At 36.6% G+C, this 72,089-nt stretch overlaps 3 protein-coding genes across 3 annotated transcripts; all 3 read right to left on the bottom strand.

Moving 5' to 3' along the window:
* Positions 1-31,665: 31,665 nt before the first annotated feature.
* On the bottom strand, positions 31,666-33,297 carry LOC131631966 (uncharacterized). The gene is made up of 3 exons (XM_058902730.1): positions 32,832-33,297; positions 32,073-32,671; positions 31,666-31,899 (listed from the first exon to the last, which is right to left on the bottom strand). Exons 1-3 carry the CDS (start codon positions 33,295-33,297, stop codon positions 31,666-31,668), a joined length of 1,299 nt encoding a protein of 432 aa, XP_058758713.1.
* Positions 33,298-33,545: 248 nt separating this feature from the next.
* LOC131631965 (uncharacterized) lies at positions 33,546-35,418 on the bottom strand. Its single transcript, XM_058902729.1, has 3 exons — positions 35,088-35,418; positions 34,508-34,956; positions 33,546-33,884 (listed from the first exon to the last, which is right to left on the bottom strand). The coding sequence occupies exons 1-3, from the start codon at positions 35,416-35,418 to the stop codon at positions 33,546-33,548; spliced, it is 1,119 nt and encodes a 372-aa protein (XP_058758712.1).
* Positions 35,419-35,424: 6 nt separating this feature from the next.
* Positions 35,425-35,904, bottom strand: LOC131631964 (uncharacterized). The gene has a single exon (XM_058902728.1). It carries the CDS (start codon positions 35,902-35,904, stop codon positions 35,425-35,427), a length of 480 nt encoding a protein of 159 aa, XP_058758711.1.
* Between the last annotated feature and the right edge of the window lie 36,185 nt (positions 35,905-72,089).

Here is a 72,089-nt window from a genome sequence, read left to right as displayed (position 1 = left end):
TAGCAACTGCGCCACATCATGCTTTCGCTGCGCAACTCTGATTATCCAACTTAGTCAACGTCCGATATGTTTCACTCTTTCATATCCACTCGTTCATAAGTTTACACAACAGGGTGAGCGATTATTCTCGCGGTTTAACATCCATCACTTTTTATACCATTAAGGAAACAAAACAAGCTTATCTTATCTATATGATTCCGCCTACTACAAACAAGATATTACGGGTGATAAAGTCCTCAATTTGTCAATAGATAGTCAACAATCATATTTAAGCATAAACCGTCGTTACTACATAATAGTGTCCTTTAAGAATTTGCACTCAAATTCATTAACATTGTCATAGTCCAATAATTCACCTTGAGTCTTTACAACGCGCACAACTGTTGAATGCAGTATAGGACAAGCAACAAAAAAGATTTGGAAATATTGATTCGGGAATTATCGTCCACAGAGATGGAGAGATGCCATTCAACAGTTTCTACGGTTTTGAGCTTGAGTTGGAATGAGCAAAAGGTAAACAAAGATATAGACAGGAAAAGAATGAACACATTCTTAGAAGAGAAATAACTTATCAGGAATGTAAATATATTCACTCTTCACAAACATACACTTACCAACCCGTTATACTCAACCTACGATACTCATCCATGTCATCACGTATCTCTCACATAAGCGTCCATCTCTGGAGCACAAACGAGATCATCTCACAACTAAGGTTATCTCTAACGCGAAGTCGCGAGAACATTCGTATTCTCGCGTCAGCGATCTCTCGCGCGCCGCTCAAACACGAAAGCATTAAGTACAGATACCCACAGTGAATGCTAGCTCTAAATCCATCTCTAGAGTTCAGAAATTAACAGATAATCATCCTAGATAAGGATTCAAGAAGTTTATCTCTAAAGCACCCCAAATCCTCAGCATAGAGCAAAAATCCAGGATAACATCAACACAGATTCGTAAAGCAAGTTAAATATAACATTATAATCGGTAAATATACATAAGATTCAAGTAAATATACAAACAAACCCAACCAAAGAGAAATACACAAAGAAGAAGAGAAATGAACCGAAAATCTCCCGGTTTGTCAGCTCCGTTCGAAGCTCAATCCACCCCCGATCATCCTTATGCAACCTCCGAAGTTGTTTTCTAAGCTAATTTTGATCTAAGAATGAAGTTGATGGTGTTGGGACTCAAAAATACCCAACCCATCACCTAAAAATGTGATTTTTGCCCCTTTTAACGAGCTGCTGTCTTAGCAGATCCGCTTAGCGGACCCCCTCCGCTCAACAGACTCAAAATTGCATCCAAACTCTGATTTGCTCCGCCAGAGCTCCGCTCAGCGGACCCCCTCCGCTTAGCGGAGTCTGCTAAAAATCAGATTTTGTTTTCGCCATAACTCGAGAACCATAACTCCGATTTGCGCCCAGTTCGAAGCGTTGGAAAGCTTATTCAATGCTCTATCCAATAATGAATGAATGGACCCAAAAAGATGATTTTGGTCATCCTTATTTTGAGTCTTTGGAAGTCCGCTTGACGGTGGCTAAGCGGGCTTTCACCAAAATTGCGAAATCGAAGCCGTGTCTTTGACACTTTATTCCTCAAGGCTCCAATAAGCATGAATACCTATAAAAACAAAGGAAAAACTATCAAATGGTATAAAAATATATGAAAATACAACTATTCACAAAGTATACGTATTTATACACAAAACGGGGAATTATTCAAACGGTATTAACAAAAGTATCGATAAGTGCCACTATTTACATACACAAAATAAGTACATTTTGGCACTTATCAAACTCTCCCCAACCTGAAACCTTGTTTGTCCTCAAACAATGTCAAATAAATCAAAGAATCAAAAGTAATAAACCAAAGAATTGTGAATCAACAAGTTTTGAAAACCAAAAACAAATGTATGGCTTAATACAAAAACGTATAAACAAAGTAAATACTTACCACTATCCTACAACGACAACATGTAAACGAAACGAATCCTAAGCACAAAAAGCATACAAAACATTCTAACATAATACATGCTTACATCATGAATCACACCTAGTAAAAATTCATCAATGGATGAAGAACACACAAAGGTAAAGGACTTTTAACACTCATCCAACAATCTTGCAAACAAAAGATTAAATTATGCACTCATCTAAAAATCACATTGAAGATACAAAAGCAAGAATCACAAGAACTTTTCAAGGTTGTAATGTGGCTTGGTTAACAAACAAGGGATATATCCTAAGGCTAATCGAAACAAAAACTTGCCTAAACCTAAGGGAGTGATGAATCCACCAAAGATTCAAACAACAAAATCTCGATTAAACTTCTTCCTTATTCCAAGTTGTCACAACCAAAACACCATACTTATAATTATTCACTTCTTTTTTCTTTTTGTTTTTCAAAACTTTTTCACATTTTTTTCTTTCTTTTTCTTTTCTTTCTTTTTCACATTTTTTTCTTTTTTCTTTCTTTTCAACCTCATAGCAACAACCAAATAAGTAGTAACCATTTCTCTCCCCAACTTGAATTCAACCACACCATCATCTGAATACTCCATACTTTCTAAGGCAAGGTAAAAATTCATACCAAAAATCATGGTTGAGGGTTCAAGAAAACAAAGAATCAATCATCCATGCAAAAATGAGAACTAAACACTCAAAGATAAGCATTTAGCAAATACAACATGGACATTGACAAAAAGGCTCAAAAGGGTTAACAAATGATCACACACTCACAAGGTGAATTGACTATTTGGTTATGGTGGTTGTGCTCAAAATGAATCAAAATGCCTTGATCCTTTTCATGCTTTCATAAAATCAACATAAACAAAAGATTAAGCATAATAAAATCCAGTTAAAACAAAGATTGTGGCCTCCAGCATATGTAAACAATGGAAAGCTTCCTCACATTTATGGTTTGGGAACTAAAGTGATTCAATCAACAAGCAAGTAAGGCAAAAGAATGAATCGTATGGTAATTGTACAAATGAAAAGTTTCCTAAACATGTTATGCTATAGAAAGCGATAAATGAGTACCTTGAATGAAACAACTTCAAAAACAATATTCTACCATACATCCGCAAGTTGAAACACTCAAGCTTTGGAAAATCACCTCAAAAATCTTCGAATCACCGAACAAAATTTGAGTACAAACAACCAATAAAAGAATTAGAAAAATAAAACTAGTATCTACTACTAAATAGCCTTGGTGAAAGTGGGAAAAAAAGAGTGAAACAAGTGGGATGGGAACCCCACTGGTACAGAGCAGAAAAACAAAATTCTGCTATGCTCGCTTAGCGAGCTCTGCTCCGCTTAGCGGACATAGCAGAAACTAGAAAAATCAGAACAGGATCTGTTGTTCCAATCACTCACCACTTCACCTAAATTCCTCTTAAACATAAAAATAAACAAAACTTTACAACCGTTGGGGTGCCTCCCAACAAGCGCTTGTTTTACGTCGTTAGCTCGACGCCTTTATTGTTTCGGTGTTCGGAAAGTAGCTTCCTCTTGTCATGCCATGGTGACGTCTCACCGCACAAGCCTAAAGAAAGTGTCCTAACCAAAGCACTCAACAAACGTTATGGGTACAAATATATACAACAATTATACAAACATAAAAGAAAACGCAAGTATACAATTATGTACACAAACCAACACATATGCACAAGTATGGAACACAAACAACTATTATCATACAAAAAGGAAAAATTTGTGAATGTAAACAAGTAAACATATACAAGTGAAAATATACAAGTGAAACTATACAATATATACGATATATACAAAGCTAAAGACCATATAAACTATTGCGATGCAATCACAACCATCCCCGGCAACGGCGCCATTTTGTTGAATGCAGTATAGGGCAAGCAACAAAAAAGATTTGGAAATATTGATTCGGGAATTATTGTCCACAGAGATGGAGATATGCCATTCAACAGTTTCTACGGTTTCGAGCTTGAGTTTGAATGAGCAAAAAGTAAACAAAGATATAGATAGGAAAAGAATGGACACATTCTTAGAAGAGAAATAACTTATCAGGAATGTAAATATATTCACTCTTCACAAACATACACTTACCAACCCGTTATACTCAACCTACGATACTCATCCATGTCATCACGTATCTCTCACATAAGCGTCCATCTCTGGAGCACAAACGAGATCATCTCACAACTAAGGTTATCTCTAACGCGAAGTCGCGAGAACATTCGTATTCTCGTGTCGGCGATCTCTCGCGCGACGCTCAAACACGAAAGCATTAAGTACAGATACCCACAGTGAATGCTAGCTCTAAATCCATCTCTAGAGTTCAGAAACTAACAGATAATCATCCTAGATAAGGATTCAAGAAGTTTATCTCTAAAGCACCCCAAATCCCCAGCATAGAGCAAAATTCCAGGATAACATCAACACAGATTCGTAAAGCAAGTTAAATATAGCATTATAATCGGTAAATATACATAAGATTCAAGTAAATATACAAACAAACCCAACCAAAGAGAAATACACAAAGAAGAAGAGAAATGAACCGAAAATCTCCCGGTTTGTCAGCTCCGTTCGACGCTCAATCCACCCCCGATCATCCTTATGCAACCTCCGAAGTTGTTTTCTAAGCTAATTTTGATCTAAGAATGAAGTTGATGGTGTTGGGACTCAAAAATACCCAACCCATCACCTAAAAATGTGATTTTGGCCCCTTTTAACGAGCTGCTATCTTAGCAGGTCCGCTTAGTGGACCCCCTCCGCTCAGCGGACTCAAAATTGCATCCAGACTCTGATTTGCTCCGCCGGAGCTCCGCTCAGCGGACCCCCTCCGCTTAGCGGAGTCTGCTAAAAATCAGATTTTGTTTTCGCCATAACTCGAGAACCGTAACTCACGAATTGCGCCCGGTTCGAAACGTTGGAAAGCTTATTCAATGCTCTATCCAATAATGAATGAATGGAACCCAAAATGATGATTTTGGTCATCCTTATTTTGAGTCTTTGGAAGTCCGCTTGACGGTGGCTAAGCGGGCTTTCACCAAAATTGCGAAATCGAAGCCGTGTCTTTGACACTTTATTCCTCAAGGCTCCAATAAGCATGAATACCTATAAAAACAAAGGAAAAACAATCAAATGGTATAAAAATATATGAAAATACAACTATTCACAAAGTATACGTATTTATACACAAAACGGGGAATTATTCAAATGGTATTAACAAAAGTATCGATAAGTGCCACTATTTACATACACAAAATAAGTACATTTTGGCACTTATCAAACTCTCCCCAACCTGAAACTTTGTTTGTCCTCAAACAATGTCAAATAAATCAAAGAATCAAAAGTAATAAACCAAAGAATTGTGAATCAACAAGTTTTAAAAACCAAAAACAAATGTATGGCTTAATACAAAAACGTATAAACAAAGTAAATACTTACCAGTATCCTACAACGACAACATGTAAACGAAACGAATCCTAAGCACAAAAAGCATACAAAACATTCTAACACAATACATGCTTACATCATGAATCACACCTAGTAAAAATTCATCAATGGATGAAGAACACACAAAGGTAAAGGAATTTTAACACTCATCCAACAATCTTGCAAACAAAAGATTAAATTATGCACTCATCTAAAAATCACATTGAAGATACAAAAGCAAGAATCACAAGGACTTTTCAAGGTTGTAATGTGGCTTGGTTAACAAACAAGGAATATATCCTAAGGCTAATCGAAACAAAAACTTGCCTAAACCTAAGGGAGTGATGAATCCACCAAAGATTCAAACAACAAAATCTCGATTAAACTTCTTCCTTATTCCAAGTTGTCACAACCAAAACACCATACTTATAATTATTCGCTTCTTTTTTCTTTTTGTTTTTCAAAACTTTTTCACATTTTTTTCTTTCTTTTTCTTTTCTTTCTTTTTCACATTTTTTTTCTTTTTTCTTTCTTTTCAACCTCATAGCAACAACCAAATAAGTAGCAACCATTTCTCTCCCCAACTTGAATTCAACCACACCATCATATGAATACTCCATACTTTCTAAGGCAAGGTAAAAATTCATACCAAAAATCATGGTTGAGGGTTCAAGAAAACAAAGAATCAATCATCCATGCAAAAATGAGAACTAAACACTCAAAGATAAGCATTTAGCAAATACAACATGGACATTGACCAAAAGGCTCAAAAGGGTTATAAATGATCACACACTCACAAGGTGAATTGACTATTTGGTTATGGTGGTTGTGCTCAAAATGAATCAAAATGCCTTGATCCTTTTCATGCTTTCATAAAATCAACATAAACAAAAGATTAAGCATAATAAAATCCAGTTAAAACAAAGATTGTGGCCTCCAGCATACGTAAACAATGGAAAGCTTCCTCACATTTATGGTTTGGGAACTAAAGTGATTCAATCAACAAGCAAGTAAGGCAAAAGAATGAATCGTATGGTAATTGTACAAATGAAAAGTTTCCTAAACATGTTATGCTATAGAAAGCGATAAATGAGTACCTTGAATGATACAACTTCAAAAAAAATATTCTACCATACATCCGCAAGTTGAAACACTCAAGCTTTAGAAAATCACCTCAAAAATCTTCGAATCACCGAACAAAATTTGAGTACAAACAACCAATAAAAGAATTAGAAAAATAAAACTAGTATCTACTACTAAATAGCCTTGGTGAAAGTGGGAAAAAAAGAGTGAAACAAGTGGGATGGGAACCCCACTGGTACAGAGCAGAAAAACAAAATTCTGCTATGCTCGCTTAGCGAGCTCTGCTCCGCTTAGCGGACATAGCAGAAACTAGAAAAATCAGAACAGGATCTGTTGTTCCAATCACTCACCACTTCACCTAAATTCCTCTTAAACATAAAAATAAACAAGACTTTACAACCGTTGGGGTGCCTCCCAACAAGCGCTTGTTTTACGTCGTTAGCTCGACGCCTTTATTGTTTCGGTGTTCGGAAAGTAGCTTCCTCTTGTCATGCCATGGTGACGTCTCACCGCACAAGCCTAAAGAAAGTGTCCTAACCAAAGCACTCAACAAACGTTATGGGTACAAATATATACAACAATTATACAAACATAAAAGAAAACGTAAGTATACAATTATGTACACAAACCAACACATATGCACAAGTATGGAACACAAACAACTATTATCATACAAAAAGGAAAAATTTGTGAATGTAAACAAGTAAACATATACAAGTGAAAATATACAAGTGAAACTATACAATATATACGATATATACAAAGCTAAAGACCATATAAACTATTGCGATGCAATCACAACCATCCCCGGCAACGGCGCCATTTTGTTGAATGCAGTATAGGGCAAGCAACAAAAAAGATTTGGAAATATTGATTCGGGAATTATTGTCCACAGAGATGGAGATATGCCATTCAACAGTTTCTACGGTTTCGAGCTTGAGTTTGAATGAGCAAAAAGTAAACAAAGATATAGACAGGAAAAGAATGAACACATTCTTAGAAGAGAAATAACTTATCAGGAATGTAAATATATTCACTCTTCACAAACATACACTTACCAACCCGTTATACTCAACCTACGATACTCATCCATGTCATCACGTATCTCTCACATAAGCGTCCATCTCTGGAGCACAAACGAGATCATCTCACAACTAAGGTTATCTCTAACGCGAAGTCGCGAGAACATTCGTATTCTCGTGTCGGCGATCTCTCGCGCGCCGCTCAAACACGAAAGCATTAAGTACAGATACCCACAGTGAATGCTAGCTCTAAATCCATCTCTAGAGTTCAAAAACTAACAGATAATCATCCTAGATATGGATTCAAGAAGTTTATCTCTAAAGCACCCCAAATCCCCAGCATAGAGCAAAATTCCAGGATAACATCAACACAGATTCGTAAAGCAAGTTAAATATAACATTATAATCGGTAAATATACATAAGATTCAAGTAAATATACAAACAAACCCAACCAAAGAGAAATACACAAAGAAGAAGAGAAATGAACCGAAAATCTCCCGGTTTGTCAGCTCCGTTCGACGCTCAATCCACCCCCGATCATCCTTATGCAACCTCCGAAGTTGTTTTCTAAGCTAATTTTGATCTAAGAATGAAGTTGATGGTGTTGGGACTCAAAAATACCCAACCCATCACCTAAAAATGTGATTTTGGCCCCTTTTAACGAGCTGCTATCTTAGCAGGTCCGCTTAGCGGACCCCCTCCGCTCAGCGGACTCAAAATTGCATCCAGACTCTGATTTGCTCCGCCGGAGCTCCGCTCAGCGGACCCCCTCCGCTTAGCGGAGTCTGCTAAAAATCAGATTTTGTTTTCGCCATAACTCGAGAACCGTAACTCACGAATTGCGCCCGGTTCGAAGCGTTGGAAAGTTTATTCAATGCTCTATCCAATAATGAATGAATGGAACCCAAAATGATGATTTTGGTCATCCTTATTTTGAGTCTTTGGAAGTCCGCTTGACGGTGGCTAAGCGGGCTTTCACCAAAATTGCGAAATCGAAGCCGTGTCTTTGACACTTTATTCCTCAAGGCTCCAATAAGCATGAATACCTATAAAAACAAAGGAAAAACTATCAAATGGTATAAAAATATATGAAAATACAACTATTCACAAAGTATACGTATTTATACACAAAACGGGGAATTATTCAAACGGTATTAACAAAAGTATCGATAAGTGCCACTATTTACATACACAAAATAAGTACATTTTGGCACTTATCAAACTCTCCCCAACCTGAAACTTTGTTTGTCCTCAAACAATGTCAAATAAATCAAAGAATCAAAAGTAATATGAAATTTTGGACTCAGACACGCGATGTCTTACAGGATGTCACGACATCATTATCTGAATGTTTTCAAACAAATGAACAAAGAGTAAACAGTAAACAACACAGGAAAATTGTTAACCCAGTTCGGTGCAAACACACCTACATCTGGGGGCTACCAAGCCAGGGAGGAAGTCCACTATAAGTAATATTAATTCAAGGTAATACAACTCAATATTACGCCTCTCACTTAATATCTACCCAATGCAACTTCAATCTAAACAACTAGACCAGAGTTCCTACTCACTCCCCCTCAATCACAGCAGTGATGAAAAACTAACAGACGAAAAGCAACAGAAGACACTCTTCAAAAACACAACTTGATCTTGCTTAAAAGCTTTGATCAAGTACAATAGTACTCTTGCTTAAAAGCTTCGAGTACTTTTTACAACTCCAAACAGAAACACCTAGACCAAGACAATCATCATGATGATTGTTTGGCTTACAAGAAATCTAATACACAGACGAACAACACCACAAACTTCTGGACGGCAAACCCTAAAAAACCATCCCTCCAGCAGCTTCTTCATTTGCTATATATATAACCTTGCAGCAGCTGGGCCTTGGATCCAATAATAATTTTAAACCTAATTAAAACCATTTCCATAAGGCAAAGATCCATCGCATAACGTTGTTCTGAAAAAAAACAATATCCAAAGTTTCCAAAAGAGGCGCGCAAATACTTGACAGACCATAACGCGAACATAGTAAAACACAGCAGCTTCGGATGTCATGACATCGGTCTTGACATCAGGTAAAAGCCTGCACAAAAAAAACTTCAAAACAATGCATGTCATGACACCGGTCTTGACATGATAAAGACACTATTTGTTTTACCAAAAAATACAGCCAATCAAAAACATCTACAAACTCCCCCTTTGGCGAATTTTTGGCTAAAACAATAATAGATGATACCATCAGAGATCAGAGTACACGCAGCAGCCAATAGAAGCAAGGATCCAAAAACAGAATAAATTCTGTTAGCCAACAACATCTTGCTCATAGTACAAACAAGGAACCAAACAGAAAAACAGCAACCAAATCAACAACCAAATCATCAACCCAAATCATCATCATCTATCACTTCTCCCCCTTTCTAGCCACAAAAGAAGCCAAACAACAGGTGAAGATTTACACTTTAGAATCATTATCCTTACTCATCTCCACATCATTGAAGCTACTAGTCCGAGCATCAGCATCCTCACCCTCCTCAGCCATCACCACCAACAGAATGATGATTACCACCATCAGCAGAGTATCCTTGACAGTCAAGAAGGAAATAGTGCTGATCCCATACCCAATTAGTTGCTATAATCCTTCACAAAGACAAATTCCTAGTTTGCTTCTTAGATTTTCAAATTGATTTGCATCCAAGGCTTTCGTGAAAATATCAGCTAGTTGAAGGTTTGTAGCAACATGTTCCAAGACAATTGTTTTATTTTCAACAAGATCTCTAATGTAATGATGTCTAATATCAATGTGCTTGGTCCTGCTATGCTGAATAGGATTCTTTGAAATGTTAATGGCACTTAAATTGTCACAATATAATGTCATGACATCTTGTGTGACATTGTATTCTGATAACATCTGTTTCATCCAAACAAGCTGAGAGCAACTACTTCCTGCTGCAATGTATTCTGCCTCTGCAGTGGACAGAGATACACAGTTTTGTTTCTTGCTGAACCATGAAATAAGATTATTACCCAAGAAGAAACAACCTCCTGAAGTACTTTTTCTGTCATCAGCACTTCCTGCCCAGTCTGCATCACAATATCCCGTGAGAATGGGTTCACACCCATGAGAGTAGAGCATTCCATATTCACAAGTACCATTCACATATTTCAGGATCCTCTTGACTTGATTGATATGGCTGGTTTTGGGTTCTGCTTGATACCTGGCACATACCCCAACAGCAAAGGCAATATCAGGTCTACTGGCTGTAAGATACAGCAGACTTCCTATCATGCTTCTGTATAAACTTTGATCAACACTGGTTCCCTTTTCATCTTTGGTCAGCTTCAAATGGGTAGGTGCTGGTGTCCTTTTGTGAGAAGCATTTTCCATTCCAAACTTTTTGACAATATTTCTAGCATACTTGCTCTGAGAGAGAAAGATTGAGTCTTCCATCTGTTTGACTTGTAGTCCAAGAAAATAGGTTAATTCTCCAACTAGACTCATTTCAAATTCAGATTGCATCTGATCAACAAAATGTCTAGTCATCTTGTCTGACATCCCACCAAATACAATATCATCCACATAGATTTGAGCTATCAGAATCTTCCCTCCTTCATCTTTAACAAAAAGAGTTTTATCTATCCCTCCTTTCCTGTATCCATTGCTAGTAAGAAACTCAGTTAGTCTCTCATACCAAGCTCTAGGGGCTTGTTTCAGACCGTAAAGAGCTTTTCTTAATTTGTATACATGATCAGGGTGGTTTGGATCTGCAAAACCTTTAGGTTGTTCTACATAGACTTCCTCATTCAAATATCCATTCAAGAAAGCACTCTTCACATCCATCTGGTATAGTTTGAATTTCAGAATACAAGCAATTCCTAACAATAGCCTAATTGACTCAAGTCTGGCAACAGGGGCAAAGGTTTCATCAAAGTCAATTCCTTCAACTTGGGTGTATCCTTGAGCAACTAGCCTTGCTTTGTTTCTGATAACAGTTCCCTGTTCATCTGAGTTGTTTTTGTAAACCCATTTAGTTCCAATGACATTAGTACCTTTAGGTCTTGGTACCAGCTCCCATACTTCATTTCTTTCAAACTGACCTAATTCTTCCTGCATGGCATTAATCCAGAACTCATCTGTTAATGCTTCCTTGACATTTTTAGGTTCAATTTTTGACACAAAACAAGAGTTTGAGACAACTTCTCTTGACCTTGTAACAACTCCACTGTTGAGATCTCCTATAATAAGATCTTTAGGATGATCTTTCTGAATTCCTATAGAGGGACTCTTGTTAGGAGGTTCAGTCTCAGGCTCTGTGATTGTGGGACTGCAATCATCTTCTCTTGTAGATCCTTCTGCTGTAAGATCCCAGAATGTTCCGACATCTTCTGTGACATCTGCTTGATTGTGAACATCATCAACCACAACATTTATGGATTCCATTATTGTTTTGGTTCTTGAGTTGAATACTCTATAGGCTCTGCTGTTTGTAGAGTAGCCCAGAAAGATTCCTTCATCACTCTTGGGATCCATCTTCCTCCTGTGATCTCTATCAGTAAGAATGTAACACTTACTACCAAACACATGGAAGTATTTGACAGTGGGTTTTCTTCCCTTCCAGATCTCATATAGGGTGGTAGAGGTTCCTTTTCTTAAGGTGACTCTATTATGTACATAACAAGCAGTATTCATGGCTTCAGCCCAGAAGTAGATAGGAAGATTCTTAGCATGAATCATAGCTCTTGCTGATTCTTGAATAGTTCTATTCTTTCTTTCAACAACCCCATTTTGCTGTGGAGTAATAGGGGAAGAGAATTCATGATGTATTCCTTCAGAGGAGCAGAATTCAGCAAACTTTTGATTCTCAAATTCCTTTCCATGATCACTTCTAATTCTCACAACACCATTTTCTTTTTCTCTTTGAATTCTTTGACATAGGTCCTTGAAAACATCAAACACATCTGACTTTTCTCTAATAAAGTTTACCCAAGTGTACCTGGAGTAGTCATCCACAACCACATAAGCATATTTCTTTCCTCCAAGACTTTCTATTTGCATTGGTCCCATCAAGTCCATATGTAGAAGTTCAAGAACTCTGGAAGTAGTCAAATGTTTAACCTTTGGATGTGACATCCTGGTTTGTTTTCCTACCTGACATTCACCACATATTTTTCCTTCATCAATTTGTAGCTTAGGAATTCCTCTTACAGCTTCCAGAGAAATAATTCTTTTCATACCTCTTAGATGAAGGTGACCAAGTTTTTGGTGCCACAGCTTTGCTTCTTCTTCTTTAGAACAAACAGAAAAGTAGCTGGATTCATGAGACACCCACAAGTAGCAGTTATCTTTGGATCTGACACCCCTCATAACTACTTCCTTTTCTTTATTAGTAACCACACACTCAGCTTTAGTGAAGTTGACTTGGTATCCTTGGTCACATAGTTGACTGATGCTTATGAGGTTAGCTGTCAGGCCCTTGACCAACAGAACACCTTCTAAACTTGGCACTCCTGAACAGTCTAATTTTCCAACTCCTTTGATTTCTCCTTTAGCTCCATCACCAAAGGTTACATAACTAGTAGAATGACTTTTGATATCAACAAGCAGATTCTTGAGACCAGTCATGTGTCTGGAACATCCACTATCAAAATACCAGTCTTCTTTGGCTGAAACTCTAAGAGATGTATGGGCTATTAAGGCCATATTTTTAGGTTTCCATTGTTGCTTCTGGGTGGGCATGATCTGCTTAGGCTTGTAAGAAGGAGCTTGATCTGGATATCCATGTAGTCTGAAGCAAAAAGGCTTAATGTGTCCAAATCTTCCACAGAAATGACATCTCCATCTTTGAAACTTTCTCTTCATTTCACCTTTCTCGTGATGTTGAGTCACATGTCTAGACATCGGCTTCAACATCTCAGCTTCAGGTTTAGTTCTGCTACTATCTTGGACATATTTCTTTGCACCACCAAAACCTATACCAGACATATCTCTTGAACTTTTTCCAACCTGCAAGATCTCCTCCAACATATCCGTGCTACTGTTCAACATTTTTACTGATTTTGACATCTGATCAAGTTTGGATTGTAGCAGGATAGTTTCACCATTCAGTTCAGATATAGTTTCATTAAGCTCTTTGTTATCAGCCTCCAACTGCGCTATGTATTTCTTCTGCTTTTCACCTTGTTGACACACTTCTGCACATTTGATACACAGCTTTCTGTAAGAACCTGCCAGTTCTTCAAAGGTTAGCTCGTCTTTCCTAGAATCTTCATTAGAATTGCAAATTCCAGTAAGGTCTGTGACATGTTTGGCTGATTCTTCTTTAAACTCACTCTCTGAATCTTCATCAGACCAGGAGACTGACAATCCTTTCTTTTGTTTCTTGAGATAGGTAGGGCATTCAGCTCTAATATGTCCATACCCTTCACATCCATGACATTGAATCCCTTTGTTGTGGTTGTACTTTTCTTCTGGTTTAACTCCTCTGCCAGAGTCATAAGATCTACTGATGTCAGATGAGATGTTCTTGACATTAGGTCTTGGCTTCTGATCCATTCTTCTTATAATTTTGTTGAATTGTTTGCCAAGCATAGCTATAGATTCAGATAGATTCTCTTCTCTACTTTCCTCAACTTCCTCTTGAGAGTTGGACACAAAGGCTATGCTCTTGTTCTTCTTTTCAGAATTTTCACTGATTCCCATCTCAAAGGTTTGAAGAGATCCAATTAACTCTTCTACCTTCATTTTGCTGATGTCCTGTGCCTCTTCTATAGCTGTAACTTTCATATCAAATCTCTTAGGTAGGGATCTAAGGATTTTCCTTACCAACTTTTCATCAGACATTTTTTCTCCCAAAGCTCCTGAGGTATTAGCAATATCGAGTAAATTCATATGAAAATCCTTAATACTTTCATCATCCCTCATCCTTAGATTTTCAAATTTTGTAGTTAGCAGTTGAAGTCTTGACATCTTCACTTTGGAGGTGCCCTCATGAGTAGTCTTTAGGATATCCCAGACATCTTTGGCTAGTTCACACTGGTGCACCAGTCTGAATATATTTTTGTCAATTCCATTGAATAAAGCATTTAGAGCTTTAGAGTTGCCAAGCGCCAATGCCTCTTCATCTTTGTCCCACTCTTCCTCTGGTTTAAGAGTTTTGTTGCCATCTTTATCAGTAATAACAGGATGTTCCCATCCTTTGTTCACAGCTCTCCATGCTTTGCTATTCACAGATTTCAGAAAAGCCACCATGAGAGGTTTCCAATAATCATAATTAGAACCATCCAGAATGGGTGGTCTCATTATAAATCCACCACCTTCTTTGTCCATCGAACCAGAAAGTACCTTCCCTAGATCTCACCCAGTAAAAACAGGCAGGGTGCCTGCTCTGATGCCAATTGAAATTCTGGACTCAGACACGCGATGTCTTACAGGATGTCACGACATCATTATCTGAATGTTTTCAAACAAATGAACAAAGAGTAAACAGTAAACAACACAGGAAAATTGTTAACCCAGTTCGGTGCAAACACACCTACATCTGGGGGCTACCAAGCCAGGGAGGAGGTCCACTATAAGTAATATTAATTCAAGGTAATACAACTCAATATTACGCCTCTCACTTAATATCTACCCAATGCAACTTCAATCTAAACAACTAGACCAGAGTTCCTACTCACTCCCCCTCAATCACAACAGTGATGAAAAACTAACAGACGAAAAGCAACAGAAGACACTCTTCAAAAACACAACTTGATCTTGCTTAAAAGCTTTGATCAAGTACAATAGTACTCTTGCTTAAAAGCTTCGAGTACTTTTTACAACTCAAAACAGAAACACCTAGACCAAGACAATCATCATGATGATTGTTTGGCTTACAAGAAATCTAATACACAGACGAACAACACCACAAACTTCTGGACGGCAAACCCTAAAAAACCATCCCTCCAGCAGCTTCTTCATTTGCTATATATATAACCTTGCAGCAGCTGGGCCTTGGATCCAATAATAATTTTAAACCTAATTAAAACCATTTCCATAAGGCAAAGATCCATCGCATAACGTTGTTCTGAAACAAAACAATATCCAAAGTTTCCAAAAGAGGCGCGCAAATACTTGACAGACCATAACGCGAACATAGTAAAACACAGCAGCTTCGGATGTCATGACATCGGTCTTGACATCAGGTAAAAGCCTGCACAAAAAAAACTTCAAAACAATGCATGTCATGACACCGGTCTTGACATGATAAAGACACTATTTGTTTTACCAAAAAATACAGCCAATCAAAAACATCTACATAATAAACCAAAGAATTGTGAATCAACAAGTTTTGAAAACCAAAAACAAATGTACGGCTTAATACAAAAACGTATAAACAAAGTAAATACTTACCAGTATCCTACAACGACAACATGTAAACGAAACGAATCCTAAGCACAAAAAGCATACAAAACATTCTAACACAATACATGCTTACATCATGAATCACACCTAGTAAAAATTCATCAATGGATGAAGAACACACAAAGGTAAAGGACTTTTAACACTCATCCAACAATCTTGCAAACAAAAGATTAAATTATGCACTCATCTAAAAATCACATTGAAGATACAAAAGCAAGAATCACAAGGACTTTTCAAGGTTGTAATGTGGCTTGGTTAACAAACAAGGGGTATATCCTAAGGCTAATCGAAACAAAAACTTGCCTAAACCTAAGGGAGTGATGAATCCACCAAAGATTCAAACAACAAAATCTCGATTAAACTTCTTCCTTATTCCAAGTTGTCACAACCAAAACACCATACTTATAATTATTCGCTTCTTTTTTCTTTTTGTTTTTCAAAACTTTTTCACATTTTTTTCTTTCTTTTTCTTTTCTTTCTTTTTCACATTTTTTTTCTTTTTTCTTTCTTTTCAACCTCATAGCAACAACCAAATAAGTAGCAACCATTTCTCTCCCCAACTTGAATTCAACCACACCATCATATGAATGCTACATACTTTCTATGGCAAGGTAAAAATTCATACCAAAAATCATGGTTGAGGGTTCAAGAAAACAAAGAATCAATCATCCATGCAAAAATGAGAACTAAACACTCAAAGATAAGCATTTAGCAAATACAACATGGACATTGACAAAAAGGCTCAAAAGGGTTAACAAATGATCACACACTCACAAGGTGAATTGACTATTTGGTTATGGTGGTTGTGCTCAAAATGAATCAAAATGGCTTGATCCTTTTCATGCTTTCATAAAATCAACATAAACAAAAGATTAAGCATAATAAAATCCAGTTAAAACAATGATTGTGGCCTCCAGCATATGTAAACAATGGAAAGCTTCCTCACATTTATGGTTTGGGAACTAAAGTGATTCAATCAACAAGCAAGTAAGGCAAAAGAATGAATCGTATGGTAATTGTACAAATGAAAAGTTTCCTAAACATGTTATGCTATAGAAAGCGATAAATGAGTACCTTGAATGATACAACTTCAAAAAAAATATTCCACTATACATCCGCAAGTTGAAACACTCAAGCTTTGGAAAATCACCTCAAAAATCTTCGAATCACCGAACAAAATTTGAGTACAAACAACCAATAAAAGAATTAGAAAAATAAAACTAGTATCTACTACTAAATAGCCTTGGTGAAAGTGGGAAAAAAAGAGTGAAACAAGTGGGATGGGAACCCCACTGGTACAGAGCAGAAAAACAAAATTCTGCTATGCTCGCTTAGCGAGCTCTGCTCCGCTTAGCGGACATAGCAGAAACTAGAAAAATCAGAACAGGATCTGTTGTTCCAATCACTCACCACTTCACCTAAATTCCTCTTAAACATAAAAATAAACAAGACTTTACAACCGTTGGGGTGCCTCCCAACAAGCGCTTGTTTTACGTCGTTAGCTCGACGCCTTTATTGTTTCGGTGTTCGGAAAGTAGCTTTCTCTTGTCATGCCATGGTGACGTCTCACCGCACAAGCCTAAAGAAAGTGTCCTAACCAAAGCACTCAACAAACGTTATGGGTACAAATATATACAACAATTATACAAACATAAAAGAAAACGCAAGTATACAATTATGTACACAAACCAACACATATGCACAAGTATGGAACACAAACAACTATTATCATACAAAAAGGAAAAATTTGTGAATGTAAACAAGTAAACATATACAAGTGAAAATATACAAGTGAAACTATACAATATATACGATATATACAAAGCTAAAGACCATATAAACTATTGCGATGCAATCACAACCATCCCCGGCAACGGCGCCATTTTGTTGAATGCAGTATAGGGCAAGCAACAAAAAAGATTTGGAAATATTGATTCGGGAATTATTGTCCACAGAGATGGAGATATGCCATTCAACAGTTTCTACGGTTTCGAGCTTGAGTTTGAATGAGCAAAAAGTAAACAAAGATATAGACAGGAAAAGAATGAACACATTCTTAGAAGAGAAATAACTTATCAGGAATGTAAATATATTCACTCTTCACAAACATACACTTACCAACCCGTTATACTCAACCTACGATACTCATCCATGTCATCACGTATCTCTCACATAAGCGTCCATCTCTGGAGCACAAACGAGATCATCTCACAACTAAGGTTATCTCTAACGCGAAGTCGCGAGAACATTCGTATTCTCGTGTCGGCGATCTCTCGCGCGCCGCTCAAACACGAAAGCATTAAGTACAGATACCCACAGTGAATGCTAGCTCTAAATCCATCTCTAGAGTTCAGAAACTAACAGATAATCATCCTAGATAAGGATTCAAGAAGTCTATCTCTAAAGCACCCCAAATCCCCAGCATAGAGCAAAAATCCAGGATAACATCAACACAGATTCGTAAAGCAAGTTAAATATAACATTATAATCGGTAAATATACATAAGATTCAAGTAAATATACAAACAAACCCAACCAAAGAGAAATACACAAAGAAGAAGAGAAATGAACCGAAAATCTCCCGGTTTGTCAGCTCCGTTCGACGCTCAATCCACCCCCGATCATCCTTATGCAACCTCCGAAGTTGTTTTCTAAGCTAATTTTGATCTAAGAATGAAGTTGATGGTGTTGGGACTCAAAAATACCCAACCCATCACCTAAAAATGTGATTTTGGCCCCTTTTAACGAGCTGCTATCTTAGCAGGTCCGCTTAGTGGACCCCCTCCGCTCAGCGGACTCAAAATTGCATCCAGACTCTGATTTGCTCTGCCGGAGCTCCGCTCAGCGGACCCCCTCCGCTTAGCGGAGTCTGCTAAAAATCAGATTTTGTTTTCGCCATAACTCGAGAACCGTAACTCACGAATTGCGCCCGGTTCGAAGAGTTGGAAAGCTTATTCAATGCTCTATCCAATAATGAATGAATGGAACCCAAAATGATGATTTTGGTCATCCTTATTTTGAGTCTTTGGAAGTCCGCTTGACGGTGGCTAAGCGGGCTTTCACCAAAATTGCAAAATCGAAGCCGTGTCTTTGACACTTTATTCCTCAAGGCTCCAATAAGCATGAATACCTATAAAAACAAAGGAAAAACTATAAAATGGTATAAAAATATATGAAAATACAACTATTCACAAAGTATACGTATTTATACACAAAACGGGGAATTATTCAAACGGTATTAACAAAAGTATCGATAAGTGCCACTATTTACATACACAAAATAAGTACATTTTGGCACTTATCAAAATCTCTCCAACCTGAAACTTTGTTTGTCCTCAAACAATGTCAAATAAATCAAAGAATCAAAAGTAATAAACCAAAGAATTGTGAATCAACAAGTTTTGAAAACCAAAAACAAATGTACGGCTTAATACAAAAACGTATAAACAAAGTAAATACTTACCAGTATCCTACAACGACAACATGTAAACGAAACGAATCCTAAGCACAAAAAGCATACAAAACATTCTAACACAATACATGCTTACATCATGAATCACACCTAGTAAAAATTCATCAATGGATGAAGAACACACAAAGGTAAAGGACTTTTAACACTCATCCAACAATCTTGCAAACAAAAGATTAAATTATGCACTCATCTAAAAATCACATTGAAGATACAAAAGCAAGAATCACAAGGACTTTTCAAGGTTGTAATGTGGCTTGGTTAACAAACAAGGGATATATCCTAAGGCTAATCGAAACAAAAACTTGCCTAAACCTAAGGGAGTGATGAATCCACCAAAGATTCAAACAACAAAATCTCGATTAAACTTCTTCCTTATTCCAAGTTGTCACAACCAAAACACCATACTTATAATTATTCGCTTCTTTTTTCTTTTTGTTTTTCAAAACTTTTTCACATTTTTTTCTTTCTTTTTCTTTTCTTTCTTTTTCACATTTTTTTTCTTTTTTCTTTCTTTTCAACCTCATAGCAACAACCAAATAAGTAGCAACCATTTCTCTCCCCAACTTGAATTCAACCACACCATCATATGAATACTCCATACTTTCTAAGGCAAGGTAAAAATTCATACCAAAAATCATGGTTGAGGGTTCAAGAAAACAAAGAATCAATCATCCATGCAAAAATGAGAACTAAACACTCAAAGATAAGCATTTAGCAAATACAACATGGACATTGACAAAAAGGCTCAAAAGGGTTAACAAATGATCACACACTCACAAGGTGAATTGACTATTTGGTTATGGTGGTTGTGCTCAAAATGAATCAAAATGCCTTGATCCTTTTCATGCTTTCATAAAATCAACATAAACAAAAGATTAAGCATAATAAAGTCCAGTTAAAACAAAGATTGTGGCCTCCAGCATATGTAAACAATGGAAAGCTTCCTCACATTTATGGTTTGGGAACTAAAGTGATTCAATCAACAAGCAAGTAAGGCAAAAGAATGAATCGTATGGTAATTGTAAAAATGAAAAGTTTCCTAAACATGTTATGCTATAGAAAGCGATAAATGAGTACCTTGAATGATACAACTTCAAAAAAAATATTCCACCATACATCCGCAAGTTGAAACACTCAAGCTTTGGAAAATCACCTCAAAAATCTTCGAATCACCGAACAAAATTTGAGTACAAACAACCAATAAAAGAATTAGAAAAATAAAACTAGTATCTACTACTAAATAGCCTTGGTGAAAGTGGGAAAAAAAGAGTGAAACAAGTGGGATGGGAACCCCACTGGTACAGAGCAGAAAAACAAAATTCTGCTATGCTCGCTTAGCGAGCTCTGCTCCGCTTAGCGGACATAGCAGAAACTAGAAAAATCAGAACAGGATCTGTTGTTCCAATCACTCACCACTTCACCTAAATTCCTCTTAAACATAAAAATAAACAAGACTTTACAACCGTTGGGGTGCCTCCCAACAAGCGCTTGTTTTACGTCGTTAGCTCGACGCCTTTATTGTTTCGGTGTTCGGAAAGTAGCTTTCTCTTGTCATGCCATGGTGACGTCTCACCGCACAAGCCTAAAGAAAGTGTCCTAACCAAAGCACTCAACAAACGTTATGGGTACAAATATATACAACAATTATACAAACATAAAAGAAAACGCAAGTATACAATTATGTACACAAACCAACACATATGCACAAGTATGGAACACAAACAACTATTATCATACAAAAAGGAAAAATTTGTGAATGTAAACAAGTAAACATATACAAGTGAAAATATACAAGTGAAACTATACAATATATACGATATATACAAAGCTAAAGACCATATAAACTATTGCGATGCAATCACAACCATCCCCGGCAACGGCGCCATTTTGTTGAATGCAGTATAGGGCAAGCAACAAAAAAGATTTGGAAATATTGATTCGGGAATTATTGTCCACAGAGATGGAGATATGCCATTCAACAGTTTCTACGGTTTCGAGCTTGAGTTTGAATGAGCAAAAAGTAAACAAAGATATAGACAGGAAAAGAATGAACACATTCTTAGAAGAGAAATAACTTATCAGGAATGTAAATATATTCACTCTTCACAAACATACACTTACCAACCCGTTATACTCAACCTACGATACTCATCCATGTCATCACGTATCTCTCACATAAGCGTCCATCTCTGGAGCACAAACGAGATCATCTCACAACTAAGGTTATCTCTAACGCGAAGTCGCGAGAACATTCGTATTCTCGCGTCGGCGATCTCTCGCGCGCCGCTCAAACACGAAAGCATTAAGTACAGATACCCACAGTGAATGCTAGCTCTAAATCCATCTCTAGAGTTCAGAAACTAACAGATAATCATCCTAGATAAGGATTCAAGAAGTCTATCTCTAAAGCACCCCAAATCCCCAGCATAGAGCAAAAATCCAGGATAACATCAACACAGATTCGTAAAGCAAGTTAAATATAACATTATAATCGGTAAATATACATAAGATTCAAGTAAATATACAAACAAACCCAACCAAAGAGAAATACACAAAGAAGAAGAGAAATGAACCGAAAATCTCCCGGTTTGTCAGCTCCGTTCGACGCTCAATCCACCCCCGATCATCCTTATGCAACCTCCGAAGTTGTTTTCTAAGCTAATTTTGATCTAAGAATGAAGTTGATGGTGTTGGGACTCAAAAATACCCAACCCATCACCTAAAAATGTGATTTTGGCCCCTTTTAACGAGCTGCTGTCTTAGCAGGTCCGCTTAGCGGACTCAAAATTGCATCCAGACTCTGATTTGCTCCGCCGGAGCTCCGCTCAGCGGACCCCCTCCGCTTAGCGGAGTCTGCTAAAAATCAGATTTTGTTTTCGCCATAACTCGAGAACCGTAACTTCGAATTGCGCCCGGTTCGAAGCGTTGGAAAGCTTATTCAATGCTCTATCCAATAATGAATGAATGGAACCCAAAATGATGATTTTGGTCATCCTTATTTTGAGTCTTTGGAAGTCCGCTTGACGGTGGCTAAGCGGGCTTTCACCAAAATTGCGAAATCGAAGCCGTGTCTTTGACACTTTATTCCTCAAGGCTCCAATAAGCATGAATACCTATAAAAACAAAGGAAAAACTATCAAATGGTATAAAAGTATATGAAAATACAACTATTCACAAAGTATACGTATTTATACACAAAACGGGGAATTATTCAAACGGTATTAACAAAAGTATCGATAAGTGCCACTATTTACATACACAAAATAAGTACATTTTGGCACTTATCAACAACTTCCCTCTTATTTGATCTTGTCGATGAGACACCGACATCCAAACATATTACAAAATTCGCTTCATAGTCACTTAGCATCACAGAATTGTTAAGTATTTCCCGACTTCAGAATTAGTAATATACTCGTACATCGCCATTCGTCTTATCCCAACCAAAATCCTCATCTTAGCAAAAGACCCCAACAACATTCATAACTCGTGGTTTTACTCTAAATCCCATAACATCTTTCGCATCAAAATATCATTCCACTCGGAATCCCAACAAAATCTTCCTCACATCAATAGGTGATCGAAATTCTCTACAGCCATTCTTTTATGCACACTGCCACTTTGGCGTCACAAATACGACTCCAATCATCCTAAAGTATATTTCTCCTTTACCACTACTACACTTTTCATTAAAATCCATCGGCACTCGAATCATCGTTAACACCGAACATCTTGTCCTCTCAACTTATTTGTCAACAACATGTTCTACTTAAATTCGTTTGGAACAATTGCGGTAACAGCTGTTCCTACTCAACAAGCTTCACACTTCCATAACAAACTTCAAAATATCTACCTATAGGATCACCTCTACTGTATATATAACACTTCCATAAGGTAGAATATAATTTCGCCTCTTCATAGGCTCAAACGGCACATCAATCCGATACTCGGAACTCAAGATATGAATTTTCCAACTTTATCCGAAAACACAACCATCAACGTCATGCAGCGACACTCTATAAAATATATCCAAAACTTCTCAAATGTTACATTTAATACTTATAATTGCTTCTTAACAAATCTCTTAATTACTGCTTCAATTCGATTACTCAGACACTGACGTTCCGTGCGACACCAACGCACAAGTCCGGCTCCAAGGACAAGCGCAACCACAAACTTCCCCTCTTTCCAACATCATCCTGTCACAATTAAATATATGAAAGTTGCTGCAACCATTTTTATAACAAAGTTCATCTCTTTAGCTTTCCAACACTTCAAACGAGACTCCATTCGGATGTATAGAACTCCAGTTATGAATTTTTGAAGTTCTGCAAATATTCGGCAATTTTTCCTGCGTTTTGCTTACGGAAATTCCATTCCAAAACTCACTTTCCTTCAACTCAATCATCTTCCAGACAGCCCTCAACAAATATCTTTGTTTCCATACTTCCTATAACTCGAGAGACACATTCCCTTGCCGCGATTCAGTTTCCGAAACACCAAGACGACAATTCCCTTTGCAAACTTGCAACTGAACCACATCCGAGAAGCAAAGCTTCTCTTCCACTTCGCTCAAACTAATTCCTGCAACCAACAACAGAAAACAACAAGTACCGACATTGTTTCACACATTGGTCGCATACAGAGGAATAAACAACATTAGACAACACTGGCCGGACAGACCGACCAACACTGATACCACCTATGTAACACCCCAGATCTACCCGATAATTATACAGAAAATCAGAGTATAAAATTCAAAACATACAATCATTTGGGATATCACATATTCGTCGTTCAAAACAATTACGGCTTAATTGCCTTCACATAGATACATAGCACAGGAATTTAAAACGACAATTAAATCATTACTCAACAATCACTTTGTTCAAATTAAAAAATTAACTCGCAGCGGAATCAACAAACTTCATGAATATTCAAATAATGTCGTAGCATCTTTGCACGGTAACTTTAAGTTACAATTTAAACCAAAACCATATAAAATTCAGCAAATAAAACAATAATTAAAAAATTGTTTATCCCCCCGAGTGCTACATATCAGAGCGACCACCGACTCGACTCACAACGTCTAAATCATCATCAAAGCTATCACCTGCACATTACAAGTATAAAGGTAACGGCGAAACAAAAGAAAGGGGTGAGATATCAAACAATATAAACAGCATGATGATAAAAAGTATATTTAGGTTCAAGTCATAATAATCATCACTTTGTGGTATAATCGTTACCGTCTAGTTTACTTCACTGTTTCAGTCAACAACACTAGTCACAATATCTCACATAAGATCATATTCAAAGTTCACAACAAGTCACATAAGTTCACATATCAAAACACATAACCTCATAATCACAAACATGAAATGCGACTCTAACAAATGGACATGCATGTGATACCTAGTGCTTCAGCCCCCATCGCCAATTGGCAATAAATAGAGGCATCAAAACAGGCATAAGCCTTCATCGCTGTTTGCCAATCAAGGCCGTCACTAAAACATGCAAATCATGAGACACTTATGAAATGCAACAAATCACAAACATCGCAAAACAACGTCGCGAGGCATACACCTATATCACAAATGTTACCGATCATTAGGGTAACTCAACGTCGCTTTATTTATTGCATTTCACAATAATCATAAACACGTCGCCAAATATCGTCACAAAGGCATTTGCCTATATCACCAAAATATATCATTAATTATGGATAAATAAACGTCACATTATTTTCCTGCAATTCAAAAAATTACAATATAGCATAACATGCATTTCGCCACAACATCGCCAAACGCCGCCAATTCGCAGATACCGAATCAATTTCGGACTCGCCTAAATTATGCTACTCGGTAAATTTAGTTACGATCTGCTATTTAAGATTACTACTTCTGCAGCTTATTACAGTCAGTTCTACCAAATAATACTAACTCTACAATTTACTTGAATCTGCTATTTTCAATTCCATACTGCTACTGAAAATTCTACTAAATATAACTCTGTTAGACTAACAATTATATTTGGAACACTATTGCTACCAACTCTGTCATTCACTTACTATTTATTACTACTAGTCACTGTATTATCTTTCTGCTAATTAATTTGTGCGATGCTTAACCCTCTATTACTGTTTCCAAATATAATTAACTAACCAATCCCGTTTTCAATTAATTATTCACCATGTTTTTGATTACCAAGTGATACACTTATCATCAGTACAAGGTTCAAAAGCCGAATGTATCATTGCCAAAATAATAAATCGCATAAGCTAGTACATCATCCAAAACATAATACTAAGATAAGCACGAAACAGAACAAAGGGGTAAGCATCTATTAAGAAACGCCAAAGGGCTAATCCATCTTGCCTTTGCCACGATTTTGCCTTTGCCACGATCTTGCCTCGAACCACCTGAAAAAGATAGAATTGGAATGGGATGAGATTACTAAATCTCAGTGAGTCCGCCTATCCTATGGGTCCACTCCGATCTAAAGGGTACATGCATTGCAAAACTGAATTCACCATTGACTCGAGGTTTGTCCTCACATCCAGTACAAATACGGAGCAAACACATGATTCATCCACCATAGGAATCATCATATCACAAGTACACAAATAGTACAACAAACATGTATGCAAACCCATACCCATGTACGGGGAATCCAGAAGTACGTTAATACCACCACTAGCTTATAAACACACCCTCGATGGGTTACCTGCCATGCCATACTTGCCAAGAGACTTGTACAAGCACACTACAAGAATTATTAGACGGGTTCGCACAAGAGTATGTAGCCGCGAGATGACCTTAGCCTAATTGGCGTCATAGTCCCATTAACCATCTCCATGCACGTGTGGTAACGCCGAGTACAATACACCATTTTGACACATGGACCCACCGGGCGAAAGCCTAGTGCTTAGTCTACTTGACTTCACTAGAGATGAGTTACCTGTTATGTGTTAGCCTACGTGGCTACATAACCCCACCATACCGAGCACGCAAGTGTGTAAACGCATGCCATGTGACCCTCACAAGCACACTGCAACGGTAGCTCAGGTGTGTGCCTATGTGATCCACGATCAGGGCAGTCCCACGGACGACTCATTTAACCCACGGTCCGAGCCGTAACCTAGTACCTGGTCTACTTCGATTCAAGCATCCACAACACGACAAACGTCAAAACATACGAGACAACCAATCCCGAATGTTTATCCAAAACAGCGGGTCACAACAATTCATCACATACTATTGCATTTCATTCGTGTGCATAAACAATTATTCATGAGCAATTGAATTAATACTTAAATCTATGCATAACATACATATGTGGAGAAATCGGATAAGAACTTGAAATTCAAGTTATCAGACACCGCGCATAATTACAGATATACAATATTAGTCGGGGAGGAGTCCGGTTCCGCTTTCGAAACCAAACTACACTCAAGGGGAAAGGAAATAGAATTCTGTCTCAGACTAATTCGCTACAGCAAACTTCTGTTTGCTACAGTGAACTCAAACAGAAGCGAACTTTCTTCAACACATGCCAGTTCGCTACAGCGAACTGACAGCGAAGCCCCGAATCGCTACAGCGAAAAGTAGCGAGCTCCAGCGAATAAATCAAGTTAACTCCCATACTTATTTGCTACTCAGTTAGCTACAGAAAACCAATGTTCGCTACAGCGAACTTTGCTAAACTCAAAAAAATCAGAAACGCATTTGGGGCCCCCAAGCCCCATATCTTCACATGCATTCCTCTTTGATCGAATAATAGAGCATAGAAATAGTGTATACACAAGAAAATACTGGAAAAGCATTCAAAACATACATAAGCAAGGATTTTAGTACATGCCTTCTCAAAACCCTTAGCCCCAAAATATCATAAACCCTTAAAACTCTTTCCCACAGTTTTCTATCTAAAGGACTCACCTGAAAGATAAAGATGAAGCAGTAACAGAGATGAGGATGTCGAAATTCTGGGCTTAAGGTTGATCTTGGTACATGCAAGCTTGAAGATGACAATGGCTTCTCTCCTTTCCTCTTTCTATTTCAATGTTTTCCTTCTTCTCTTCCTCCCTTCACAAAATTCAGTTTTGGCCAAGGGAAAGAATAAGGAAACCGAACAAGACTTATCCTAACTTAAGGATAAAAAGACCACTATACCCTCATTGCCACTAATAGACTTAGTTAACACAATAGGCCTATTAGTAGAAGTGTGTATCATAGTTATCCCATTTTTATACCAAATCATCTTAGTAATAATTGGACAATATAATACCGGGTATTACAATATACTTGAAATTATTTTTAAAAAATAAAAAGAGACATTACTTTTGTAACTTCAAAAAATACATTTAATAATTATTAGGAATTATTGATTCTGAATCTTTGTGTTTTAGATATTTTCTAAAGCATATGACCATTTTAAAGTTACAATACAAAGGAATAATACATTAATCGTTTCACATGGAAGAATATATTTCTTTTTTAAACGATCAAGTAGAGTTTTTCTTCCTATTAGGATAGAAGCTACATGTTTTTTTTGAAGACTAGATAATCATCTCAATACTCAGGTTTTTCAATTGCATTCAAGTTGGAGGAATATCAACTTCATTATTTATGTGTTAAAATTGAACCTTGAAGCTATATCTTCTCGACTCCAGATACATCTTGCTTAGAAAAGCATTATATTATTGTGTTTCAGTAAGAGTTATTGTCTAAGATGATCAAGTTTCAAAATATAAGTAAAAGGATATGCGAAGAATGAAGACTTATCTTCCGTACAATTTGGGTCATTTTGTTACAAAACCAGATTATACATGTAATATAATAGGTTGTGTAAGATTTTATATCTCAGAGGAAGTTTTCACTGTATAAGAAACTCAATATAATGTATAAAGTACCAATGTGGATGTCATAACAAGTGAAGTACTAAAACATATCCTCACATAGAATTTATAATATTTTTGTTTGACAATACCTAGCACTGAGACAAATATATTGTTTCTATCTCTCGAATGATATTTAGATGGGTAATGTGTTAATTTAAAAGGTGTCGTTGATGGCTATTTTACTAAAGTTCTATCAAGGTTAGGAAATTTGTCTCTTAAAGTTTCAATATAAATCTCTTATCATTTAGCCGTCAGATGTATGACATTTCTAACGAAAAATATTAATGTTTTACATTTTAATGTAAACTTGTTTGTTCATTTGTAACTGGTATCGCGACAAAAGCTATATAAATGTATATCTATGGGTTATATCATATTATCAACATATATAATCTAACATATATATATATATATATATACACACACACACACACAAACATATATATATATATATATATATATATATATTGAAATATCAAATGTTATGTCATTATTAATTTAGTATGTTGGTTTCGAATCGTCAATCTTCATGTCACTCTAGTCCTTTTTATGAAAACATAGTCCTTTTTTTTATCAAAACATGGGAAAAGCAAAGAATGTCTACCTCTTTTTTTGTATGTTATAAACATTCGAATTGAAATAGTAGAAACTACAAAGAAAAATAAGCTATTAGTTAAATACTAGAAACAGTGATTAACTTGTTCTAAAATTTACTTTTTGAACCAACAAATTTCTTTAATCAAGGAAATACGGTAGAGAAAGATTGTGAAAATGTAGTTTATCTCAAACACCCTCAGCCGTATTTTCCTTGGTTAAAAACATTCAATGGATCAATTAGAACCACCATCTTTATGAGTTGTTCAAGCAAGTTAAATGAAAAATGATATTTATTTTCTCTGTACCTCACTTGGCCTTTTATAGATACATTAGGTTTTATAAAAGTTCTTTTTTAGTTAAATACATTTTATAAAATTTAAAATGATATTATAATATTAAATATAACAATTATGTATTTTAAATATGTAATTATAGGAAATTTATACTCTAGTCAAGATTATCAATATTTTTTTTCCAAAATATTAATGTTTTTGAGATTTTGAATGTAACACCCCATACATACATTGCCTAGGATATACGTATATGACATTATAATGGTACTCAAAAATCATAAAACATAAGCAGCGGAATAAATAATGTATAAATACAAGTACAAAAGCCCAAACTGTCATGGCCAAAATACAGGAGTTCCAACTGGTACAAATACATATCCATGGCACAAAAGATGAAGATACAAAAGATCATAAGCTACAAAAGAACGCGTCGCCAAGAAACATCAACTCGAAGCTAAGTCATCTTACCTTTGCCTCGATCCTGCCTCGAACCACCTGCGAAAAGAATAATTGGAATGGGGTGAGATTACTAAATCTCAGTGAGTCTCCCTATCTTAGGGGTTCACTCAGTTCTACTGGGAACATGCGATAGAACGGATTCACCGAGAATCTGGGTTACCTCACGGATAGGTACAAGTACAAACAAGGGTACACCAACATTGGAAACCCCTTAACTATTCAACGAGGCTACGTCAACAACACAACAGGCTCAACGCCATCACAACAAGTATGCAGACCCGTACCCATGTACGAGGACTCCAGGAGTAAGTTTACGTTCCACTCATTAGGCCACGCAATCCACACCCTCTGTGAGTAGCCAAGTACATAGCATCAAGAGACTTGCACAAGCACATTGCAAGACTAATCAGATACTCTTCCTAAATGGAATCCATCTGAGATGAGTTATCACAGTGACATTGCCTAAATGGCGTCCGGCCCCATCATTATCCACACGCAAATGAGTTACGCCGAGTGCAACACGCCTTCTTGACAGTACAAGCCCACCTGGCGAAAGCCTAGTGATCTTTCCTACGTGGCATCACTAGAGGTGAATCAGAAGTAACGTTGCCTACATGGCATTACTTCTCCACCATACCAAGCACGCTGATGTGTAACGCAAGTGTGGAAGTGCCCCCACGACCCTCACAAGGACATCGCAATGGTAGCTCAGGTGTGTAGAACATACCGAGAATGCTGATGTGTAACGCAAGTGTGGAAGTGCCCCCTACGGCCCTCACGAGCACATCGCAATGGTAGCCTAGGTGTGTAGAACATACCGAGAATGCTGATGTGTAACACAAGTGTGGAAGTGCCCCCTACAGCCCTCACAAGACCATCACAATGGTATTAGGTGTTCTATGCGATTTACCCCCTAATAGTATAGGCCCACTCCGATTCAAGCATAAACACACATCTCCTAGATCAAACAGCACGGTGTAAGCCATCACACAGGCAATCACATTCGAATGTTCAACTGGAACAGACAAGATCAATAATAATTATGCCACAATATAATCCACAGAATTTGTATTTCACAACATACAAGCATATTCAAGGAATTACGGTCATATCATGGTCTTATACAATTAAAACACATATCAGAATGCCATACAAGTCATAAGAGGCCTTCGATTCCGATATGGAACGAAACTGCACTCATATGGGAGAAATACCAATTCTGCATCAGACTAATTCGCTACAGCAAACTCAAACAGAAGCAAACTTTCTTCAACACAGGTAAGTTCGCTAGCGAAGCTCCGATTCGCTACAGAGAACGGTAGCGAGCTCCAGCAAATAAATAAACTCAACTCCCAGACTTATTCGCTACGCTATTCGCTACAGCGAACCAAAGTTCGCTGCAGCGAATTCTGCTAAACCCATAAAATTTAGCAACGCATTTGGGGTCCCCAAGCCCCAAATTTCCACATGCATCCATTATTGATCAAAGTAAAAGATATTGTAAACACAATATATCAACTACTACTAACAATAGAGTTTTAAGCATGCATTAGAAAGGATTATTGAAACATCTACTCTCAAACCCTTGATCCGAACATAGCATTAACCCATAGAATCACCCCCAAGTCTCTACCTATGAGACTCACCTGAAATTGAAGAAGAGGACTGCGAAAATCAGAAGCAAGAGTGATGAGAATGGTTGAATCAAGTTGCATGCAAGCTTGAATGTTGAATGGTCTTCTTCTTCCTCCCTCTCCTTTCACGTTCTTTCTCCCTTCCTCTCTACAAATTCTGTTTTTTTTTGTTTCCAAAGGTGGGAAGAATGACAAACCAAACAGCCCTTAAGACTTAAGACAAGGTGCAAGGACTAAAATGACCCCAAACTAGTCTCTAATTACCATATTGCCACTTAGTTCTAACTCAACCAAATGAAATTCCTAATATTTAATCTCTTGAACTAAAATTAGGATATTACATTCCCCCCCCCCTTAATTAGAATTCGTCCTCGAATTCGAAAACTTACCAAGATAGGTGAGGATACAATTCCTGCATCTCTGCTTCGAGCTCCCAAGTAGCTTTGTGAGGACGCGACTCCTCCCACAACACCTTGACAAGAGTTATTTTCTTGCTTCTCAAAGATTTACTAGCATATTCCAGGACGTGACATGGTTGTGGTTGGAACAAAAGATATGGCTCTACTTCAATCGTATCTGGTAGGATATGATGAAATGAATCCGGCACAAACTTCCGCAACTGAGACACGTGGAATACATCATGTAGTCCTGATAGTGAAGGAGGCAACGCTAACTGGTATGCGACTTCACCTATCCGTCTCATGATCTGATAAGGTCCTACGTATCTCGGGCTAAGCTTGCGCATCTTAACGGTCCTTTCAACCTCAATCTCGGGGTCACCTTCAAGAATACATGATCTCCTTTGTCAAATTCCAAGGGCCTCCTCCGCTTATCCGCATAACTCTTCTGCTGATCTTGGGCTTGTTTCATCTTGTCTCGGATCATCTTAACCTTCTCCGTTATTTCTTGAATTATCTTTGGTCCAAGAATTCCTCTCTCACCAACTTCGGACCAACACAAAGGCGACCGACATTTCCTTCCGTACAAGGCTTCATACGGAGACATACCGATACTCGCATGATAACTGTTGTTATACGCAAATTCTATCAAAGGAAAGTTATCCTTCCAACTTCCACCACTTTCCAAAACACGCGCCCTCAACATGTCTTCAATGGTCTGGACAGTCCTTTCCGTCTGTCCATCCATCTGAGGGTGGTTAGAAGTACTCAAATTCAGGTCTGTACCCATATCTTGGTGAAAAGCTTTCCAAAATCGGGAAGTGAACTTTGGATCCCTATCCGACACAATGCTAGAAGGTACACCGTGCAATCTTACAACTTCCACTACAAAATGCCTCGCAAGGTGAGAAACCTTGTGAGTTGTATTAACTGGTAAGAAATGCGCGAACTTGGTCAAAAGATCCACTGTCACCCATATCGAGTCATAGCCACCTAAGACTCGTGGCAGTCCCACAATGAAGTCCATCGATATAGTGTCCCACTTCCAAACGGGAACATCTAATGGTTGTAGCATACCACGGGCCTTTGATGTTCTTCACTTGTTGACATATCACACACTGCTCTACATAGCTAGCCACATCTTTTTTCATACCGGGCCACCAAAAACCCCCTTTCAAGTCCTGATAAATCTTGGTTGATCTGGGATGAATGGTAAATCCGCTCTTGTGGGCCTCGTCCAAGATTAATCTTCTTATCTCACCGTCATTGGGTACACACATTCTCTGCCTATAAAGGATAAGCCCATCATGTGCACAGGTAAAATCTGGAAGGTTTGCTTTAGCTTGTAACTCTTCATCATTCCATTGTGCCTGACGGATTCTTTCCCGCAGCTCATTCTCAATGCAAAGGTTACTAACTAACACACCCGTTAGTGCCCATTCAAATTGTAAATCCAGATTTCTAAACTTCTCCATAAGGCCAAACTCTAACATCATCAATTCTGCAACTTTAATCTCTTTCCTACTTAAGGCATCTGCTACCTTATAAGCCTTACCAGGATGATACTTCAAATCAAAGTCAAAATCCTTGAGGTACTTCATCCATCTCCTCTGACGCATATTAAGTTCTTTCTGGTCAAAGAGATACTTCATGCTCTTGTGATCACTGAACATCTCGAAGTGAACTCCATACAAATAATGCCGCCACACCTTGAGTGCAAACACTATTGCAGCAAGTTCAAGGTCATGAGTAGGATAATTCTCTTCATGAGATCTCAATTGTGTAGATGCATAAGCTACGACTTCCCCTCTTGCATCAACACTCCGCCTAAGCCTTTCTTAGAAGCATCGCAGAACACTTCGTAAGATCAGTTTGGATCTGGGATCACTAACACTTGAATTGTAGTTAGCTTCTCCTTGAGTTTCTGAAAACTCTTCTCACATTCTGAATTCCAAATAAACGAAACCTCCTTCCTTGTAAGCCTGGTCAAAGGTAATGCACACTTGGAAAATCCCATAATGAACCTTCGATAGTAACCTGCCAATCCAAGGAAACTACGGACCTTGGTTGCATTCTTGGGTCGTCCCCAATTTATTACTGCTTCTACCTTTGAAGGGTCTACAACTACACCGCCGCCAGATATGACATGTCCAAGAAACTTGACTTCAGACATCCAGAACTCACACTTGCTAAACTTCGCAAATAACTACTTTTCTCAAAGAACCGACAACACAATCCTCAAATGCTCCATGTGCTCTTCGATAGTCCGAGAGTATATCAAGATGTCATCTATGAAGATTACCAAGAACTGATCCAAATACGGTTAAACACTCGGTTCATGTAATCCATAAAGACAACAAGAGCATTGGTTACCCCGAATGGCATAACCAAGAATTCGTAATGACCGTATCTCGTCCTAAAAGCAGTCTTCGATGCGTCTGAACCCTTAACCCGAATCTGATGATATCCCGACCTGAGGTCAATCTTCGAGAACACACATGCTCCTTTCAATTGATCCAGGAGGTCATTAATCCACGGTAGAGGGTACTTGTTCTTTATGTTTACCTTGTTCAGTTGACGATAGTCGATACACAATCGCATATTACCGTCCTTCTTCTTCACTAACAAAACTGGGGCCCCCCATGGAGAAACACTAGGACGAATGAAGTGTTTCGCCAACAACTCTTCTAGCTGACTCTTCAACTTCCTTAACTCTGTAGGAGACATTCGATAAGGGGAAACCGAAACTGGAGCGGTACCCGGAACAAGATCAATAGAGAATTCAACTTCCCTTTCCGGCGGAAGAGAAGTAACATCCTCAGGAAATACATCGGAAAATTCACACACAACCGGAATCTCCAATACACTCTTCTTGTCCTTGGAGTCTGATGTAAGAACCAAAAGGAAAGACTTCTCTTGAGCAAAAAGGTAATTGATCATGTTAACTGTACCTTCAAGAAGATGTTCAATGGCATCGGTTGATGTAGTCTCCTCAACAGGAATGAAGATAGCCTTCTCTTTACAACTAATGCACACCGAGTTAGCTGACAACCAGTCCATTCCCAGCACTACATCGATCTTCTTAAGCGGTAGACAGATAAGTTCAATCAAGAATCTGCGATCATTGAAGGTAATAGAACTCTCCTTGCAAACGTCTCGAGCTTCTACTACGTTGTCAGTAGCCGAAGACATAACCATAGGATTTGGAAGAAGACATGTCTCAAAACCAAGGCTCCGCACACAATGATAAGAGATAAAAGAATGTGTCGCTCCATAATCTACTAATACAAACAAGGGTTGATTATTGACATAACACGTACCAGCAACCAGATTGGTGTTTCCTTGAGCCTTCCTAGCGTACAAGGTAAAAACACGGCCCTTAGTCTTCTCAGGAACATTTGGGCAGTACAATCTCTCGCAATATGTCCTGGCTGATGACACCTAAAATAGACCCTAGCATCCGTTCTACAATGCCCAAAATGTTTCCTATTGCACTTGCCACATTGTGGAGGTTGATAAAAGCGATCCTCGTAAACTGGTTTCTTCATAGCTGGAGAATTGCGGGGTTTCAAATGTTGTCCCGACCTTCCTTGATCCCTACGAACCGGCTTGTTCTGCTCTTTCTCTTCTTGAACCCTCTTCAATGTGTTCTCAGCAACATAACATTGCCTCAAACACTCACCATAAGTGGTAAACTCCCTTTGAGACACACTATGCACAATATCGGCATTCAGCCCCATAAGAAACTAATCAATCTTCCATAACTCATCTGGTGCATAAGCAGCTTGTCTTGAATAGGCAGCCATGTCTTCGAATTTCTCAGCATACTCAGACACTGACATGTTGCCTTCCTTGAAGGATTGAAATTCACGATCCTTCAAAGCACGCACACTATTGGGATAGTACTTCTCCAAGAAATCCGTTTTAAAGTGTTTCCAATCCTTGGGAATTCCTTGATTAGTGAAATACATAAATTTCGTATTCCACCATCTACGTGCCGGCCCCTTCAATTTCTGAGCAGCAAAAACCACCTTCTCTTCCTCAGTACACTGGATAGCCTCAAATATCATCTCCTTACCATATAACCAATCATGAGCAAGTATGGGATCTAAGCCACCCAAGAACTCTGGCGGATCCATCCGAAAGAAGGCAAGAAAATCAGGCCCTGCTGCAACCTGAGGAGTAGGAGCGGGAGCGGTTGGTTGTTGTCCTTGCATGCCTTGCATCATCTACATCATCATTTGATTATGCTGTTGCATCTGTTGCATTATCTGCACCCAAGGCACGCCTGCATCCTCCATTTCAGGCTCAGGCTCCACATTCCTTGTCCTGGGCTTTCCGGGACCTCTGCGTCGATCATCCATCTTCCTGCTTGTCCTACACATGGAATTTAAGTTGATCAGACTTAATGCCATAGGTAAGACATAGGGAATCATGCCGACACCATACATATGAGGAAGAATTATGCTGACTTATGATGTTTTGTGGCAAAACCGAGAATCGACCTGCTCTGATACCAACTGTAACACCCCATACATACATTGTCTAGGATATACGTATATGGCATTATAATGATACTCGAAAATCATAAAACATAAGCAGCGGAATAGATAATGTATAAATACAAGTACAAAAGCCCAAACTGTCATGGCTAAAATACAGGAGTTCCAACTAGTACAAATACATATCCATGGTACAAAAGATGAAGATACAAAAGATCATAAGCTACAAAAGAACGCGTCCCCAAGAAACACCAACTCGAAGCTAAGTAATCTTACCCTTGCCTCGATCTTGACTCGAACCACCTATGAAAAGAATAATTGGAATGGGGTGTGATTACTAAATCTTAGTGAGTCTCCCTATCTTAGGGTTTCACTCAGTTCTACAGGGAACATGCGCTAGAACGAATTCACCGAGAATCCGTGTTACCTCACTGCTAGGTACAAGTACAAACAAGGGTACACCAACATTGGAAGTCCCATAACTATCCAACGAGGCTACGTCAATAACACAACAGACTCAACGCCATCACAACAAGTATGCAGACCTGTACCCATGTACGAGGAATCCAGGAGTAAGTTTACGTCCCACTCATTAGGCCACGCAATCCACACCCTCTGTGAATAGCCAAGTACATAGCATCAAGAGACTTTGTCGTCCTCAGTTTTTTTTCTTCGTGGGATACGAACTGACTCTTCTTTTATTTTGAGTTTGTGAAAATCATAGAGTCGCCACCGACTTTTATTTTATTCAATTAAGGAAAGGTTTATAAAAGAAACAGAAAAAGACCTTTAAGAGATTTTGGGTTCGGGGGTAGGTTATACAAAGGGAAGGTATTAGCACCCCTTTGTATCCATGGTTATCCATGGGCTCTTAATTGCTTAGCTCACTTGTTTGAATCATTTGTCTTGCTTTGAAATGCTTGTATGTGGTTTTAAATACCTTTGTAAATTAACTTTGTAATGATCCTTGTGCGGATGTATACAAAGTGTTCTATCTTTCGAAAGATATTTTGAAAAAAGGATTTTTTAACTTCGTAATTATCCTTGTTTGGATATATACAAAGTGTTATCTTTTTGAAAGTTTTGTTTTGGAAAAACAGTGATATGTGAAACATTTGTTGTTTTGTTTGATTTTTGAGCAAGCAATTAGGAGATCTACCCTAAATTTATAAGGTCCTTTCCTATTTTCTTTTAGAAAATTTTCTTTGACTGGATACAGAAAGAAATTGTTTGAATTGTATTTGAAACAGTAGAATTGATTTTGAAAAGAGTAACAGAGGGATTACCCTAAGAGGTGCAAGTGTGATTGTGTTTTATTTTCAGATATTTTTTTGTCTTTGAAATTAGTGATCTAACGCTTCAGTTATTATCTTTGACATACGCGCAGTTTTATATGTACAGAATTTTAAAGTGCGGGAATGTAAAATGTGGAAAATAAATCTACGCTATTACATCGATTGTGCGAGAAATGTAAACTACGCAATTTACATAAATTTGACAACCTATACACTTATCTATGAATTTAAATTGCAATAAGATAAAAGGAGAGTATTTTGTTTGGATTTTTGGATGGTTGATGTTAATTAAAATTAGTGCATAATTAATTTAATTAAAATTTTAGGAATTAGAAATAAAATTTAAACCTAAGAAATTAAGTCTAAAATATGTCCAAATTGTGTATCAATTAATTTTTAAATAAAATTAATTTTTTTGGGATTTTTGAAATTTGTTTTGGAGATTATTAAATTAATTAACATACAATTATGCAAATAATTATACACATAATTTAAACTTAAAGAGAAAAATATTCTAAATATATACAAAATTAGTTTATAATATATAAACTTAATTTAATGAAAAGAAATATTTTTTTCTGATTTTTTGATAGGTTAATAATTAATTAAAGCAATATTTAAAATAATTACTAATTAATTTAACCAAATAAATTATTTTCGAAAAAAATAAAATATTTTTGTGTCATAAAATAAATTAAAATTTTATTAACCTAAAATTGAAATTAAAATAATTTTCGGATTTTTAGAACTATTTTTTAAATAATTTTAGAAGTTATATTAAAAAAAGAATTAAAAATATTAAAGGAAAGATCCTGTGTGGTGACTTATGATAGACTATGGTGGTCTGCGTATGCTGGTGCGTTGGATCAGATTACTAGGAGATCTGATGGCTTTGATTGGAGGTCACATGGTGCACGTGGATAGAGAGGCAGCATTGAATCAGTCAGCTTTTCAAAAGTCCAAAGTGGGACCCACGCAGGATGACCAACGAATGAGAGGAGTGGGATATGCCACGCGTGCTGGTCAAATTTTCAAATCCACTATTCATCTTCTTCAACCTTTTACCTCCGGAATCAGCTGTAGATTTACCTGCGGAATTTCCTGCGAATTTTTCTTCAGATTTCCATGCTTTTTTGAAAACCTACAAAAACAGCCATGAACCAAAACAAGGGCCACCCAGGTTGACTTAAAATGATCTCCTGAACATGATGGTGGTGTTGGTTTTGGCTAAAAACGCATGAAACATGGCATACGAAAGTTCACATACTTGAAAACTCAATAATGGTATATGAGAATTCTTACGTGGAAACTTGCATGTAAGGGTTTAAACCTCTCCCAAACCATCTTAGTAACTTGTTAGAAATATTAGTTTACATTAAAACATATTAAATTATGAGATATGAAAATTAAAGAAAGTGAATGAAAATGGTGAATATGGAACATGTGATCCAGGGGTTTTTCAACCATAGCCATGCATGCTTACCTATCCTATTAGGTCCCAAGAGATGATTAGAATGATTAGTTTGTATTGATAATGGTTGGAAACTAGAAAACGAAAATTACAAAGTTTTGAGATTTTTTTGAGAATTTTGAGAATTTCTTAGCTATTCCTTTGATGGATCTTTTTGTGTGTGTTACTACTGAAGTATCCTAAATAATATATAAGCAATAGAGTGCTGCAAACTTAAGCTAAGAAGCTTTGATTGCTTTTGAACTTTTGGTTTTTTTAATATTAAAAAGTTTGAATTTCTTGACCATGGCTTCATTTTCTTCATCCCTCTTGCTATAGTCCTGCTACACACCTCTATGCTAAAGAGTTTGGATCAATTTTGATGGCTTATGCTAAGGACAAAAGCCTTGAATCATTATCTTGAACCATTTCTCTTTTAATTTAACTTTAAATGGAATAAAATTAAATTAAAAAAGAAATAAAAATGCCATGGGCCTCAGGTTGGTCGTGGGAGCCCTTTAATATCATTAGAAACATGTTTGGATCATGAATACTTGGCCTCTTTTGGAAAAAAACATTTTTGATCAATGTTGGTTTCATGCATTTTCCCAAAAAATAGCCAACTTCAACAAGGCATATCTCCCTCAATTTTGATCATATGAAGGAGTTCTTGTACTTTTTAGAAACCTCAAGATGTCCTCCACAAGCTACTTTGGAAACTTTTTTGCATTTGGAGAAGTTATCTTGATGTTATGGCCTTTGACAAAAAACCACTTTTAGTTGACTTTGAAAATGACCTGTAATGTCCTGGCTCATATTTTTCAAATGCTGAATCCAATGACCATGGGATCAATTTCATTTGAAATATAATTGAATTTCCTTCAAAACAAGCTTTGGTTGGAATTTTTTGAATGAACGAGGAGAGAGTTGTGACCGGTCAAAGTTTAGTTGACTTTTTAGGAGAAAACCCTAATTTTGAAACTTAGGGTTTTGTTGATTTCTGATCTTTTCTCGATGAATTATGATCAACCATTGATCAAATGATGAATCTTTTGACAAAATATGGATGTTGACAAAAAAAATTCATTTTTGAGTGTCTGTTGACTTTTCGGTCAAACTGGTCGTCTGTTGACTATTTGAGCTGCTGACTGTGCGTCTGAGCGAATCGAAGTTTGAAAATTTGTCTGGGGGTACTTTGAGACATATGGAGATCCATGAAATCCATTTTAGGTCTCAAAAAACTTGTTTTCCTGAAAAAAACAAAAAACCCTAGTTAGGGACTGTTTGTGTAGGAGATAGTTAAGCGTACCTGATTTTTGTGCAGTGTTGAGTCTCTATTGATCATGTGATTATCAGAAGACTTCTAGAACAAAAATCTTGAAATTTTGAAATTCAAAAGATTGATTTGAATGATGGTACAAACACGGAGAAACGTGTTGTCAGCGGGTTTGACTGTTAACTGGCTGTCCGGGCATTAACGTAACAGTTAAAGTGAAAACTTAACAGTTAAAGTTAATTTTTTCTTTTTGTTTTTTGTTGTGTTAATGGTGAAAATTTATTTACATGAGTTGTTAGAAAAACACAAACATAATAAACAAATAAAATATACCGTACGCGAACGAAATTACCGATAATAATCTTGAAAAATATTTAATGCACAGAAAAATAAATATTTAACTAGTAATAAACACACATAATATTATCTTGATAATTAAACGACAGTACGACAGATAGAACAACATTTAATACTGACAGTACAAATATTACATAATATAACGAACAGTACGACAAATAAAATGAATGGTACATTATTTGAAAGCAAAAAATACGACAAACTTTAAAAATGACGATTAAAAACCCATGCTATAAATAACAATATATAGATGCACGGGAGTGTAAACATCCCAGGTCCGCATTTTTCAGGACTATGCAGACAGAAAAAGGACATAATCACCACCAAAACAGTGATGACCATAAGAAAAAACGTGTCCATCCACTTTGCCATTTTTGTCGGGGAAGAAGAGAAAATAATTATGAGATAGAAATTTGGGAAATGAGTGAAAGTTGATGTGAGAATTTATGAAAAAAAATGAGGGGTATTTATAGAGTGAAAAGAAGGATAGAGACGTTGGGGAATGAAGTGATACCGTACAAAAAAGGAAAATTTGAGTGATAGTAGGAATTGAAAGAAAGTGTATGGTAGGGTTTGAAAAGAAAGATGTATGGAATAAAGTTAGGATTTGATTTGAAAGAAAGAGATTTGAAAAGAAAGGAAAAGTTTTGAAAATAATATAGTATAGTACAAAAATTAGTGGGAAACAAAACAAACAATAAATTAATTGTTACCAGTACAGTCTGAACCCCCGAACTCTGCGCCTGCAAAAAATTTAATTCTGTACCAATTGCGTCAGTACTATTTATCTGTAAATAAATCTCAAATAAACAGCGTGTGTGAAGTGACAAACAATATTTGGCGTTTGTGTAAGAATAATTTCAACAGCGAACCAAAATACCGTATAAGAAATATTCTAAAAATCGAGTATTCATAAAATCAGGATATTTATGAAATAAAATCCAAGATTATATGAAACTCCCAATTTTTTAGACAGAAGTCTGCTGCCTTCTTTCTGAAAAAGATGCGGGCAAATTTTGGGGTATAACAGTTGCCCCTATTCAATCTTCTTAAACCTGAAGAGAGCGATTGGAATCTGAAGGTAGAAGATGATTGAATATTTAGATGCCCTAAAAATTTGCACTTACCTCCACCGGAAGTGATGTTGGAAATTGCTTTGAATGTGGCTTGAGAAATGTCGTTGGTGGATCAAAACATTACCTGAGATGGGTTTTCAGATTCCGTCTGGTGAATGTGTTGATGGTTTGTTCATCAGAATGAATCCATTGATTATATCTTGATGAAGGATTTGAAAACCTCTGCGTTGACCGTTATGGAACCGTCAGAGGTTACCGCTTTAAATCTTGGAGGCTGATCGTTACGGAATTGTCCAAAGTTTTTCCGCTTTAGATCTTTGAAGATGATCATTGTGGAACCGTCTGAGGTATCTGCTTTAGATCTTTGAAGATGATCGTTGTGGAACCGTCTGAGGTATCCGCTTTAGATCTTGAAGGTAGATCATTAAGGAACCGTCCAAGGTATCGACTTAGATCTGTGTTGCTTGTTTTGGGTTGATAGGTGGTTCGGAAAGAGAGATCTCTTCAGAATGAATCTTTGGTTTGATTATATCTGAGGGCAATGTTTGTCTGAATAGAATCCAGGAGAATACTGCATGTGATTGAGAATAACTTTGCTGTGAATATTCGTCTACCTGAAAAAACCAAGTTAGTGACATGCAATGTTATGATGTATGTAATGCATATGTTGAGATTCTCAAATAAATGAGAACCGTGCATGTTATGTATGCGTTTGTCATGAAAAATTATACGCTATGTATGAATATGTGTATGATGTATGACTTATGCAGTTTTAGAGCGTATCAAACTTCTGGTTGGGTAAATAAATCCCTGCTTGTTATTTTGGAAACGAAGGCATTATGATCGTTGATGATCTTTGCTATCTTGTTCGAGCATACTCAGCTGGGGAACTTCCTTACGGACCAGGGTGCTCTGTTGAGGGATCTTTGACTACCGCTCAAGGATGAAAGGTAATATGAAAGTTCTGATTTTGATGCACCTTGAATGGGAATGAGAAAGGTGTGTAATCCTCCGATGCACTATTTGATCAAACCTTGGTGTGGAGGATCACACCTTCTGGGGATAGTGATCTTGAACAGCCCTGCTGGGGAATAAGGTTTCTCGAATCACTTTGTTGGAGAGAAAAATCTCATTGAGGAATCTGCTGAGAAACGCATCTCTGTTGGGGAACTTTTCTTCTGATGCTAGTTTTGGGATGATGTCCAGATGATTGGGACATTACCTGAATGCTATTCCTGTTTTTCTTATAAACATCAATCATATTCAAATGCATATGTTCATTCAAAATTATCATTGGGACGTTTACGCGTTCAAAACAAAAAAATTGAAAACATTGATTTTGAGCATGAACTGTATTGATTTTGAAAGAGAGCCATAATAGGCGGATTAGTACAAGGAGACGAAAATCCTAGTAGTAGGAAATTGTCATAAAACTTTGAAAAGTACTTATAAAGGAAAATAGCTATGTGAAAACAATCCAGTCAAGTTTCAACTCTGCTATTGCCAATCTGTCTTCGAGTATCTCATCCCTCACTTGTTGGGAGAAAATGATTGGACTGATTGGTGCCTTTGATGTGTTGAACCTTGAAGGTGAGTGGGTAGCCAGACGGGACATAGTCGTACGCTTTATTCCCTAACTTTTGCCTAGGCTGCCTTTTCAGGTTTTCAGCCTACCGGGATAATTATTATTTATTTAGTCTCTAATTTCTGCCTGGATCGCCTTTTCAGGTTTTCAATCCACCGAGACGCTCATTTTTGCCTAAGTCGCCCTTTCAGGTTTTCAACTTAGCGAACGTTTCTTTAAGCGAAGTACTTTTTGACTATGTCCGCATTTACAGGGTGTGGGAAATCCTCGCCATCCATAGTGGTAAGCAACATGGCTCCGCCAGAGAATACTTTCTTGATTACAAATGGTCCCTCATAAGTGGGAGTCCACTTGCCCCTAGGGTCGCCCTGTGGTAAGATGATACGTTTGACAACCAAATCACTGGTTTGATATGCCTGACTTTTGACTTTCTTGTTGAAGGCTTTGATCATACGTTTCTGGTACAACTGACCATGACAAATAGCTGCAAGCCTCTTCTCATCAATCAAGTTTATCTGGTCCAACCGAGTCTGAATCCAATCGTCTTCGTCTAGATCGGCTTCTTTCATAATCCTTAGGGAAGGAATCTGAATTTCAATTGGAAGAACTGCCTCCATACCATAGACTAAGGAAAATGGAGTTGCCCCTGTTGAAGTATGCGCTGATGTGCGATAACCATGAAGAGCAAAAGGTAACATTTCATGCCAGTCTTTGTAGGTTACGGTCATCTTTTGTATGATCTTTTTGATGTTCTTGTTGGCAGCTTCTACAGCGCCATTCATCTTTGGTCGATATGGAGAGGAATTATGATGTTTGATCTAGAACTGCGTGCAGAGTTCGGTAATCATCCTGTTGTTTAAATTTGTGCCATTGTCTGTGATGATCCTTTCAGGGATGCCATACCGACAAATGAGATTATGCTTGATAATCATCCACTGCTTGATGAGCCAGATGATCAGCCACCACACTTCCTTTGATTGCTTTTTGTGAAGTGTACTGGATGTCATACTCTGTTAAGATCATTTGCCATCTTGCTATTCTTCCAGAGAGAGCAGGTTTTTCGATTACATATTTGATAGGATCCATTTTGGAGATCAGGAAAGTGGTATGGTTTAGCATATACTGTCTGAGTCGGCGAGCCACCCATGCCAAGGCACAACAAGTTTTCTCGAGCAGTGAGTATCTCGTTTCACAATCGGTAAACTTTTTTCTAAGATAGTAGATCGCATGCTCTTTTTGGCCAGACTCATCATGTTGCCCCAGTACACACCCCATTGAATCTTCTAACACTATTAGGTACATTATCTTAGGTCTTCCTTCCACTGGTGGTAACAAGATTGGTGGTTTTTGAAGATATTCTTTGATTTTATCTAAGGCTAATTGGTATTTGTCGTTCCATCTTTCCACTTGATCTTTCTTCAACAGTTTGATGATCGGCACACAAGTAGTAGTCATATGGGCAATAAATCTGGCGATGTAATTCAGACGTCCCAAGAATTCTCTGACTTGTTTCTCGGTACGGGGTATAGGCATTTCTTGAATGGCTTTGACCTTGGCAGGATCAACTTCAATACCTTTGCTGCTGACGATGAAACCTAAGAGTTTACCGGATCTTACTCCAAAAGTACACTTGTTCGGATTCAGTCGTAATCTGTACTTCCTGAGTCTATCAAACAGCTTGTGCAGATGAACTAGATGTTCTTCTTCGGTGTTGGACTTTGCAATCATATCATCCACATAGACCTCTATTTCTTAATGAATCATATCATGGAACAGAGCTACCATTGCACGCTGATATGTTGCTCCTGCATTCTTTAAACCAATGGGCATTACTTTGTAACAAAAGGTTCCCCAGGGTGTTGTAAAGGTTGTTTTTTCCATGTCTTCGGGCGCCATCTTGATTTGGTTGTAACCTGAGAATCCGTCCATAAAGGAAAATACCTTGCATTGTGCAGTATTGTCAACCAGTACATCGATGTGAGGTAAAGGGAAATCATCTTTGGGGCTTGCCCGATTCAGATCTCTATAGTCAACACACATTCTGACTTTCCCGTCTTTTTTAGGCACAGACACGATGTTAGCTATCCATGGAGGATAACTCACAAATTTTAGAAAACCAGCGTTGAATTGCTTTTCAACCTCGTCTTTGATCTTCTTGGACATGTCGGGCCTACTTCTCCGCAATTTCTGCTTAACTGGAGTGCTACCTTCTGTGATTGGCAGGCGATGGACCACAATATCCGTGTCGAGACCAGGCATATCTTTGTAGGACCAAGCGAATATCTCAACGTAGTCTTGTAACATTTGAATCAGTCTTTGCTTGACACTGTCTTCTAAATCAGCCCCTATCTTGACTTTTTTCTTTTCTTCGTCACTGCCCAGGTTGATAATTTCAATTGGTTCTTCATGCGGCTGTATAGTCTTTTCTTCTTGTTCTAATAGCCTTGCAAGTTCCCTAGGTACTTCACAATCTTCCTCACTTTCGTCCTCAGTTTGGTAGATCGGATTTTCAAAGTCATGACTGGCAATAGCAGAATCGTTATCAACAGGATCCAGAGTGAATGTGAATCTGCATTTATTATGTGGATGTGTGTAAGAACACATAGCTATTTGAAAATGAATAAAGCAAAGAAAGAAACAAAAAGGATCGCAAAATTTGAATATGCAAACGTCCCATGATTTTATTGAATGAACATATGATCATGGTATGACAAACCCTTATAAAAAGGACCAGTGTGCTTCGGGCAAGGCACCTGGCTTTTTAAGTTCATGGTTCGATAGTTCAGGAACCATTTTTATCTTTGAACATATAAACAACGAAAAAAGGAAATTGCATTTACTCCTGATAAAAGGAGATAACATCCTTAGCTTCCTAGTTGTTCAATCCATTGTTGTGAGTAGGGAATATCCAATAGCTCCAGTTGCAGTTGTCTTCTTCGTCTTCCACAGCATTGACTTCTTTGGTGGCGAGATGAGCTGTTGATCCTTCAGGATGAGCAAGATACTCTGCTGGATACGAGAGCCCAGGCTGAGATACTTCTGTTGGCTGAGAGAGATACCCGATAAGATCGTCCCATCCAGTCGGGATGATATCTTTGATAGAGACTTGTGCATTCTGGGGAGCAGTGTACTTCGCCAGAAAATCATTCTCATCTTTTGGTGTTTCCCAGAATTCTTCAGGAGCGACAGGGCTTGTGAGTGTCATATTGTCTTCGAAATGTTTATCCCATCCAGTTGGGGTGATGTCTTCAATAGCGACTTGCGAGCTCAGGGGAGCGGAATACTTCACCATAAAGTCATACTTACCACTTGGTTCTCCCAGCGTATCCCAGACTTCTTTCGGACTAGGTGGACTTTGGTATTGCTCAATAATGGAACTTGTGAAACTTTTGCAATCTTCAAACTGATCATCCCATCCAGTTGGGACAACGTCTTCAATGGCAATAAAAGAACTCTGAGGAGCAGTGTACTTAACTAGAAAATCGTACCTGCCACTTGGTTCTCCCAAAGTATCCCAAACTTCCTTGGAAACAGGTGGAACTTCATCTTCAATAGCATTTACTCCTTGGCTGATGAGATGTGACATTAATCCTCCAGAACGAGGACTTTGATCGTTCTTCTGAGTTCCATAAGCATAGCCCAGACCTAGCTTATCGAAACTGTAAGGTACATCAAGGAGCTGTCCCCATACTAAGCAACCACCCTCTTCGATCACAGCTTTAGCATCTTTGAGAGAAGCCATAGTTGGAGTTATTCTTGTAGCAGGAGTAGCAGAAATATGTTTGGCAGTAGAGACATCTGGAGGGACCACCTCAAAAGATTGGCAGGGGGTTTCGATGAATTCATCATCCATCTCAACATACTTGGAGTTACTTAGGTGGCTAACCACATATTCTTCTTCACCATAAACTATGACAACCTTGCCTTTTACCGGATATTTCAACTTCTGATGCAGGGTAGAAGTTACAGCGCTTGCCCCATGTATCCAAGGGCGTCCTAGTAAACAGGAGTATGCTGGATGAATTTCCATCACATAAAAGGTAGAATCAAAGATCTGAGAGCCCACTCTTATTGGGAGCTTAACTTCTCCGTATACTGTTCTTGTTGACCCGTCGAAGGCTCTTACCACAACATCGCTTGGTTGTAACACAACTCCTTCGAAGTCAAGTTTTTCCAGTACTACTTTTGGTAACACATTTAACGAGGAACCATTGTCTACCAGCACATGAGACAAAGTGGTGCCGTTACATTCAATAGAGATGTGCAGGGATTTATTGTGATTTTTCCCAGCAGGGGTTAAATCAGCATCAGATAAACCGAGACCGTTATCTACTGTTAGATTGGCAACACAATTTTCAAATTGGTCGACTGAAATCTCCTGTGGTACATGTGCAGCTTTCAAGAATTTCATCAGGGCCTTGGCATGAGCTTCTGAATACTTTAGCAGAGACAGCATTGAAATCTTTGAAGCAGTGTGCCCCAGTTGTTCGACAATATTGTAATCACTTTTGCATATGATTTTCAATATTTCCTCCATTTCTTGCCTCAACAGATCTTCAACAATGACTTCCACAAGTACTTGAACTGGTTCAACTAGTGGCTCTTTGCCTCGAGCGTTGATATTTTGATTAGGAACTGGGACCTGGACTGGAGTAGTAGTAACATTTGGAGAAATTTTTGGTGAAAAGATCCTTCCACTTCTTGTAATCTTACTAGTCCCCACAATATTATCAACAGTTGGAGTAGTGAAATTCAAAGCCTATTCAGTCAAGGTGTCTTGCTTAACTCCATGGATATAAACATTAGTGCCATAACTCCACGGGACAGCTTTATCTGAGGATATGGAAATGGAGCCGGATTGGTAATGATTACAGATGCTACTCTGGGTGTAGCAGAAATCTTGAAGGGAGCTTTGGTAGGGATTTTCAATGGTATGTTAGAAACCACTGAGACATCCTCTATCTTCATCCCATTTGAAAAAACTTCGCATAAATTGTCTATAGAAGGAAGTTTCTCAAACATAATGATACGACGATCCATCCACTTTTGAATTCCTCTTTTCAGATTCTCACAACCATTGGGTAGGTGTGCACAATAAAATCAATCAGGGTCACAACCTGGAAATAATCCAGCTCGTATTAGCTTTCTTTTGACCTCAAGGAGCGGAGTTGACAGCTCTCTCACATCATAGATATAAACAGTGTCCATGATAGCATTAACAGTCTTGTCGTGCTTTGGCATAGGCGCAGTGATGACATTTGGAGTCTCTGGAGGATCGAATTCAATTTCCCCAGCATCTATCATGTCTTGGATTTTATTTTTTAGGGCCCAACAGTGATCTGCGTCATGTCCTGAACAGTTAGAATGGTATGCACATGTTCCGTCGGGGCGATAACTAGGAGAGGAAGTGTTGACATTCTTCTGAGGGTCTTTCAATTTAATCATATTTGCTTTTAACAAGTGTTGCAATGCTTGAGAGATTGGCATATTGATTCTGGTGAAGTTTCTTCTTGGTGCATCTGGTCGACGCGTATACTTTGGCGGTTGATCTTTTTGAGGTGCAGATGCAGAGATCAGAACAGCCCCTACAGATTGGTGATGCTCACTTTTGTGACCTTTCTGACTATGCATTGTATTGACTTCATTTCTCCCACTGATGGGCCTTTTTGTAGTACCAGAGGAGGAGCCTACTTGAATTTTTCCACTTTGAATGCCGCTTTCAACATGCTCTCCAGTTAATATTAGGTCAGTGAAACCTGACGACGAGCTTCCCAACAAATGACTGTAGAAAGGGCCAGTTAAAGTGCCCATGAACATGTCGACCAGCTCGCGATAAGATAAGGGTGGTTGAACCCTTCCAGCTAGATCTCTCCACTTTTGTGCATACTCTTTGAAACTTTCTTTTGGTGCCATGGTCATGCCTCGTAGTTGAGTACGGGTTGGTGCAAGGTCAGCGTTGTATTGATACTGTTTGTAGAAAGCAGCAGCCAGATCTTCCTAGGTGTGAACTTTTGCACTTTCCAGTTGGTAGTACCACTCGAGTTGTGTACCCGACAGACTTTCCTGGAAGAAATGAATCCACAATTTGTTATCTGCCGTATGAGGTAGTATCTTCCTTACATAGGACCTTAGATGCAACTTTGGGCAAGAGAATCCATCATACTTTGCAAAGACAGGAACTTTGAACTTTGGAGGGATAACAATATCTGAGACAAGTCCAAGATCATTGAAGTCTAAACTAGGTATTTTCTGTATCTCCATAACTTTCATGCATTCTTCCAACTGCTGGTATTTGCTATCACCCTGTTCGTCTTCGAAGTGATAATCTTCTTCATCAGGAGAGAGAGAGAGAGAGAGTTTGGCAGAACCCTGGTTGCTGTGGTTGTCTTCTTGATCACCTTCACCGACTACTTCAGGGATTGGCGCTTTTCTGGGCATCCTGGCTGGGACTCTGACTTTCCTCACGAGGTGGCTTAAACCTACAGATCCCTTGGGCTTCTTTTTCTTCTTGGTTATCAAGGCTTTCAGTTCTTGTTGCCCATTTGCTAGCTCCAGAATTACTATCTGAACTTGGGCGTTCTGTGCTTCGAGATTCTTGATGCTTGTTTCGGAATCCATCCCTTCTAACTGAAATAAACAGCGAGGAGATGAGAAACCTGTTATGTGAACCTGTTATGCAATGTTTATGAATGAAATGGATATGCAATGTTTTCAAGGATCTTAGAATTTAAATTTGTTTGAAAAAGAGAAACAAACATTTATTAGTCAAACAATTTATTTCTTTTTCTCTTTTCTTTTGTCTTATTTTCTTTTTCTTTTCTTTGCCTATTTCGGGCTTACAAGATAAAGCAGAAAATAAAGAAAATAAAGGATTCCTCAAGCCTCCCATGGACGCTTTCTCTTTGCACCCAAGAACATGTTGATCTACTGTTCTTCCTGGAGTTGTCTGGTGAGCTCCAACACTTTCCTTTCATAGTCTTGACAGTGTGCTTTGAAGGTGTCTCTTTCTCCTTTTAGTTGAACCCAAGATTTCTGCAGCTCTTCCAAGTCAGTTGGCATGTCTGGATGTAGAATAAATTGAGGTTCGTCCCCTTTGACTTCTGGCTCAATAGTCATAGGTAGAATAGCGGGATATGGGATGATGAACTTCTGAGCACGAGTACGCACTCATTTGAGGTAAGGCTCCATGGGAATAGAGTTCCATTGTCCTAAAGTCTTGCTTTCTACTTTGTAGACACTGCCCCAAGCATGTATAAACCTTCGTCGATATTTTTGGGAATCATCTTCGTAGTCGAACACAATGCCATGGATAATCATGTCATGAGGACCGTTTCTTCGTGCATATCCAAATTGGCGCAAAGCTAACGAGGGGTTGTAAGTGATGCCTCCCCTGATGCCAAGGAGTGGCACATTAAGGTACTCCCCACAATGGTCAATGAGAGTGATGTCTTTTTGAAAGAAGTTGTTCCACCGGATATCTGAATGAGACAAAGACATAATCCTGCGAGACCATTGCATCCTTTGTTCGTTTCTCAACACTGATCGGGGAAGGTGTAATGTAAACCATCTAGCTAGTAGTGGTATACAACACATAAGAGTTCCTCGCTTTTTCATGGTACGAGTGTGTAAAGAATGTAGAATGTCTCCCAGCTAAGTAGGTACCGGATTGCGGGTTAGGAAAATGTTGATAGCGTGCACACTTATGAACTGGTCGAGATTAGGGAATAAAACCAACCCATAAATCAAAAGAGCCACAACTTCTTCAAAAGCTTGGTAACTTCTGTCTTTTAATAGTGATCGAGCCTTTCCTATTAAGAACTTAGAAAGCAAACCCTTGACTCCACTCTTTATTTCCCAATTGGACTCGATTTCTGACTTTCGTAAATGTAAGGCAGCAACAATGATTTCAGGCTTTGGAATCTTTTCTAAACCAGTGAAAGGTAATTGATCTTGAACCGGTAACCCAATTAGTTCAGAGAATTCTTCTAAGGTGGGTACTAGCTGGTAATCAGGAAATGTAAAACAATGATGTTCGGGATCAAAGAATTGGAACAGGACCCGTATCATGTCTTCTTCAAATTTTGAGGTAACCAAATGGAGTAGGTGACCGTGCTTTTCGGTGAATTGAGCATTTCTGGGAAATTATGATATTAAGTCCTTAAGTTCAGATGGTACTGTTGAGATGTTGATCCGGATATAATCTCTGGTAGTGGGAGCCATTACCTACAACAACAGAACAAAGGTAAACTCTTTGATCCTTGAAATGATTAGTGAGAAAATGATATGTTTATGATGCTTATGATGTCATGATGTCAAACATGTGGAAAACACAAACAAATCAAACAATAGCCTTAGGTTTAAAGGCTTGCACGAGGTTCGTAGGTGATACCCTCCCCACTGAAGTTGAGTTGATTTAAACCTGTCTTAAAATGGTATTCGGGTTCTATGATCCTTGGAGACAACATCTCAATACGGCACTCGGACGGCCGATCAAAACATTCCTCGAGGATAACTAACTTCGATCAATTTCAAAGCCAGTCACTTAATAGGCCACAAGTCATGTTCAACTAAAGGTTCTAAGACAAATTAGTGCTTGATGACATTTCGGAAGCCTAACATACTCCTTGATCGTTTTCAAGGGATATCAGTACAGACCAAAGCGTCGCACTAACAGTGACTACCAGATTAACTGTATCAGTACATGCCGTACAGTTTCCTTGATCTATTGTCACGTACTTAAGGTATCTCGAGATTCGGGTTAGAATCTTTCACACAAGTAAATACCCAAACAAAACTTTGAAAAATAGAGCAAACAAGACAAGCAATTGAAAACATCGAAATGATCTAAACTCTAAGGTAACCCCTTTTGAAAACATTTTGTTTTTTGAATATCCCCAGCAGAGTCGCCAGTTCTGTCGTCCTCGGTTTTTTTTCTTCGTGGGATACGAACTGACTCTTCTTTTATTTTTTGAGTTTGTGAAAATCAGAGAGTCGCCACCGACTTTTATTTTATCCAATTAAGGAAAGGTTTATAATAGAAACGAAAAAAGACCTTTAAGAGATTTTGGGTTCGGGGGTAGGTTATACAAAGGGAAGGTATTAGCACCCCTTTGTATCCATGGTTATCCATGGGCTCTTAATTGCTTAGCTCACTTGTTTGAATCATTTGTCTTGCTTTGAAATGCTTGTATGTGGTTTTAAATACCTTTGTAAATTAACTTTGTAATGATCCTTGTGCGGATGTATACAAAGTGTTCTATCTTTCGAAAGATATTTTGAAACAAAGATTTTTTAACTTCGTAATTATCCTTGTTTGGATATATACAAAGTGTTATCTTTTTGAAAGTTTTGTTTTGGAAAAACAGTGATATGTGAAACATTTGTTGTTTTGTTTGATTTTTGAGCAAGCAATTAGGAGATCTACCCTAAATTTATAAGGTCCTTTCCTATTTTCTTTTAGAAAATTTTCTTTGACTGGATACAGAAAGAAATTGTTTGAATTGTATTTGAAACAGTAGAATTGATTTTGAAAAGAGTAACATAGGGATTACCCTAAGAGGTGCAAGTGTGATTGTGTTTTATTTTCAGATATTTTTTTGTCTTTGAAATTAGTGATCTAACGCTTCAGTTATTATCTTTGACATACACGCTGTTTTATATGTACAGAATTTTAAAGTGCGGGAATGTAAAATGTGGAAAATAAATCTACGCTATTACATCGATTGTGCGAGAAATGTAAACTACGCAATTTACATAAATTTGACAACCTATACACTTATCTATGAATTTAAATTGCAATAAGATAAAAGGAGAGTATTTTTTTTGGATTTTTGGATGGTTGATATTAATTAAAATTAGTGCATAATTAATTTAATTAAAATGTTAGGAATTAGAAATAAAATTTAAACCTAAGAAATTAAGTCTAAAATATGTCCAAATTGTGTATCAATTAATTTTTAAATAAAATTAATTTTTTTGGGATTTTTGAAATTTGTTTTGGAGATTATTAAATTAATTAACATACAATTATGCAAATAATTATACACATAATTTAAACTTAAAGAGAAAAATATTCTAAATATATACAAAATTAGTTTATAATATATAAACTTAATTTAATGAAAAGAAATATTTTTTCTGATTTTTTGATAGGTTAATAATTAATTAAAGCAATATTTAAAATAATTACTAATTAATTTAACCAAATAAATTATTTTCGAAAAAAATAAAATATTTTTGTGTCATAAAATAAATTAAAATTTTATTAACCTAAAATTGAAATTAAAATAATTTTCTGATTTTTAGAACTATTTTTTAAATAATTTTAGAAGTTATATTAAAAAAAGAATTAAAAATATTAAAGGAAAGATCCTGTGTGGTGACTTATGATAGACTATGGTCTGCGTATGCTGGTGCGTTGGATCAGATTACTAGGAGATCTGATGGCTTTGACTGGAGGTCACATGGTGCACGTGGATAGAGAGGCAGCATTGAATCAGTCAGCTTTTCAAAAGTCCAAAGTGGGACCCACGCAGGATGACCAACGAATGAGAGGAGTGGGATATGCCACGCGTGCTGGTCAAATTTTCAAATCCACTATTCATCTTCTTCAACCTTTTACCTCCGGAATTAGCTGCAGATTTACCTGCGGAATTTCCTGCGGATTTTTCTTCAGATTTCCATGCTTTTGAAAACCTACAAAAACAGCCATGAACCAAAACAAGGGCCACCCAGGTTGACTTAAAATGATCTCCTGAACATGATGGTGGTGTTGGTTTTGGCTAAAAACGCATGGAACATGGCATACGAAAGTTCACATACTTGAAAACTCAATAATGGTATATGAGAATTCTTACGTGGAAACTTGCATGTAAGGGTTTAAACATCTCCCAAACCATCTTAGTAACTTGTTAGAAATATTAGTTTACATTAAAACATATTAAATTATGAGATATGAAAATTAAAGAAAGTGAATGAAAATGGTGAATATGGAACATGTGATCCAGGGGTTTTCAACCATAGCCATGCATGCTTACCTATCCTATTAGGTCCCAGGAGATGATTAGAATGATTAGTTTGTATTGATAATGGTTGGAAACTAGAAAACGAAAATTACAAAGTTTTGAGATTTTTTTGAGAATTTTGTGAATTTCTTAGCTATTCCTTTGATGGATCTTTTTGTGTGTGTTACTACTGAAGTATCCTAAGTAATATATAAGCAATAGAGTGCTGCAAACTTAAGCTAGGAAGCTTTGATTGCTTTTGAACTTTTGGTTTTTTTAATATTAAAAAGTTTGAATTTCTTGACCATGGCTTCATTTTCTTCATCCCTCTTGCTATAGGCCTGCTACACACCTCTATGTTGCAGAGTTTGGATCAATTTTGATGGCTTATGCTAAGGACAAAAGCCTTGAATCATTATCTTGAACCATTTCTCTTTTAATTTAACTTTAAATGGAATAAAAGTAATTTAAAAAAGAAATAAAAATGCCATGGGCCTCAAGTTGGTCGTGGGAGCCCTTTAATATCATTAGAAACATGTTTGGATCATGAATACTTGGCCTCTTTTGGAAAAAAACATTTTTGATCAATGTTGGTTTCATGCATTTTCCCAAAAAATAGCCAACTTCAACAAGGCATATCTCCCTCAATTTTGATCATATGAAGGAGTTTTTGTACTTTTTATAAACCTCAAGATGTCCTCTACAAGCTACTGTCGAAACTTTTTTGCATTTGGAGAAGTTATCTTGATGTTATGGCCTTTGACAAAAAACCACTTTTTGTTGACTTTGAAAATGACCTGTAATGTCCTGGCTCATATTTTTCAAATGGTGAATCCAATGACCATGGGATCTATTTCATTTGAAAGATAATTGAATTTCCTTCAAAACAAGCTTTGGTTGGAATTTTTTGAATGAACGAGGAGAGAGTTATGGCCGGTCAAAGTTCAGTTGACTTTTTAGGAGAAAACCCTAATTTTGAAACTTAGGGTTTTGTTGATTTCTGATCTTTTCTCGATGAATTATGATCAACCATTGATCAAATGATGAATCTTTTGACAAAATATGGATGTTGACTAAAAATTTCATTTTTGACTGTCTGTTGACTTTTCGGTCAAACTGGTCGTCTGTTGACTGTTTGAGCTGCTGACTGTGCGTCTGAGCGAATGGAAGTTTGAAACATATGGAGATCCATGAAATCCATTTGAGGTCTCAAAAAACTTGTTCTCCTGAAAAAATCAAAAAACCCTAGTTAGGGACTGTTTGTGTAGGAGATAGTTAAGCGTACCTGATTTTTGTGCAGTGTTGAGTCTCTGTTGATCATGTGATTATCAGAAGACTTCTAGAACAAAAATCTTGAAATTTTGAAATTCAAAAGATTGATTTGAATGATGGTACAAACACACGGAGAAACGTGCTGTCAGCGGGTTTGACTGTTAACTGGCTGTCCGGGCATTAACGTAACAGTTAAAGTGAAAACTTAACAGTTAAAGTTAATTTTTTCTTTTTGTTTTTTGTTGTGTTAATAGTGAAAATTTATTTACATGAGTTGTTAGAAAAACACAAACATAATAAACAAATAAAATATACCGTACGCGAACGAAATTACCGATAATAATCTTGAAAAATATTTAATGCACAGAAAAATAAATATTTAACTAGTAATAAACACACATAATATTATCTTGATAATTAAATGACAGTACGACAGATAGTACAACATTTAATACTGACAATACAAATATTACATAATATAACGAACAGTACGACAAATAAAATGAACGGTACATTATTTGAAAGCAAAAAATACGACAAACTTTAAAAATGACGATTAAAAACCCATGCTATAAATAACAATATATAGATGCACGGGAGTGTAAACATCCCAAGTCCGCATTTTTCAGGACTATGCAGGCAGAAAAAGGACATGATCACCACCAAAACAGTGATGACCATAAGAAAAAACGTGTCCATCCACTTTGCCATTTTTGCCGGGGAAGAAGAGAAAATAATTATGAGATAGAAATTTGGGAAATGAGTGAAATTTGATGTGAGAATTTATGAAAAAAATGAGGGGTATTTATAGAGTGAAAAGAAGGATAGAGACGTTGGGGAATGAAGTGATACCGTACAAAAAAGGAAAATTTGAGTGGTAGTAGGATTTGAAAGAAAGTGTATGGTAGGGTTTTAAAAGAAAGATGTATGGAATAAAGTTAGGATTTGATTTGAAAGAAAGAGATTTGAAAAGAAAGGAAAAGATTTGAAAATAATATAGTATAGTACAAAAATTAGTGGGAAACAAAACCAATAATAAATTAATTGTTACCAGTACAGTCTGAACCCCCGGACTCTGCGCCTGCAAAAAATTTAATTCTGTACCAATTGCGTCAGTACTATTTATCTGTAAATAAATCTCAAATAAACAACGTGTGTGAAGTGACAAACAATATTTGGCGTTTGTGTAAGAATAATTTCAACAGCGAACCAAAATACCGTATAAGAAATATTCTAAAAATTGAGTATTCATAAAATCAGGATATTTATGAAATAAAATCCAACATTTATGAAACTCCCAATTTTTTAGACAGAAGTCTGCTGCCTTCTTTCTGAAAAAGATGCGGGCAAATTTTGGGGGTATAACAGACTTGCACAAGCACATCGCAAGACTAATCGGATACTCTTCCTAAATGGAATCCATCCGAGATGAGTTATCACCGTTACATTTCCTAAATGGCGTCCGGCCCCATCATTGTCCACACACAAATGAGTTACGCTGAGTGCAACACGCCTTCTTGACAGTACAAGCCCACCGGGCGAAAGCCTAATTATCTTGCCTACGTGGCATCACTAGAGGTGAATCAGAAGTAACGTTGCCTACATGGAATTACTTCTCCACCATACCAAGCACGCTGATGTGTAACGCAAGTGTGTAAGTGCCCCCTACGGCCCTCACAAGCACATCGCAATGGTAGCTCAGGTGTGTAGAACATACCGAGAACGCTGATGTGTAACGCAAGTGTGGAAGTGCCCCCTACGGCCCTCACAAGCACATCGCAATGGTAGCTCAGGTGTGTAGAACATACCGAGAACGCTGATGTGTAACACAAGTGTGGAAGTGCCCCCTACGGCCCTCACAAGCACATCGCAATGGTATTAGGTGTTCTATGCGATTTACCCCTAATAGTATAGACCCACTCTGATTCAAGCATAAACACACATCACCGAGATCACACAGCACGGTGTAAGCCATCACATAGGCAATCACATTCGAATGTTCAACTGGAACAGACGAGATCAATAATAATTATGCCACAATATAATCCACACAATTTATATTTCGCAACATACGAGCATACTCAAGGAATTACGGTCATATCATGGTCTTATACAATTAAAACACATATCAGAATGCCATACAAGTCATAAGAGGCCTTCGATTCCGATATGGAACGAAACTGCACTCATATGGGAGAAATACCAATTCTGCATCAGACTAATTCGCTACAGAAAACTCAAACAGAAGTAAACTTTCTTCAACACAGGTAATTTCGCTATAGCGAACTCCCAGTGAAGCCCCGATTTGCTACAGCGAACGGTAGCGAGCTCCAGCAAATAAATCAACTCAACTCCCAGACTTATTCACTACGCAGTTCGCTACAGCGAACCAAAGTTCGCTGCAACGAACTCTGCTAAACCCAAAAAATTTAGTAACGTATTTGGGGTCCCCAAGCCCCAAATTTCCACATGAATCCATTTTTTATCAAAGTAAAAGTTATGATAAACACAATATATCAACTACTACTAACAATAGAGTGTTAAGCATGCATTAGAAAGGATTATTGAAACATCTACTCTCAAACCCTTGATCCCAACATAACATTAAACCCATAGAATCACCCACAAGTCTCTATCTACGAGACTCACCTGAAATTGAAGAAGAGGACTAAGAAAATCAGAAGCAAGAGTGATGAGAATGGTTGAATCAAGGTGCATGCAAGCTTGAATGTTGAATGGTCTTCTTCTTCCTCCCCCTCCTTTCACGTTCTTTCTCCATTCCTCTCTACAAATTCTGTTTTTTTTTTTTCCAAAGGTGAGAAGAATGGCAAACCAAACAGCCCTTAAGACTCAAGACAAGCTGCAAGGACTAAAATGCCCCCTAACTAGTCTCTAATTACCACATTGTCACTTAGTTCTAACTCAACCAAATGAAATTCCTAATATTTTTTCCAAAATATTTAAGTTTTTGAGATTTTTAAAAAGGTTCCTATAATTGTATTTTTTAGATCTTCAATAACTTTTTAACTTAAAAAACTATTTTTATTATATATTACTATTTATAATGAAACACACCTTTGCGAGCCATTGTAATAAAAAACTTAAGAAATTTTCACATGAAGAAAGAACGAGCACCCGTTCTATATTCCACATCAAAATATTACAAGTTTAATAGTTTTTCAGAAAAATATCTTTTTTTTAACTCAACATATACTTAAAATTATTTTTAAAAAATTAAAAGAGACATTACTTTTGTAATTTCAAAAAATACATTTAATGATTATTAGGAATTATTGATTCTGAGTCTTTGTGTTTTAGATATTTTCGAAACCGTATGACCATTTTAAAGTTACAATACAAAGAAATAATACATTAATCGTTTCACATGGAAGTATCTATGTCTTTTTTGAACGATCAAGTAGAGTTTTTCTTCCTATTAAGATAGAAGCTACACGTTTTTTCGAAGACTAGATAATCATCTAAATACTCAAGTTTTTCAATTCATGCAAGTTGGAGGAATTTAAACTTCATTATTTATGTGTTAAAATTGAACCTTGAAGCTAGATCTTCTCGACTCCAGATACATCTTGCTTAGAAAAGCATTATATTATTGTGTTTCAATAAGAGTTAATGTCTAAGATGATCAAGTTTCAAAATATAAGTAAAAGGATATGCGAAGAATGAAGACTTATCTTCCGTACAATTTGGGTCATTTTGTTAGACAACCATATTATATATGTTATATAATAGGTTATGTAAGATTTTATATCTTAGAGGAAGTTTTCACTGTATAAGAAACTCGGTAGAATGTATAAAGTACCAATGGGGACGTCATAATCCCAAGTAATAACTTATCATATTAAGAATGATAAATAACGAAAGAAAATTATATACTTTAAAAAGAAAACCAAACACTTAACAAGTGAAGTACTAAAACATATCCTCACATAGAATTTACAATATTTTTGTTTGACAATACCTAGCATTGAGACAAATAAATTGTTTCTATCTCTTGAATGACATAACTCTATTATAATATTTAATTTGAAAATTTGTTTTTATTTTTAATTTAGATGGGTAATGTGTTAATTTAAAAGGTGTTGTTGATGGCTATTTTACTAAAGTTCTATCAAGGTTAGGAAATTTGTCTCTTAAAGTTTCAATATAAATCTCTTATCATTTAGCCGTCAGATGTATGACATTTCTAACGAAAAATAATAATGTTTTCCATTTTAATGTAAACTTGTTTGTTTATTTGTAACTGATATCGCGACAAAAGCTATATAAATGTATATCTATGGGTTGTATCATATTATCAACATATATAATTTAACATATATATATATATATATATATATATATATATATATATATATATATATATGTATGTATGTATGTATAAAAATATCAAATGTTATGTTATTATTAATTTAGTATATTGGTTTCGAATCATCAATCTTCATGTCACTCTAGTCCTTTTTTATGAAAACATAGTCCTTGGAGAAGCAAAGAATGTCTACCTCTTTTTTTGTATGTAATAAAACATTCAAATTGAAATAGTAGAAACTACCTCTTTATTAATAGGTTTTTCAGAAAAATATCTTTTTTTTTAACTCAACATATACTTAAAATTATTTTTAAAAAATTAAAAGAGACATTACTTTTGAAATTTCAAAAAATACATTTAATGATTATTAGGAATTATTGATTCTGAATCTTTGTGTTTTAGATATTTTCGAAAGCATATGACCATTTTAAAGTTACAATACAAAGGAATAATACATTAATTGTTTCACATGGAAGTATATATGTCTTTTTTGAACGATCAAGTAGAGTTTTCCTTCCTATTAGATAGAAGCTACACGTTTTTTTGAAGACTAGATAATCATCTCAATACTCAAGTTTTTCAATTGCATGCAAGTTGGAGGATTATCAACTTCATTATTTATGTGTTAAAATTGAACCTTGAAACTAGATCTTCTCGACTCCAGATACATCTTGCTTAGAAAAGCATTATATTATTGTGTTTCAATAAGAGTTAATGTCTAAGATGATCAAGTTTCAAAATATAAGTAAAAGGATATGCGAAGAATGAAGACTTATCTTCCGTACAATTTGGGTCATTTTGTTAGACAACCATATTATACATGTTATATAATAGGTTATGTAAGATTTTATATCTTAGAGGAAGTTTTCACTGTATAAGAAACTCGGTAGAATGTATAAAGTACCAATGGGGACGTCATAATCCCAAGTAATAACTTATCATATTAAGAATGATAAATAACGAAAGAAAATTATATACTTTAAAAAGAAAACCAAACACTTAACAAGTGAAGTACTAAAACATATCCTCACATAGAATTTACAATATTTTTGTTTGACAATACCTAGCATTGAGACAAATAAATTGTTTCTATCTCTTGAATGACATAACTCTATTATAATATTTAATTTGAAAATTTGTTTTTATTTTTAATTTAGATGGGTAATGTGTTAATTTAAAAGGTGTTGTTGATGGCTATTTTACTAAAGTTCTATCAAGGTTAGGAAATTTGTCTCTTAAAGTTTCAATATAAATCTCTTATCATTTAGCCGTCAGATGTATGACATTTCTAACGAAAAATAATAATGTTTTCCATTTTAATGTAAACTTGTTTGTTTATTTGTAACTGATATCGCGACAAAAGCTATATAAATGTATATCTATGGGTTGTATCATATTATCAACATATATAATTTAACATATATATATATATATATATATATATATATATATATATATATATATATATATATATATATATATATGTATGTATGTATGTATAAAAATATCAAATGTTATGTTATTATTAATTTAGTATATTGGTTTCGAATCATCAATCTTCATGTCACTCTAGTCCTTTTTTATGAAAACATAGTCCTTGGAGAAGCAAAGAATGTCTACCTCTTTTTTTGTATGTAATAAAACATTCAAATTGAAATAGTAGAAACTACCTCTTTATTAATAGGTTTTTCAGAAAAATATCTTTTTTTTTAACTCAACATATACTTAAAATTATTTTTAAAAAATTAAAAGAGACATTACTTTTGAAATTTCAAAAAATACATTTAATGATTATTAGGAATTATTGATTCTGAATCTTTGTGTTTTAGATATTTTCGAAAGCATATGACCATTTTAAAGTTACAATACAAAGGAATAATACATTAATTGTTTCACATGGAAGTATATATGTCTTTTTTGAACGATCAAGTAGAGTTTTCCTTCCTATTAGGTAGAAGCTACACGTTTTTTTGAAGACTAGATAATCATCTCAATACTCAAGTTTTTCAATTGCATGCAAGTTGGAGGATTATCAACTTCATTATTTATGTGTTAAAATTGAACCTTGAAACTAGATCTTCTCGACTCCAGATACATCTTGCTTAGAAAAGCATTATATTATTGTGTTTCAATAAGAGTTAATGTCTAAGATGATCAAGTTTCAAAATATAAGTAAAAGGATATGCGAAGAATGAAGACTTATCTTCCGTACAATTTGGGTCATTTTGTTAGACAACCATATTATACATGTTATATAATAGGTTATGTAAGATTTTATATCTTAGAGGAAGTTTTCACTGTATAAGAAACTCGGTAGAATGTATAAAGTACCAATGGGGACGTCATAATCCCAAGTAATAACTTATCATATTAAGAATGATAAATAACGAAAGAAAATTATATACTTTAAAAAGAAAACCAAACACTTAACAAGTGAAGTACTAAAACATATTCTCACATAGAATTTACAATATTTTTGTTTGACAATAGCTAGCATTGAGACAAATAAATTGTTTCTATCTCTTGAATGACATAACTCTATTATAATATTTAATTTGAAAATTTGTTTTTATTTTTAATTTAGATGGGTAATGTGTTAATTTAAAAGGTGTTGTTGATGGCTATTTTACTAAAGTTCTATCAAGGTTAGGAAATTTGTCTCTTAAAGTTTCAATATAAATCTCTTATCATTTAGCCGTCAGATGTATGACATTTCTAACGAAAAATAATAATGTTTTCCATTTTAATGTAAACTTGTTTGTTTATTTGTAACTGATATCGCGACAAAAGCTATATAAATGTATATCTATGGGTTGTATCATATTATCAACATATATAATTTAACATATATATATATATATATATATGTATGTATGTATGTATAAAAATATCAAATGTTATGTTATTATTAATTTAGTATATTGGTTTCGAATCATCAATCTTCATGTCACTCTAGTCCTTTTTTATGAAAACATAGTCCTTGGAGAAGCAAAGAATGTCTACCTCTTTTTTCGTATGTAATAAAACATTCAAATTGAAATAGTAGAAACTACCTCTTTATTAATAGGTTTTTCAGAAAAATATCTTTTTTTTTAACTCAACATATACTTAAAATTATTTTTAAAAAATTAAAAGAGACATTACTTTTGAAATTTCAAAAAATACATTTAATGATTATTAGGAATTATTGATTCTGAATCTTTGTGTTTTAGATATTTTCGAAAGCATATGACCATTTTAAAGTTACAATACAAAGGAATAATACATTAATTGTTTCACATGGAAGTATATATGTCTTTTTTGAACGATCAAGTAGAGTTTTCCTTCCTATTAGGTAGAAGCTACACGTTTTTTTGAAGACTAGATAATCATCTCAATACTCAAGTTTTTCAATTGCATGCAAGTTGGAGGATTATCAACTTCATTATTTATGTGTTAAAATTGAACCTTGAAACTAGATCTTCTCGACTCCAGATACATCTTGCTTAGAAAAGCATTATATTATTGTGTTTCAATAAGAGTTAATGTCTAAGATGATCAAGTTTCAAAATATAAGTAAAAGGATATGCAAAGAATGAAGACTTATCTTCCGTACAATTTGGGTCATTTTGTAACACCCCGTACATATACGTCTAGAATAATATGTAGTGATGCTAAAATGGTACAAGAAACATGTAGAATCGGAAATATGACAAGAATTAAAAACCGTATACAAGTCAACTCTAAGTATAAAGTGTATACAATCAGCTTGTCCAAAACATTTCACAGCAAAAAGATAACGTCTGTTGAGGTCTTCCTGCCATCAACTCGTCCACGGTCTTCAATACGAGCCATCTAGCAATTCTTCTACTTCTAACCTGTTCCTGGAAAAATATTAAGAGAATTGGGGTGAGATTACTAAATCTCAGTGGGTTCCCCTATCTTATGGGCTCACTCGGTTCTACAAGGTTCATACGATCAAACGGATCCGCCGTGGATCCGGGGTTTCCTCACGGTCAGGTACAAATACACAACATGGACAATATCACCATTGGAAGTCCCATGACTAACCAATGAGATAGAAACAAACACACAAACAACACACAAGTATGCTGTTGCTAGTACAACCATGTCACCGTGAATGTACCAGCCCATCCGTGAGGACCTAATGATGTTGCCTATGTGGCATCAATAAGGGTGAGTAAACGAGTGATCTTACCGACAAGATATCACAATCCCACCGTACCAACATCCGATATTTTCCCTCTAGAGGAATTGCCTTTTTCAATACATGATGAGTATACACCAGATCATTCCCATCAAGCACTAGCATTTCCTCGGTAACACGATGAGTATACACCAGATCATTCCCATCAAGCACCCACATATCTCACACCGATCAATGAGTATACACCAGATCATTCCCATTGAGAGCGGTGAATATGCCCAGCTACCCCTTCCCACCAATGAGTATACACCAGATCATTCCCATTGGCGGCCATCCATGGAGTATACACCAGATCATTCCCGCGTGGAGGGGGACATAAATATGACGACATACGCAATGACTAAACACCAGATCATTCCCATTGCATACTCGTTAATGCACAAAAATCACAACATACATGATGAGTATCTACCAGATCACTCCCATCAAGTATGCATATAATCATATCCAAATGTTCGACCAGAACAAACATAAATCAAGTGATCATTGTCACACATATCATCAAGCCATAATAGCATTTATCATCATAAAGCTTTCAAATTTGTCCTACATATTCATACCAATAGTATACAAGTGATAATATAATGTGTCATGTTCTACAATACGGTTTAACAAGTCTCGAGGGACAACAGAGGTATTCAGCTCCCTCCACGGGACTCAATTACTCTTGGGGGTAAATTACACAAATTTTCATTTACCACATTCGTCTGAATGGGCGTCAAATACGTCGAAGAGAAACAATATGGTACTGAGGGTATTTTTCCTAGATAAGACATGTTAATAGCTTTCGAATGATATAAACTCCGCGTCAACCAGTCCTACGAGTCGGAAGTTATGAATTTCCGAAGTTGGAAAATTTTCCATTAAGAGTCCATAGTAACCATATCATATGCACATGTTAGAATATCAAGTTGATCCTAAAATACTTGGAATAAAACAATTCTCTTACTTTACTACATGATAGAGCATTCGAAGAACTTTCCAGCGCTTTCAACGACACCTACTTCCGAGTTACGAAACTCCAGTTATGCTATTTTCAAATTCTGCATTTATTTTACCAACGCAATCTCAGGAAATCGATTTCCATATATGGGTAATCGATTTCCTGCACGTAAAATGCCAAGAAATCCAATTTTTTTGACAGAAATCAATTTCCATTACAGGTTAATCGATTTCTACTGATCTCAGCCTGAAAAACACATATTTTTCATGTATAAAACAGTCCCAAAGTGTTCTAACTTCAATCCCTTCCCAAATTTGATATCATCCAACATACCAATTCATTCTAAACCAGTACATATTTATATTGTTACAAGGAAAGATCAGATGCACAATTTATATCGTCATGCATTCATAGATTATCAACATACAAGAGTCAATTATTACCAAAATTCCCAAAACCCATTATTTAAGCATGCATGCATCACATTGATCACAACTAAACCCTTGAACATGTAATTTAACCACCAATTCTTACCCAAGTTCCTATCTATGGAACTCACCTTGCATCATTGGAGGTTTAGTTGACAATCATGTTGCACTTGAGCTTCCATCTTGATTAAAGTTCCACTTCCAAGCTCATCAAACCCGTATCCCTCTTTTATCCACTTTCAGCATCAATCACCAAACTTCAAACTCGTTTATCTCCACCAGTAATGAAGCTATAAGTATAAAATCATATATCAAATTTAACGAAATTTTGTGTAGATTCTAGAACTTCAAGAATGACCTGAATCGGAGCTACGAGTAAAAAGTTATGGCTTGATTTGTGAGGGCTGCTCTTGGAGTACGACAATGAAGATGGTGACATGAGTTCTTTCTTTCTCTTACTTGCTTCTAAGTTACTCCTTTCCATGAAATTCTGATTTCATAGGTCAACAAACCCTTATTTGAATCATGCAAATAATGGTTAATGAACATTATGCCATCTAACTAAGTGGTATTTACCCATATGCCACTTAGTTAGTTTCTAACCATATACTAGGATTCCTACCAACTTCTCTTTTTTTTCTTTCTTAACAACTCTTAATTGCTAATAGTTCTTATGTGCATTATTTTCATGCTTAGAAAAATAGGGATGTTACTGTCATACCCCAAAATTTGCCCTCACATATTTTCATATGTCATTTTATTTCAAATAATTGACATAGCCCAGTCGGTAAGGATTTGAGTATACAAGAGTGCGAGGTCCCGAGTTCAAATCCTACTTCTAACTTTTTCTTTCTAACTTTAGTTTTAATTTTTATTTCCACTTATTATTAAAAATCACAAAAATAAGTTTTTTTATTATTTAAAGTATTATTTTCGTTTTTCATTTTAGGAGTATTTTTAAAATATTATTTTTTCATTTAAATGTTGATTTTATGCATTTTATAGCTCAAAAAAATCTAAAATAAAAAATATTAATTTTAGATACCAAAATCAATGTAAATAAAATTTGTATTAATTATTTTAATGTAAATATATTTTCCTTTTTTGTTAGACCTAATTTGTTAATATAAAAAAGAACACATCTCACGTACAGAGGGGGATTTTTGGCCGCAGGAAAACCGCATTCAAACACCAAAAAAAAAAGTCGTGAAAAAAATTGAGAAGGAGCAGAAGAATTTTGAAGCCGACTCAGGTCAAGGCAAGCGTAGTAATCAATCCATTGAAGATTCCTGGACGTAACTGGATGGTTACCATTGGTCTGAACACACTCAAACAGATGCTCACGTTCACGTTTTTTTTGCCTTAAAAAATTTCGATTCGAATTCAAGTCTACACGCATCATAAATCGAATTTGAATACGTGTTTTTGTTTATAATCTTGTTTAGAATCTCCCTGTGTCATTTAATTTGAGTTTCAGTGCAGGTTTCAAGAACCACCATTGATAGGTTACCCAAGCTTTAAATTGGGATTCCACAATATAAGTAAGATCAGACCAAATTAAGGATATCACCGTGTTCAGAACATAATTTCCGGTTGGACCATGTAATTTTTTTTACGTTTATTTGTTGTGTTTTGTGATGGTGAAAAGCGCAGGGGTGGTTGTGCAGCGCTCTCGAACGACTGAAACGGGGAAGAAGATCCCCAGCGGCGCGTGTGTTTTTTTTGTTATTTCTGTATGATGCTTTAAATTCCTTTAACAATATATGAGCGTAATTAATGACAGAAACAAGAAGTGGCATGTTTGGCAAAGGGGTTGACTGGTGAGAGAAAGAACTGGGGTTCGACCCCCACCGAAGACAACTTCTTTTTACTTACTAACAATCTACAGATTCTATGTGTACTCCCCACGCATGCTTACCGTGAACCTCAATTATCAGCCCCAAGATCTCTCTACCATCCATATCTAACGTACAACATTGCATCCCTACCATGGAACTCCAAGAGCTTGCCCACACGCAATAAAAACCAGGTTCTATTTAATATTTTTATTTGTTTTATCTTTTTTTTTAAATAGCAAATATTTGTATATAATTCAATTAATTTATTTTAATTAAGGTTAGGTATATAATTAGGATTAATTACTTAGGATTATTCTCTCGATTATTTTCCCCGATTATTCGACTTAATTACTTAATTAATTTAAATTATAAAATCACAATAAAATCCCTATTAAAACTACAACGTTAGGGTTTGCTCAATCCCATTAGCCATTTGGCCAAAGATGTTAGGATTCAATTTATTATTCGTTCTGACTAAATCTATTGGTCGCGATGGTTAATAATCGATTAATTTAATTAATCAAATCCTATAAATTAAAATACATATTATTTTGCTAAATGGTTTTAACCATCTTATTGGTTATGATGATTAGCATACCTTATCAATTTGTTATTATTTGTAATCGTATTAATCGGTTATGAGAGGTAACAGTATAAAACTACAAATTCATAAAATAATAAAATACGTTAATTCATTATTAGTGATAATCGAATCAATCGATTTGAATTAGTAATGGTGCAAAACCCCAATCTTTTAACTATGGTGATCAAACCTATTGATCATTGCGGTTAATTGTGCCAAATCAGGGTTGTACGCCCAAAACATCTAAAATACACTAAACCACGATACTACAGGATTTTTATCCTGGGCAACTCAAAGTGCCCATTCAAATCAAATTCAAACTGCGATAGGCAATTCGAAGAGCCTCAAAAAAATTTCAAAACAACTTCACACAATCTATATAATCAATTCTAAGGCGTACAATCCTGTTCCCCGAACTACGTTGACTCTGATTCTCCATAAGGAGATACGTAGGCACTTGGCAACAAGGCGAGTCCCCTTCCCTAAAATCTCAATTTTCCCCTTATTCAATTCTTTAGCATAAACTTTACCTTAATACTCTTAGCCATCAAACCTGTGCCTTAGATTCAAAGCCAATAGGAAAGGGTTGAGGGTGCCTAACACCTTCCCTCGACCTGAATATAGTAACTTACCCTGAATCTCACATCTGCGTAGGGTTTCCTATTCGCCCTTCAGAATAGGTGGCGACTCTCTAAGTTAAATTTTTAGGCAGGTTGCTACAGCTGGCGACTCTGCTGGGGATAACCATAACGGTGAATACTATGCTCCTATACGTTTTAGGTTTTGGCAGGGTTTAGGTTTGGCGCATTTTAGGGTTTGGCAAATCTGCCATTTTTTAGGGTTTGGAGGAAGGTTTATCTTTTTTAAAAAAAATATAAATAAATAAAATTTAATTTTTATTTATTTATTTATCTGTAATTTCAACTACTTGTATCATTTAAAATATTTATCTGTTTATTTAAATATTTGCTGTGTATTGCATTCTTTTGTTCATAAGCAGCCGGATTTCGAGGTTAGTAAATATTTAAATTTTATTTATTTATTTTCCTCTGCAATTTCACTACTGCAATTTAATTAAATATTTATTTAAATGAATATTTTTATTTCTATTGCATCTTTTGGGATATATAAAATTGCTGTTAAACCTAAGTGTGGGAGTTAACTTTGAGACCAAAAGGGGACATGAATCGCCTTACGAGTCTCACTGATAACTCCACTCGGAGTGGGTTGGGTATTTGGAAAGGTCCGAAACGAAGCTTGACTTTGTGGAGGGCTGGACTGGATACTTAGCTGATCTCTCCGAGAACCTACCCCTAAAACTCGAACCTCATGGATAAAATGAGTTGTTCTAAAATCCAAAGAGACAAAAAGTCTCGGCGGCTACGAACGACCCCATGAGACCTTCTAGAACACTCCCATAAAAAGGTTGGCTCCCTAGAGCCCCCTACGTCGAACCTATGAACCTAGGACTTTCGTGCTCATGTGCTTATTATATGTTTGCAACTTATTTGCTTTGGATATCTATGCGTTTGGATTTTGCAGGTATCCCTACGTGGTCCCTAGCCTGTAGGGATTCTAATTTCTAAAAGACCGTGTCTTTCCCACGGAAGACATCACCATCTATGCATCCCCTAGCCTGTGGGGATTTTATTTTTATATCCTTGTATTCTTACAACTACGCGTCCTTCCCACAAAGGACATTTCCATTAACGCACGTCAATTGGCCTCTCGATGGCCATGCGATTCGGTGATTGTCGTGAACGGTCACCCCGTGCTTGCTACTACGTACTCCCTAGCATACAGGGATTTTCTGTTACATCCACGTGTTTCCACAATGACGCGTCCTTCCCCGAAGGACAACTTCACTAGCATGCGTTCGATTGGCCTCTCGATGGCTATGAAATCTAGTGACTGTCCTGAACAGTCACTCCATGCTTATTCCCGCGCACCCTCTAACTTGTAGGGTCTGGATCTCCATTTACACGTCACATCCCTAGCCTGTAGGGATTTCTCTTCGTCCATATCATCCTTAGATAGGTTGTGTTCTGCATAGAGAACCTTCCCACGAGGGACAAATTCATTGGTACACGTTGATTGGCCTCTCGATGGCCATGAGATTTAGTGACTGTCTTGAACGGTCACTAGCCGCTATCTTCTGCATACTCTCGAAAACAAGGGGTTTCCCTTAGCGTGTCATAACATTTATCCCGCAAAGATTCCGAGAGGGTCTAATGTCGCCTCTAAGGCCATCCCTAGGATCATATGTTACACGTCTGCATTGCATACATGGAGTTACAATATAAGGAGTATATCGCTTACGCGTGCATTTGCATTTTCATGCACTCATACATTCGCATTTGCATTTCTATCTTCGCCCGCATCCACACTTACCGTGCTAGCCGGTTTCCCGAAATTCCCGAAGAAGACCAGAGGATCATAAACTATGGAGAAAGGAGGAATAAGCCTTACTAAGAAAAAAAGGGATGTCTTTCACCATGCCATCCACATGTCCATGCCTTGTCATAACAGGATTATAAATACAATAAAGGTTGTCATCGAGCAAGGATTAGTTCAACAAAGAGTTCCCTCATAGATACACTCAAGATGTATCTAGTCAAAGGGGGTTCATCTTAGAACATATCAAACTTACGAGGATGCTCTACGATAACCTGAGGGCAAGGATCCGTCCAACTGGGGCAAAATCCTAAACAAAGATGCATAACTACGATGGGAGAATGGCGACATGTGTTAATTCCACACCAAGAAAAAAAAGGGGTCATAGGTGATACTATCCTTAGGAAAAGCAAAAGAGGTTCAGTCAAAGGAAACTCATGAAGTTCCGATACGACGAAAACCCACCGCTAACGATTTATTCCCGCCAGGTTTGACATGTCCAAAGAAAATTCGAGGTTGCCCTCACTTCTACAAGTTTAAGAATCTAAGGAGTGAAACAAGGTCAGTGGATCTACAAAGGAGATTATCCCTAGGATCAATAGGTGTTTACCGTGCTCACAATTTCAACCCTTACGACCGCTAAGTGTTACTCAAGATAAAAGTTGTACCTCCGGATTAGTAATTCTAATGGGACAACCTTGCAGTTTTTGGAGTCAATTCATTCACTCACTACCATGACTTTCCAGTCACACACTTCTATTTTTAGGGTTATTAACAAACTTGAGGGAGAATGACGAATACAAATAACTAAGTCCAGCTAAACGTATGCTTTCAAGGTAAGACCAAGCCGAGGATGTACAGGCATTATTTCCATTCCCAAACAGTGGAGATATAAGGATGTTAATCCCTCGTTACCCCATCGAGCCAGGAGTTGGAGTTTGTTTCTACTTTTCAAAAGAACCTTGATTTTAACCAGGGGCAGGGTAGATGTCAACTAATTCAATGATGTATTTTGGTTGCCAAGAGAATCAGTCAATCCAAGCATAAGGTTCAAGCATATCTTCTTCCTCGCATTAATCCAAGATTGAGGAAGCAATGGAGGTAACATTTACAACACCTTCTTCCTCATTACATCATTCAAGATCGAGGAAGTATCAAAGGCGAAGCTTACAAATCAAAATCAACATAGCAGTCACAACATGCAATATCCAAGAATCAATCTCAAAAGGAGCTTTCAAGAATAAAAAACGCCCGCTAAGTCAAAATGAAAATTCCATAAAAGGAAACAAAAAGACTTAGGCAAAATTGGGGCATCCCGATGGGTCAAATTCAAAAGAATTAGCTCATGCAAAAATAAGGGATAAAAACAAAGGCGAAATACAAAGGATAATCTTGTGACTGCTAAACCATCAAAGCTTCACATCAATGCTTGGATATTTACAACATATGTCATCAAAGTTTGGATCTCTACTAAGGCTTCTGCTCAACATCGAAACTGAAACGATTCTCTTGCAAACAAAGCACATCCATTGGATTAGGAGAATTTTTAGGATATGGAGAACATCAAGGAGAAAGGGGTGGGATAAATAAAATTTTGAGCCTTATACCCATTGTTTCTTAAAACATGAACCAGGCCAAGTTACAACATTTAAAAGTCCTAATTGAGGCAAGGTTAACTACGAAAGCATATTAAGCAGGATTTGTTATACTGACTCCTATGTTTGTTAAAACTACTTCTAATCACTATGCTTCTTCAAGCATTCTTTTCAAAACCATCCTGTCCTAATTCATAACGGACTTCGATTTCAAAACTTGCATACGCGTCGCATTGGAGTTTACTTCTCGAAGGGTACAACGTCGTCCACAAGTATACAC

This window comes from Vicia villosa, unplaced genomic scaffold (assembly GCF_029867415.1).
Source record: "Vicia villosa cultivar HV-30 ecotype Madison, WI unplaced genomic scaffold, Vvil1.0 ctg.000892F_1_1, whole genome shotgun sequence".
NCBI lineage: Eukaryota > Viridiplantae > Streptophyta > Magnoliopsida > Fabales > Fabaceae > Vicia > Vicia villosa.
Note: the sequence above shows the minus strand (reverse complement) of the source record. Positions and strands in the feature narration are given on the sequence as shown.

Coding starts and splice junctions, on each gene's coding strand:
- LOC131631964 (XM_058902728.1), bottom strand. CDS start 35,904: ATGCAAGGCATGCAAGGACAACAACCAACCGCTCCCGCTCCTACTCCT.
- LOC131631966 (XM_058902730.1), bottom strand. CDS start 33,297: ATGCGTCAGAGGAGATGGATGAAGTACCTCAAGGATTTTGACTTTGAT. Junction 32,672..32,831: donor AGGGGGTTTTTGGTGGCCCG/GTATGAAAAAAG, acceptor CACGAGTCTTAG/GTGGCTATGACTCGATATGG. Junction 31,900..32,072: donor AATTTGACAAAGGAGATCAT/GTATTCTTGAAG, acceptor CACGTGTCTCAG/TTGCGGAAGTTTGTGCCGGA.
- LOC131631965 (XM_058902729.1), bottom strand. CDS start 35,418: ATGGGGCTGAATGCCGATATTGTGCATAGTGTGTCTCAAAGGGAGTTT. Junction 34,957..35,087: donor AGGACATATTGCGAGAGATT/GTACTGCCCAAA, acceptor TTGTATTAGTAG/ATTATGGAGCGACACATTCT. Junction 33,885..34,507: donor TTGTGTGTGAATTTTCCGAT/GTATTTCCTGAG, acceptor TGAGAAAAGTAG/TTATTTGCGAAGTTTAGCAA.